The 72089-nt window shown below is 44.4% G+C and overlaps 3 protein-coding genes across 3 annotated transcripts in view; 2 read left to right on the top strand and 1 right to left on the bottom strand.

Annotated features, from left to right (window-relative positions):
* Positions 1-15739: 15739 nt before the first annotated feature.
* LOC115123264 (potassium voltage-gated channel subfamily B member 2-like) lies at positions 15740-27864 on the top strand. Its single transcript, XM_065007713.1, has 4 exons — positions 15740-15790; positions 19839-20049; positions 25775-25957; positions 26198-27864. Exons 1-4 carry the CDS (start codon positions 15740-15742, stop codon positions 27862-27864), a joined length of 2112 nt encoding a protein of 703 aa, XP_064863785.1.
* A 26665-nt stretch (positions 27865-54529) lies between these two features.
* Positions 54530-65872, top strand: terf1 (telomeric repeat binding factor (NIMA-interacting) 1). Its single transcript, XM_029652595.2, has 10 exons — positions 54530-54758; positions 54844-54939; positions 55093-55220; positions 56055-56141; positions 56353-56502; positions 57324-57424; positions 57760-57786; positions 60382-60473; positions 64515-64660; positions 65005-65872. Exons 1-10 carry the CDS (start codon positions 54575-54577, stop codon positions 65170-65172), a joined length of 1179 nt encoding a protein of 392 aa, XP_029508455.1. The 5' UTR covers positions 54530-54574; the 3' UTR covers positions 65173-65872.
* A 2971-nt stretch (positions 65873-68843) lies between these two features.
* Positions 68844-72089, bottom strand: part of LOC115127185 (somatomedin-B and thrombospondin type-1 domain-containing protein) — a 23185-nt gene continuing 19939 nt past the window's right edge. The window contains exon 6 of the mRNA XM_065007712.1: positions 68844-71522. Coding sequence (XP_064863784.1) covers positions 71405-71522 — 118 coding nt within the window. The 3' untranslated portion in view covers positions 68844-71404. The remainder of the gene's footprint in view (positions 71523-72089) is intronic.

The raw sequence follows: 72089 nt of genomic DNA, 5'->3' as shown, positions 1-72089 counted from the left end.
AGATGGGTTCCCTGTCTTACTCTCTGTCATGTTGAGATGGGTCTTACCTCTGTCATGTTGAGATGGGTTCCCCTGTCTTACTCTCTGTCATGTTGAGATGGGTTCCCCTGTCTTACTCTCTGTCATGTTGAGATGGGTTCCCCTGTCTTACTCTCTGTCATGTTGAGATGGGTTCCCCTGTCTTACTCTCTGTCATGTTGAGATGGGTTCCCCTGTCTTTCTCTTCATCATGTTGAGACGGGTTCCCCTGTCTTACTCTCTGTCATGTTGAGATGGGTTCCCCTGTCTTACTCTCTGTCATGTTGAGATGGGTTCCCCTGTCTTACTCTCTGTCATGTTGAGATGGGTTCCCCTGTCTTACTCTCTGTCATGTTGAGATGGGTTCCCTGTCTTACTCTCTGTCATGTTGAGATGGGTTCCCCTGTCTTACTCTCTGTCATGTTGAGATGGGTTCCCCTGTCTTACTCTCTGTCATGTTGAGATGGGTTCCCCTGTCTTACTCTCTGTTATGTTGAGATGGGTTCCCCTGTCTTACTCTCTGTCATGTTGAGATGGGTTCCCCTGTCTTACTCTCTGTCATGTTGAGACAGGTTCCCCTGTCTTACTCTCTGTCATGTTGAGATGGGTTCCCCTGTCATGTTGAGATGGGTTCCCCTGTCTTACTCTCTGTCATGTTGAGATGGGTTCCCCTGTCTTACTCTCTGTCATGTTGAGATGGGTTCCCCTGTCTTACTCTCTGTCATGTTGAGATGGGTTCCCCTGTCTTACTCTCTGTCATGTTGAGACGGGTTCCCCTGTCTTACTCTCTGTTATGTTGAGATGGGTTCCCCTGTCTTACTCTCTGTTATGTTGAGACGGGTTCCCCTGTCTTACTCTCTGTCATGTTGAGACGGGTTCCCCTGTCTTACTCTCTGTCATGTTGAGATGGGTTCCCCTGTCTTACTCTCTGTCATGTTGAGATGGGTTCCCCTGTCATGTTGAGACAGGTTCCCCTGTCTTACTCTCTGTTATGTTGAGATGGGTTCCCCTGTCTTACTCTCTGTCATGTTGAGATGGGTTCCCCTGTCTTACTCTCTGTCATGTTGAGACGGGTTCCCCTGTCTTACTCTCTGTTATGTTGAGATGGGTTCCCCTGTCTTACTCTCTGTTATGTTGAGACGGGTTCCCCTGTCTTACTCTCTGTCATGTTGAGACGGGTTCCCCTGTCTTACTCTCTGTCATGTTGAGATGGGTTCCCCTGTCATGTTGAGATGGGTTCCCCTGTCATGTTGAGACGGGTTCCCCTGTCTTACTCTCTGTCATGTTGAGATGGGTTCCCCTGTCTTACTCTCTGTCATGTTGAGATGGGTTCCCCTGTCTTACTCTCTGTTATGTTGAGATGGTTTCTCCTGTCTTACTCTCTGTTATGTTGAGATGGTTTCCCCTGTCTTACTCTCTGTCATGTTGAGATGGGTTCCCCTGTCTTACTCTCTGTCATGTTGAGATGGTTTCCCCTGTCTTACTCTCTGTCATGTTGATATGGGTTCCCCTGTCTTACTCTCTGTTATGTTGAGATGGGTTCCCCTGTCTTACTCTCTGTCATGTTGAGATGGGTTCCCCTGTCTTACTCTCTGTCATGTTAATTCTCAGGTTTTTGCCTGCCATATGAGTTCTGTTATACTCACAGACATCATTCAAACAGTTTTAGAAACTTCAGAGTGTTTTCCATCCAATACTACTAATATGAATATTATGCAATATATTATATTATATTAGCATATTATAGCTTTTATATTAGCATATTAGCTTTTATATTAGCATATTATAGCTTTTATAGCTGAGTAGCAGGATGTTTACTCTGGGCACCTTATTCATCCAATGCCATTTGGCATTCAGAGTGAAGTGTGTACAGTATGCACGCCATGCCATAGCATGACGACAACGTTTGTTTTGTGACTCTTCCACTAGTTCAGATCTTTCATAAATAAACCAGTGAGACTGAGTGATGTTGGAGATATTGCAAACATCCATCAACAAGGTTTCCAAGATGGCATAGCAGTTCAGACGTCTTTTGTCCTCGTCTTGTCGTGTCGTGTATATATATATATTTACAACTTTTTTTTCACATACATTTTATTTTTATTTTCCATCAACTCATCTTCAATACACTCTCCTGCAACCTGCCTCACCAATTGATATGTATAAATACGTATTATTTACCTCAAATCTGCAATCAAATCTGCAATCCTCCAAGAAGCTAGCCAGAAGCTAGTTAGCTTCTTTACTGGCAACTGTTCAGATTCAGCTAACCACGGTTTGTGGTCATTAGCTATCCTTTAACTCGAAAATCTATCGCCAGTTTTGTACGGCTGCATGCTGAACGGAACATACCGACCGATTTTTTTTCTCTCCATGTCCCTGGATTTCAACTGCTCTCTGACATTCACTCCCGGATCTCACAGCTAGCTGGCTGCTATCCGTGTGTCTATCTGCTTTCGTCGATTCCGGAGCAAACATCAATTACTCCGAGCTAGCGAGCTCCTCCGTCAACCACTCCTGAGCTCCGTCAATCACTCCTGGGCTGCAGTCACCTATCCGGACCCGTTTTACTGCCTACACGGAGTTCCTCCGGGCCCTCACAACTGGACTGCCGACGTTATCTACCCGAAGGAGATCCGGCTGGCTCCTCCGTCGCGACGTTACCTGAATGCCCATCTGCGGCCTGCTAACCGTTAGCTGTCTTACCGGATGCTCTCAGAATAGACAATCGGACAATTTATTTATTTTTATTATTAACATGTTTCTTCTGGGCCTCTATAACTATATCTATTGTTTTTATTTTTTGTTGTTGTGTGATTTGGACTAATCCCCTACAACACGGAACTCCACTAATCTACTGACGGAACGCAAGAGGTGGCTAACAACAGACCTCCATCCTATGCTAGCTTGCTACCGATGTCCTGGCTAGCTGTCTAAATCGCCGTGACCCCAAACCAACCTCTCCACTCCCTGGACCCTTTTGATCACCTCGACTAAGGATGCCTCTCCTTAATGTCAATATGTCTTGTCCATTGCTGTTCTGGTTAGTGTTTATTGGCTTATTTCACTGTAGAGCCTCTAGTCCTGCTCACTATACCTTATCCAACTTATTATTTCCACCACCCACACATGCAATGACATCTCCTGGTTTCAATGATGTTTCTAGAGACAATATCTCTCTCTTCATCACTCAATACCTAGGTTTACCTCCACTGTACTCACATCCTACCATACCTTTGTCTGTACATTATACCTTGATGCTATTTTATCGCCCCCAGAAACCTCCTTTACTCTCTGTTCCAGACGTTCTAGAGACCAATTCTTATTGCTTTTAGCCGTACTGTCTTATTCTTCTCCTCCTATGTTCCTCTGGCGATGTAGAGGTGAATCCAGGCCCTGCAGTGCCTAGCTCCACTCCTATTCCCCAGGCGCTCTCTTTTGATGACTTCTGTAACCGTAATAGCCTTGGTTTCATGCATGTTAACATTAGAAGCCTCTCCCTAAGTTTGTTCTTTTCACTGCTTTAGCACACTCTGCCAACCCGGATGTTCTAGCTGTGTCTGAATCCTGGCTTAGGAAGACCACCAAAAATTCAGAAATTTTAATTCCAAACTACAACATTTTCAGACAAGATAGAACTGCTAAAGGGGCGGTGTTGCATCTACTGCAAAGATAGCCTGCAGAGTTCTGTCCTACTATCCAGGTCTGTACCCAAACAATTTGAACTTCTACTTTTAAAAATCCACCTCTCTAAAAACAAGTCTCTCACCGTTGCTTGCTATAGACCACCCTCTGCTCCCAGCTGTGCTCTGGACACCATATGTGAACTGATTGCCCCCATCTATCTTCAGAGCTCGTGCTGCTAGGCGACCTAAACTGGAACATGCTTAACACCCCAGCCATCCTACAATCTAAACTTGATGCCCTCAATCTCACACAAATTATCAATGAACCTACCAGGTACCCCCCAAAGCCTTAAACACGGGCACCCTCATAGATATCATCCTAACCAACTTCCCTCTAAATACACCTCTGCTGTCTTCAACCAAGATCTCAGCGATCACTGCCTCATTGCCTGCATCCGTAATGGGTCAGCGGTCAAACGACCTCCACTCATCACTGTAAAACGCTCCCTGAAACACTTCAGCGAGCAGGCCTTTCTAATCGACCTGGCCGGGGTGTCCTGGAAGGATATTGATCTCATCCCGTCAGTAGAGGATGCCTGGATATTTTTTAAAAATGCCTTCCTAACAATGTTAAATAAACATGCCCCATTCAAGAAAATTAGAACCAGGAACAGATATAGCCCTTGGTTCTCCCCAGACCTGACTGCCCTTAACCAACACAAAAACATCCTATGGCGTTCTGCATTAGCATCGAACAGCCCCCGTGATATGCAGCTGTTCAGGGAAGCTAGAAACCGTTATACACAGGCAGTTAGAAAAGCCAAGGCTAGCTTTTTCAAGCAGAAATTTGCTTCCTGCAACACTAACTCTAAAAAGTTCTGGGACACTGTAAAGTCCATGGAGAATAAGAACACCTCCTCCCAGCTGCCCACTGCACTGAAGATAGGAAACACTGTCACCACTGATAAATCCACCATAATTGAGAATTTCAATAAGCATTTTTCTACGGCTGGCCATGCTTTCCACCTGGCAACTCCTACCCCGGTCAACAGCACTGCACCCCAACAGCAACTCGCCCAAGCCTTCCCCATTTCTCCTTCTCCCAAATCCATTCAGCTGAAGTTCTGAAAGAGCTGAAAAATCTGGACCCCTACAAATCAGCCGGGCTAGACAATCTGGACCCTTTCTTTCTAAAATTATCTGCCGAAATTGTTGCCACCCCTATTACTAGCCTGTTCAACCTCTCTTTCTTGTCATCTGAGATTCCCAAAGATTGAAAGCAGCTGCGGTCATCCCCCTCTTCAAAGGGGGACACTCTTGACCCAAACTGCTACAGACCTATATCTATCCTACCATGCCTTTCTAAGGTCTTCAAAGCCAAGTCAACAAACAGATTACCGACCATTTCGAATCTCACCATACCTTCTCTGCTATGCAATCTGGTTTCAGAGCTGGTCATGGGTGCACCTCAGCCACGCTCAAGGTCCTAAACGATATCTTAACCGCCATCGATAAGAAACATTACTGTGCAGCCGTATTCATTGATCTGGCCAAGGCTTTCGACTCTGTCAACCACCACATCCTTATCGGCAGACTCGACAGCCTTGGTTTCTCAAATGATTGCCTCGCCTGGTTCACCAACTACTTCTCTGATAGAGTTCAGTGTGTCAAATCGGAGGGTCTGCTGTCCGGACCTCTGGCAGTCTCTATGGGGTGCCACAGGGTTCAATTCTTGGACCGACTCTCTTCTCTGTATACATCAATGATGTTGCTCTTGCTGCTGGTGAGTCTCTGATCCACCTCTACGCAGACGACACCATTCTGTATACTTCCGGCCCTTCTTTGGACACTGTGTTAACAACCCTCCAGGCAAGCTTCAATGCCATACAACTCTCCTTCCGTGGCCTCCAATTGCTCTTAAATACAAGTAAAACTAAATGCATGCTCTTCAACCGATCGCTACCTGCACCTACCCGCCTGTCCAACATCACTACTCTGGACGGCTCTGACTTAGAATACGTGGACAACTACAAATACTTAGGTGTCTGGTTAGACTGTAAACTCTCCTTCCAGACCCATATCAAACATCTCCAATCCAAAGTTAAATCTAGAATTGGCTTCCTATTTCGCAACAAAGCATCCTTCACTCATGCTGCCAAACATACCCTTGTAAAATTGACCATCCTACCAATCCTCGACTTTGGCGATGTCATTTACAAAATAGCCTCCAATACCCTACTCAACAAATTGGATGCAGTCTATCACAGTGCTATCCGTTTTGTCACCAAAGCCCCATATACTACCCACCATTGCGACCTGTACGCTCTCGTTGGCTGGCCCTCGCTTCATACCGTCGCCAAACCCACTGGCTCCATGTCATCTACAAGACCCTGCTAGGTAAAGTCCCCCTTATCTCAGCTCGCTGGTCACCATAGCATCTCCCACCTGTAGCACACGCTCCAGCAGGTATATCTCTCTAGTCACCCCAAAACCAATTCTTTCTTTGAGACCGCCTCTCCTTCCAGTTCTCTGCTGCCAATGACTGGAACGAACTACAAAAATCTCTTAAATTGGAAACACTTATCTCCCTCACTAGCTTTAAACACCAACTGTCAGAGCATCTTACAGATTACTGCACCTGTACATAGCCCACCTATAATTTAGCCCAAACAACTACCTCTTTCCTAACTGTATTTAATTTATTTATTTATTTTGCTCCTTTGCACCCCATTATTTTTATTTCTACTTTGCACATTCTTCCATTGCAATACTACCATTCCAGTGTTTTACTTGCTATATTGTATTTACTTTGCCACCATGGCCTTTTTTGCCTTTACCTCCCTTCTCTCCTCATTTGCTCACATTGTATATAGACTTGTTTTTTTTTACTGTATTATTGACTGTATGTTTGTTTTACTCCATGTGTAACTCTGTGTCGTTGTATGTGTCGAACTGCTTTGCTTTATCTTGGCCAGGTCGCAATTGTAAATGAGAACTTGTTCTCAACTTGCTTACCTGGTTAAATAAAGGTGAAATAAAAAATAAATAAAAACAAGTGTTTTGTCGTTCTTCACATGCAGTCACTCCCAATGATCTAAATGTGTCTCTCTCTCTGGACCTGAGCTGTGTCCGAGGACACACACGCACAAGCGTGAGAACACTGAAAACGCCTCACTGTAATTTATCACATTATTACTTCACTCGCATGCTTCTATTCGCTGTTTTCTCCTCCACTAGCGGCGCGAGAATCTGGACACATCACTGAGTCGGAACCTTCCAGACTATAATGGCGCACCACGTGCAGCCACGGGGCTCTGCAGTTGCCTTTTCTTGTGCTGGCGTGTTCATTCAACTGGCTCCACGTTGAAGTAATGAATGTAGTCCATAAATATCTCATGCCACCCTACGTTCCACCCTCTATACTCTCCATAAAAATAACATTTACAAAACCCAAACAAATATTGTCCGAAAATAAGTTGAAGCTTGAAATAGCCTGGGTAAGGGTTGAGGGATGAGGGTTGAGGGTTGAGGGATGAGGGATGAGGGTTGAGGGATGAGGGTTGAGGGATTAGGGATGAGGGTTGAGGGCTGAGGGTTGAGGGATGAGGGTTGAGGGATGAGGGATGAGGGTTGAGGGATGAGGGTTGAGGGCTGAGGGTTGAGGGTTGAGGGATGAGGGTTGAGGGATGAGGGCGACAGGGGGATGAAGGGATGGAGGAACAGAAGCAGCACACAGGCCACAGTTGTCTATTTAAGAGGGTTATAGTCGCTATTTCACCAACACCAAGCTAGCGTAACTAGAGACCAAGCTAGCGTAACCTAGAGACCAAGCTAGCGTAACTAGAGACCAAGCTAGCGTAACCTAGAGACCAAGCTAGCGTAACTAGAGACCAAGCTAGCGTAACATAGAGACCAAGCTAGCGTAACCTAGAGACCAAGCTAGCGTAACCTAGAGACCAAGCTAGAGACCAAGCTAGCGTAACCTAGAGACCAACCTAGCGTAACCTAGAGACCAAGCTAGTGTAACCTAGAGACCAAACTAGTGTAACCTAGAGACCAAGCTAGCGTAACCTAGAGACCAAGCTAGTGTAATCTAGAGACCAAGCTAGTGTAACCTAGAGACCAAGCTAGTGTAACATAGAGACCAAGCTAGCGTAACCTAGAGACCAAGCTAGCGTAACCTAGAGACCAAGCTAGTGTAACCTAAAGACCAAGCTAGTGTAACCTAGAGACCAAGCTAATGTAACCTAGAGACCAAGCTAGTGTAACCTAGAGACCAAGCTAGTGTAACCTAGACACCAAGCTAGCGTAACCTAGAGACCAAGCTAGCGTAACCTAGAGACCAAGCTAGTGTAACCTAGAGACCAAGCTAGTGTAACCTAGAGACCAAGCTAGTGTAACCCAGAGACCAAGCTAGTGTAACCTAGAGACCAAGCTAGCGTAACCTAGAGACCAAGCTAGTGTAACCTAGAGACCAAGCTAGTGTAACCTAGAGACCAAGCTAGCGTAACCTAGATATCAAGCTAATGTAACCTAGAGACCAAGCTAGTGTAACCTAGAGACCAAGCTAGTGTAACCTAGAGACCAAACTAGTGTAACCTAGAGACCAAGCTAGCGTAACCTAGAGACCAAGCTAGTGTAACCTAGAGACCAAGCTAGTGTAACCTAGAGACCAAGCTAGTGTAACCTAGAGACCAAGCTAGTGTAACCTAGAGACCAAGCTAGTGTAACCTAGAGACCAAGCTAGTGTAACCTAGAGACCAAGCTAGTTTAACCTAGAGACCAAGCTAGTGTAACCTAGAGACCAAGCTAATGTAACCTAGAGACCAAGCTAGTGTAACCTAGAGACCAAGCTAGTGTAACCTAGAGACCAAGCTAGTGTAACCTAGAGACCAAGCTAGTGTAACCTAGAGACCAAGCTAGTGTAACCTAGAGACCAAGCTAGTGTAACCTAGAGACCAAGCTAGTGTAACCTAGAGACCAAGCTAGTGTAACCTAGAGACCAAGCTAGTGTAACCTAGAGACCAAGCTAGTTTAACCTAGAGACCAAGCTAGTGTAACCTAGAGACTAAGCTAGTGTAACCTAGAGACCAAGCTAGTGTAACCTAGAGACCAAGCTAGTGTAACCTAGAGACCAAGCTAGTGTAACCTAGAGACCAAGCTAGTGTAACCTAGAGACCAAGCTAGTGTAACCTAGAGACCAAGCTAGTGTAACCTAGAGACCAAGCTAGTGTAACCTAGAGACCAAGCTAGTGTAACCTAGAGACCAAGCTAGTGTAACCTAGAGACCAAGCTAGTGTAACCTAGAGACCAAGCTAGTGTAACCTAGAGACCAAGCTAGTGTAACCTAGAGACCAAGCTAGTGTAACCTAGAGACCAAGCTAATGTAACCTAGAGACCAAGCTAGTGTAACCTAGAGACCAAGCTAGTGTAACCTAGAGACCAAGCTAGTGTAACCTAGAGACCAAGCTAGTGTAACCTAGAGACCAAGCTAGTGTAACCTAGAGACCAAGATGTAACCTAGAGACCAAGCTCATGGGAGTGTAACCTAGAGACCAAGCTAGTGTAACCTAGAGACCAAGCTAATGTAACCTAGAGACCAAGCTAGTGTAACCTAGAGACCAAGCTAATGTAACCTAGAGACCAAGCTGATTAACCCTAAAGAGACCAAGATGTAACCTAGAGACCAACCTAAGACCAAGCTAGTGTAACCTAGAGACCAAGCTAGTGTAACCTAGAGACCAAGCTAGTGTAACCTACAGAGACCAAGCTAGTGTAACCTAGAGACCAAGCTAGTGTAACCTACAAGACCAAGCTACCTAGTAACCTAGAGACCAAGCTAGTAACCTAGAGACCAAGCTAGTGTAACCTAGAGACCAAGCTAGTGTAACCTAGAGACCAAGCTAGTGTAACCTAGAGACCAAGATTAACCTAGAGACCAAGCTAGTGTAACCTAGAGACCAAGCTAGCTAGAGACCAAGCAAAAACCTAGAGACCAAGCTAGTGTAACCTAGAGACCAAGCTAGTGTAACCTAGAGACCAAGCTAGCGTAACCTAGAGACCAAGCTAGCGTAACCTAGAGACCAAGCTAGTGTAACCTAGAGACCAAGCTAGTGTAACCTAGAGACCAAGCTAGTGTAACCTAGAGACCAAGCTAGTGTAACCTAGAGACCAAGCTAGTGTAACCGAGAGACCAAACTAGTGTAACCTAGAGACCAAGCTAGCGTAACCTAGAGACCAAGCTAATGTATGTCCAGGGATCTCTGTCTGCCTTTACAGTTCTTCGAGATTCAAAGGAGCATTTCATGGGACAGAAGAATAGGCTGCAAACAACCTGAACTGTTCACCATCCACTGAACTGTTCACCATCCACTGAACTGTTCACCATCCACTGAACTGTTCACCATCCACTGAACTGTTCACCATCCACTGCCCTATAACTTATGGTGCCAACATGGCTTCCATTGAAATGCTGATTCAAAAAACAAGATTACCTTGTATGGCTCTACAAAAAACAAAGATTACCTTGTATGGCTCTACAAAAAACAAGATTACCTTGTATGGCTCTACAAGAGGACCTCTTCAAGCAAAGTGTTACATCTCTCACTGCCTCAATATTCCTGATGTAAATGTTATCCAGCAAGAGGGAGGCAGGCAGAGAGAGAGAGGGAGGCAGGCAGAGAGAGAGAATGAGGCAGGCAGAGAGAGAGAGGGAGGCAGGCAGAGAGAGAGAGGGAGGCAGGCAGAGAGAGAGAATGAGGCAGGCAGAGAGAGAGGGAGGCAGGCAGAGAGAGAGAGGGAGGCAGGCAGAGAGAGAGAGGGAGGCAGGCAGAGAGAGAGAGGGAGGCAGGCAGAGAGAGAAAGAGGACGCAGGCAGAGAGAAAGAGGGAGGCAGAGAGAGAGAAAGAGGGAGAGAGAGAGAGAAAGAGGAGGCAGGCAGAGAGAGAGAGAAAGAGGAGGCAGGCAGAGAGAGAGAGAGAAAGAGGAGGCAGGCAGAGAGAGAGAGAAAGAGGACGCAGGCAGAGAGAAAGAGGGAGGCAGAGAGAGAGAAAGAGGGAGAGAGAGAGAGAAAGAGGAGGCAGGCAGAGAGAGAGAGAAAGAGGAGGCAGGCAGAGAGAGAGAGAAAGAAGAGGCAGGCAGAGAGAGAGAAAGAAGAGGCAGGCAGCGAGAGAGAGAAAGAGGAGGCAGGCAGAGAGAGAGAGAAAGAGGAGGCAGGCAGAGAGAGAGAGAAAGAAGAGGCAGGCAGAGAGAGAGAAAGAAGAGGCAGGCAGCGAGAGAGAGAAAGAGGAGGCAGGCAGAGAGAGAGAGAAAGAGGAGGCAGGCAGAGAGAGAGAGAAAGAGGAGGCAGGCAGAGAGAGAGAAAGAAGAGGCAGGCAGAGAGAGAGATAAAGAGGACGCAGGCAGAGAGAAAGAGGGAGGCAGAGAGAAAGAGGAGGCAGAGAGAGAGAGAGAGAGAGAGAGAGAGAAAGAGGACGCAGGCAGAGAGAAAGAGGGAGGCAGAGAGAAAGAGGAGGCAGGCAGAGAGAGAGAGAGAGAAAGAGGACGCAGGCAGAGAGAAAGAGGGAGGCAGAGAGAAAGAGGAGGCAGGCAGAGAGAGAGAGAGAGAAAGAGGACGCAGGCAAAGAGAAAGAGGGAGGCAGAGAGAGAAAGAGGAGGCAGGCAGAGAGAGAGAGAGGAGGAGGGACGCAGAGAGAGAGAGATTTTTTCCTTTGAATTGAGATATGTGTTAGACAGAGGAAGCGCTTCTCTTTTCTGTCATGCATTCAGACCTCTTGACAAATGTATTCTAAAATTAATTAAATTGCTTTTTTCCCCTCATCAATCTACACACAATACCCCATAATGACAAAGCAAAAACAGTTTTTTTTTAAATAATGAAATATTACATTTACATAAGTACTCAGACCATTTACTCAGTAGTTTATTGAAGCACCTTTTGCAGTGATTACAGCCTCTAGTCTTCTTGGGTATGACGCTACAAGCTTGGCACACCTGTATTTGGGGAGTTTCTCCCATTCTTCTCTGCAGATCCTCTCAAACTCTGTCAGGTTGGATGGGGAACGTTGCTGCACAGCTATTTTCAGGTCTCTCCAGAGATGTTTGATCGGTTTCAATTTCTGGGCTCTGGCTGGGCCACTCAAGGACATTCAGATACTTGTCCTGAAGTCACTCCTGCGTTGTCTTGACTGTGTGCTTAGGGTCAATGTCCTGTTGGAAGGTGAACCTTCGCCCCAGTCTGAGGTCTTGAGCGCTCTGGAGCAGATTTTCATCAAGGATCTCTCTGTACTTTGCTCCGTTCATCTTTCCCTCGATCCTGACTAGTCTCCCAGTCCCTGCCTCTGAAAAACATCCCCACAGCATGACGCTGCCACCACCATGCTTCACCATAGGGATGGTGCCAGCTTTCCTCCAGACGTGACGCTTGGCATTCAGGCCAAAGTTCATTATTGGTTTCATCCGACCAGAGAATCTTGTTTCTCATCTTCTGAGATTCCTTTTAGGAAACTCCAAGTGGGCTTTTGTGTGCCTTTTACTGAGGAGTGGCTTCCGTCTGGCCACTCTACCATAATGTCCTGATTGGTGGAGAGCTGCAGAGATGGTTGTCCCTCTGGAAGGTTCTCCCATCTCCACATAGGAACTCTGGAGCTCTATCAGAGTGACTATCGGGTTCTTGGTCACCTCCTGACCAAGGCCTTTCTCCCCCGATTGCTCAGTCTGCGGTCAGCTAGTCTTGGTGGTACTTCTTCCATTTGAGGTTGAAAGTGTTCTTGGGACTGAGAAACTGAGCTAGTACTGAGATAGTACTGAGCTAGTACTGAGCTAGTACTGAGTTAGTACTGAGCTAGTACTGAGTTAGTACTGAGTTAGTACTGAGTTAGTACTGAGCTAGTACTGAGTTAGTACTGAGCTAGTACTGAGCTAGTACTGAGTTAGTACTGAGCTAGTACTGAGTTAGTACTGAGTTAGTACTGAGTTAGTACTGAGCTAGTACTGAGTTAGTACTGAGTTAGTACTGAGCTAGTACTGAGTTAGTACTGAGTTAGTACTGAGCTAGTACTGAGCTAGTACTGATTTAGTACTGAGTTAGTACTGAGCTAGTACTGAGTTAGTACTGAGCTAGTACTGAGCTAGTACTGAGCTAGTACTGAGCTAGTACAAATGTCGTTGCAAAGGCGTCAGGATGCTTCAGTTCTGGCGCTTAGCCGAACCAAACGAACGTGCTCGCATACTCCCTTAAAGGCGGTACTTTTTTGTCCATTTTGCCTTCACTTCCTCATTTGTCCGAATTAATCTGAAATAACTCGAGAAATCGGTTTTGACTCTTTTTTTTTGCAATTTTACATCTAACTAAGATGTTTGGGGCAGTATTTCTCAATGATAAATGTGCATGAAAACGAGTCGTCTCTCGTTGAATGACAACAAAGGCTTTATTGAAGAACCTCTACTGTTGACCAATCACTGACAAAGGGGCGTAGACTTCCCTCTCCAACCTTTGGCTTGCCTCTAGAAAAAATGTTGTTGTTGCCCCAACACTATGTAAGAAACAAGATACAACGTTGGCTTAGAACCGCAGCAATTATACCTGAGTCAATGTGGAGACTATATACAGGGGGTACCGGTACAGAGTCAATGTGGAGGCTATATACAGGGTGTTACGGTACAGAGTCAATGTGGAGACTATATACAGGGGGTACCGGTACAGAGTCAATGTGGAGGCTATATACAGGGGGTACCGGTACAGAGTCAATGTGGAGGCTATATACAGGGGGTACAGGTACAGAGTCAGTGTGGAGGCTATATACAGGGTGTTACGGTACAGAGTCAATGTGGAGACTATATACAGGGGGTACCGGTACAGAGTCAATGTGGAGGCTATATACAGGGGGTACAGGTACAGAGTCAGTGTGGAGGCTATATACAGGGTGTTACGGTACAGAGTCAATGTGGAGGCTATATACAGGGTGTTATGGTACAGAGTCAATGTGGAGACTATATACAGGGTATTTCGGTACAGAGTCAATGTGGAGGTTATATACAAGGGGTACCGGTACAGAGTCAATGTGGAGGCTATATACAGGGGGTACCGGTACAGAGTCAATGTGGAGGCTATATACAGGGTATTACGGTACAGAGTCAATGTGGAGGCTATATACAGGGTGTTATGGTACAGAGTCAATGTGGAGGTTATATACAAGGGGTACCGGTACAGAGTCAATGTGGAGGCTATATACAGGGTGTTATGGTACAGAGTCAATGTGGAGGCTATATACAGGGGGTAGCGGTACAGAGTCAATGTGGAGGCTATATACAGGAGGTACTGGTACAGAGTCAATGTGGAGGCTATATACAGGGTGTTAGGGTACAGAGTCAGTGTGCGGGGACACAAGTTAGTCATGGTAATTGAGGTAATATGTACATGTAGGTATTACAGTGACTATGCATAGATAATAACAGAGGGTAGCAGCAGTGCAGAAGAGGGGTGGGGGGGGCAATGCAAATAGTCTGGGTAGCCATTTGATCAGATGCTCAGGAGTCTTATGGCTTGGGGTTAGAAGCTGTTAGAAGCTTCTTGGACCTAGACTTCGCGCTCCAGTACCACTTGCCGTGTGGTAGCAGAGAGAACAGTCTATGACTACAGTGGCTGGAGTCTTTGACAAATTGTAAGGCCTTCCTTCTGACACCGCCTGGTATAGAGGTCCTGGATGGCAGAAAGCTTGGCCCCAGTGAAGTACTGGGTCGTGTGCACTACCCTATGTAGTGCCTTGCAGTCAGAGGCCGAGCAGTTGCCGTACCAGGCAGCTCTCGATGTTGCAGCTGTGGAACCTTTTGAAGAGCTCAGGACCCATGCCAAATCTTTTTAGTCCCCTGAGGGGGAATAGGTTTTTTCGTGCCCTCTTCACGACTGTTTTGGTGAGCTTGGACCATGATAGTTTGTTGGTGATATGGACACCAAGGAACACACTCCAACACTCCGACATCATTTAAAAACAAAGCATTTGTGTTTAGTGAATCCAGATCAGAGGCAGAAGGGATGACCAGGGATGTTCTCTTGATAAGTGTGAGTCCTCCAGATCAGAGGCAGTAGGGATGACCAGGGATGTTCTCTTGATAAGTGTGAGTCCTCCAGATCAGAGGCAGAAGGGATGACCAGGGATGTTCCCTTGATAAGCGTGCGAATTGGACCATTTTTCTGTCCTGCTAAGCATTCAAAATGTATTGAGTACTATTGGGTATCAGGAAAAATATATGGAGTAAAAAGTACAATATTGTCTTTAAGTGATTTGATTTGAAATAAACTTTGATTTGATTTGAAGTAAAAGTTGTCAAAAAATGTAAATAGTAAAGTAATTTTTACTTAAGTACTTTACACCACTGACCCTAGTGTTCAGACCCTAGTGTTCAGACCCTAGTGTTCAGACCCTAGTGTTCAGATCCTAGTGTTCAGATCCTAGTGTTCAGATCCTAGTGTTCAGACCCTAGTGTTCAGACCCTAGTGTTCAGACCCTAGTGTTCAGGGAAAGCGGGATACCTTCAACTGAAATGTGTCTTCCGCATTTAACCTCTGAATCAGAGGCTGCCTTAATCAACACTTCACCCCTATGTGTTAGCAACCAGGTTGCCAGAGAACAGAGTCAGCTGACCTGATCAGCCAATCAGTGGCATAGCCTGGGAGCAGCAGAACCCTGCACCTCAACTCTTCACAAAAATTCCTAGGTCTCATAGTGATGATGTAATACTTTTAATGCATTTCAACTGTCATATTATGTGGAAATAGTTCAAGTACAAAAGGGAAGATTAATAAACATATATATGGGTTGTATTTACAATGGTGTTTGTTCTTCACTGGTTGCCCTTTTCTCGTCAACAGGTCACAAATCTTGCTGCTCTGATGGCACACTGTGGTATTTCACCCAGTAGATATGGGAGTTTATCAAAATTGGATTTGTTTTCGAATTCTTTGTGGATCTGTGTGATTCTGGGGAAATATGTCTCTCTAATATGGTCATACATTGGGTTGGAGGTTAGGAAGTGCAGCTCAGTTTCCACCTCATTTTGTGGGCAGTGTAAACATAGCCTGTCGTCTCTTGAGAGCCATGTCTGCCTACGGCACCTTTCTCAATAGCAAGGCTATGCTCACTGAGTCTGTACATAGTCAACGCTTTCCTTAAGTTTGGGTCAGTCACAGTGGTCAGGTATTCTGCCTTTGTGTACTCTCTGTTTAGGAACAAATAGCATTCTAGTTTGCTCTGTTTATTGGTCAATACTTTCCAATGTGTTAAGTAATTATCTTTTTGTTTTCTCATGATTTGGTTGGGTCTAATTGTGCTGCTGTCCTGGGGCTCTGTGGGGTGTGTTTGTGTTTGTGAACAGAGCCCCAGGACCAGCTTGCTTAAGGGGCTCTTCTCCACGTTAATTTCTCTGTAGGTGATGGCTTTGTTATGGAAGGTTTGGGAATCGCATTCCTTTTAGGTGGTTGTAGAATTTATCAGCTCTTTTCTGGATTTTGATAATTAGCAGGTATGGACCTAATTCTGCTCTGCATGCATTATTTGCGGTTTTACATTGTAAATGCAGGATAATTTTTGCAGGATTCTGTATGCAGTCTCAATTTGGTGTTTGTCCCATTTTGTGAATTCTTATTTGTTGAGCCCCAGACCAAACAACCATAAAGGGCAATGAGGTCTACTGTTTCAACTAACTAACTGTTTCAACTAACTAACTGTTTCAACTAACTAACTGTTTCAACTAACTAACTGTTTCAAGTATTTTTAGCCAGATCCTAATTGGTACAGTATGTCAAAATTTGATGTTCCTTTTGTTGGCTTAGAAGGCCCTTCTTGTCTCTCAGATCATTCACAGATTTGTGGAGGTAACCAGTGGCACTGATGTTTAGGCCAAGTTTTTTTGTGTACTCTATGGCAGTGGTTCCCAAACTTGTTACAGTCCCGTACCCCTACAAACATTCAATCTTCAGCTGTACCCCCTCTAGCAGGGTCAGCGAACTCTCAAATTTTGTTTTTTTCTCCATCATTGTAAGCCTGCCACACACACACACTATACGATACATTTATTAAACATGAGAATGAGTGTGAGTTTGTGTCACAACCCGGCTCGTGAGAAGTGACAAAGAGCTCTTATAGGACCAGGGCACAGATAATATTATAATAATAATCAATCATTTTACTCTTTATTTAACCATCTTACATATTACACCAACATTTTGAATAACCACAGGTTAATGAGAAGGGTGTGCTTGAAAGGATGCACATAACTCTTAAATCATTTTCCACACAGTCTGTGCCTGTATTTCGTTTTCATGCTAGTGAGGGCCGAGAATCAACTATCACATAGGTACGTGGTTGCGAAGGGCATCAGTGTCTTAACAATGCGATTTGCCAAGGCAGGATACTCTGAGCGCAATCCAGAAATCTGGCAGTGGCTTCTGATTAAATTAATTTTCACAGAACCACTTGTTGCAATTTCGATGAGGCTCTCTTGTTCAGCTATCGTTAAGTGGACTGGAGGCAGGACAACGACTCCAGTGGTTTGTGTCGTCCGATTCCGTTAAGTACCTGCATTGTCCGTAAGCTTGAGTTCATTTGCACACAAAACAATCATACAATGATGGAAAGACCTGTGTGTTGTTCTTATTAATGCAGACAGAGAAGAGCTACAACTTCTTAGTCTGTGTTGTCCTTGTTAATGCAGACAGAGAAGAGCTACAACTTCTTAGTCTGTGTTGTTCTTGTTAATGCAGACAGAGAAGAGCTACAACTTCTTAGTCTGTGTTGTTCTTGTTCATGCAGACAGAGAAGAGCTACAACTTCTTAGTCTGTGTTGTTCTTGTTAATGCAGACAGAGAAGAGCTCCAACTTCTTAGTCTGTGTTGTTCTTGTTAATGCAGACAGAGAAGAGCTCCAACTTCTTAGTCTGTGTTGTTCTTGTTAATGCAGACAGAGAAGAGCTACAACTTCTTAGTCTGTGTTGTTCTTGTTCATGCAGACAGAGAAGAGCTACAACTTCTTAGTCTGTGTTGTCCTTGTTAATGCAGACAGAGAAGAGCTACAACTTCTTAGTCTGTGTTGTTCTTGTTAATGCAGACAGAGAAGAGCTACAACTTCTTAGTCTGTGTTGTTCTTGTTCATGCAGACAGAGAAGAGCTCCAACTCCTTAATCATAGCCTAAATTTTGTCCCGCATATTGAATATAGTTACAGAGAGTCCCTGTAATCCTAGATTCAGATCATTCAGGTGAGAAACAACATCACCCAAATAGGCCAGTCGTATGAGAAACTTGTCATCATGCAAGCATGACAAGTGAAAATTATGGTCAGTAAAGAAAACTTTTTGTCTCTCAATATAAATCAATAAAACATGTCAATACTTTCCCCCCTTGATAACCAGCGCACTTCTGTTGTAAAAGCGTTATATCGCTGCCCATATCATTGCATAGTGCAGAAAATACACGAAAGGTCAGGGGTCTTGCTTCAACTAAGTTAACCATTTCCACGGTAATGTTCAAAACGTCTTTCAAGCTGTCAGGCATTCCCTTGGCAGCAAGAGCCTCTCGGTGGATGCTGCAGTGGACCCAAGTGGTGTCGGGAGCAACTGCTTGCAGGCGCGTTACCACTCCACTATGTCTCCCTGTCAAGGCTTTTGCGCCATCAGTACAGATACCAACATGAGCAGCAGCTACGTTTGGCTACATACGGGTAAAACGAACCTGTCTCACGACGGTCTAAACCCAGCTCACGTTCCCTATTAGTGGGTGAACAATCCAACGCTTGGTGAATTCTGCTTCACAATGTTAGGGGAATTCCCGTGAGAGAGTAACATTTAATGTGATTGGATGAGTAACAGTTAATGTGATTGGATGTTAATTATTGACTAGGCTACCTGTATTTGTGTTGTTAATTCGCTGAACACTAGATGGTTTAATTTTATTTTTGGCAGTGAAATGAGGCTACTCAGGTGAGAGAGAAAAAAAACTCACCCAAATGTACAGCCCCGTTGGAAAATATAAATGGACTGTTTTCATGTGAATTACATTTTTATTTGGCGTACCCCAGTTTGGAATATCTGTATGTATTGTTGTTTGTGTACTTTTGGGCAACAGTGTTTAGATGGAATTTGTATTTGTGGTCCTGGCGACTGGACCTTTTTTGTAACACCATTATTTTGGTCTTATTGAGATTTACTGTCAGGGCCCAGGTCTGTCAGGGCCCAGGTCTGTCAGGGCCCAGGTCTGTCAGGGCCCAGGTCTGACAGAATCTGTGCAGAAGATCTAGGTGCTGCTGTATGCCCTCCTTGGTTGGGGACAGAAGCACCAGATCATCAGTAGACATTTGACTTCAGATTCTAGTAGGGTGAGGCCGGGTGCTGCAGACTGTTCTAGTGCCCGCGCCAATACATTTATATATATGTTGAAGAGGGTGGGGCTTAAGCTGCATCCCTGTCTCACCCCACGACTCTGTGTGAAGAAACGTGTGTTTTTTGCCAATTTTAACTGCACACTTGTTGTTTGTGTACATGGATTTTATAATGTCGTATGTTTTACCCCCAACACCACTTTCCATCAATTTGTATAGCAGACCCTCAATGCCAAATTGAGTCAAAAGCTTTATTTTAAATCAACAAAGCATGAGAAGACTTTGCCTTTGTTTTGTTTTGTTTGTTTGTCAATTAGGGTGTGCAGGGTGAATACATGGTCTGTCGTACAGTAAATTGGTAAAAAGCCCATTTGACATTTGCTCAGTACATTGTTTCAACTGAGGAAATGTACAAGTCTGCTGTTAATGATAATGCAGAGGATTTTCCTAAGGTTGCTGTTGACGCATATTCCACGGTAGTTATTGGGGTCAAATTTGTCTCCACTTTTGTGGATTGGGGTGATCAAATATTGGGGAAGGTACCAGAGCTAAGGATGATGTTAAAGAGTTTAAGTATAGCCAATTGGAATTTGTGGTCTGTGTATTTTATCATTTCTTTGAGGATACCATCAACACCACAGGACTTTTGGGGTTTGAGGGTTTGCATTGAATGTCTCCCTCCCTCCCACCCTCTCTTTCTCTCTCACTCTCCCTCCCTCCCACCCACCCACCCAACCAACCTCCCTCCCTCTCTGCTCTCCCTTTCTCTCCCTCCCACCCTCCCCCTCTTCCTCTCTCTCTCTCTCTCTCTCTCCTTCCTCCAGATCCTGGCCATCCTGTCTATCCTGTTCATAATTCTCTCCACTATCGCCTTGTCCCTCAACACCCTACCAGAGCTCCAGGTGCTAGATGAGTTCGGCCAGGCCAACGACAACCCCCAGCTGGCCCATGTAGAAGCCATCTGCATCGCCTGGTTTACCATGGAGTACCTCCTACGCTTCCTCTCCTCACCCAACAAATGGAAGTTCTTCAAAGGTAGATATATACGCCTGGTCTCAGATCTATTTGTGATCTATTTGTGCTTGTCAACTCATTATCATGTTTGATAGTACAAACTGATCTGCGACCAGGTCATATAGGCCAGACCCGCCTTTCAAATAAACTGGTTCTGATCCACTGCAGGATGGAGGATGATGATTTGGTTTCATTGATCATATATTTGGTTTTAATTAACCCATTTCATTGATCATATATTTTATTTGCGTTTTTGTGAAAGGACAAATTTAGTTGCAATTCAGCTGGTTGATGTCAGGTCATTATTGTAAAAGAGAATGTGTTCTCAATTATATTTCCTGCTAAAATAAAGGCACAATAAATAAATGTTGCTGACACTTGTGCAACGTCTTGTTAAAAACATTTAAGAAAAACTCTCTCTGATTCTCTCTCTCCCTCCCTCTCTTTCTTTCTCTCCCTCTCTCTCTCCCTCCTTATTTATCTCTCCCCATCTCTCTCCGTCTTTATCTCTCTCTCCTCTTTCTCTCTCCACCTCCCTCCCTCCCTCCCTCCACCTTTCTCTATCTCTCTCCCTCCTTATTTATCTCTCCCCATCTCTCTCCGTCTTTATCTCTCTCTCCCTCTTTCTCTCTCCACCTCCCTCCCTCCATCTTTCTCTCTCTCTCTCTCTCTCTCTCTGCATGCTGGGAGTTTTTTGGAGTTTGAGTGTTTCATGTCCTAACTTATTTTCTTGGTCTTTTCTTTCAAATTGTATTTTCTATGGTGGAGGGTTAATGTTATTTTAGCCACTGTTTTTTTTTTACAAAGTTAGGGTGGAAGAGGATAGAGTTTTAGTTTCCTGGGGTTTGGAAGGTGTGCGCGATGGCTTCTCAGCCTAGTGCGGAGGAGACGTTGTGGATATGTATTCAGGTGTGTTCCTGAGAATGGAGTAGGTTCTGCTCGCGGTCGGTGAACAGGTAGGAGCTGAATCTGCTTCCAGAATGAACAAAGCTGTGGTTGTGTTCATGAAAAGAGAACATTTGGTGGGTAGGCTCATTGCTAGTGGAATATTTGTAAGGGGTGTGTTGGTGCCAATTTCTCCTCTTTCGACTCCTTCGACCAGGGTGGTAGTTGCATATTTCCCTCCGTTTATTATGGATGATCAAATCAGGAAAGAGCTCAGTCGTTTTGGTAAGTCTGCTATCAGTTTTCGTGTCGGCAGGTTTTGGGGCAGATGCTGTTAAGCATGTTTTATTCGTTCCAGAGGCAAGTGTTCATAACAATGAGCAACAGCTAAATGTGCATTTTAAAGTGAGGCATGGGGAGGGGCTCTACGCAGTTTTTGCACAGATAGTCTACAGTGTTTTGAGTGTGGGAATGTGGAGCATAAGAGCTTGATGGTGATGTAGATGAGTCTGGGTCTAATCAGGTTATAGATGGTGTGAATGAGGCTGGGCCTAGTAAGGTTATAGATGGTGGTGTAGATGAGGCTGGGTCTAGTCAGGTTATAGATGGTGGTGTAGATGAGGCTCGGTCTAGTCAGGTTATAGATGGTGGTGTAGATGAGGCTGGGTCTAGTCAGGTTATAGATGGTGGTGTAGATGAGGCTGGGTCTAATCAGGTTATAGATGGTGGTGTAGATGAGAATGGGTCTAGTCAGGTTATAGATAGTGTAGATGAGAATGGGTCTGGTTATAGATGGTGTAGATGAGGCTGATTCTAGTCAGGTTATAGATGGTGGTGTAGATGAGGCTGGGTCTAGTCAGGTTATAGATGGTGGTGTAGATGAGGCTGGGTCTAGTCAGGTCATAGATAGTGTAGATGAGAATGGGTCTAGTCCGGTTATAGATGGTGTAGATGAGGCTGATTCTAGTCAGGTTATAGATGGTGGTGTAGATGAGGCTGGGTCTAGTCAGGTTATAGATGGTGGTGTAGATGAGAATGGGTCTAGTCAGGTTATAGATAGTGTAGATGAGAATGGGTCTAGTCCGGTTATAGATGGTGTAGATGAGGCTGATTCTAGTCAGGTTATAGATGGTGGTGTAGATGAGGCTGATTCTAGTCAGGTTATAGATGGTGGTGTAGATGAGGCTGGGTCTAGTCAGGTTATAGATGGTGGTGTAGATGAGGCTGGGTCTAGTCAGGCTATAGATGGTGGTGTAGATGAGGCTGGGTCTAGTCAGGTTATAGATGGTGGTGTAGATGAGGCTGAGTCTAGTCAAGCTATAGATGGTGGTGTAGATGAGGCTGGGTCTAGTCATGTTATAGATGGTGGTGTAGATGAGGCTGGGTCTAGTCAGGTTATAGATGGTGGTGTCGATGAGGCTGGGTCTAGTCAGGCTATAGATGGTGGTGTAGATGAGGCTGGGTCTAGTCAGGTTATAGATGGTGGTGTAGATGAGGCTGGGTCTAGTCATGCTATAGATGGTGGTGTAGATGAGGCTGGGTCTAGTCAGGTTATAGATGGTGGTGTAGATGAGGCTGGGTCTAGTCATGCTATAGATGGTGGTGTAGATGAGACTGGGTCTAGTCAGGTTATAGATGGTGATGTAGACGAGGCTGGGTCTAGTCAGGTTATAGATGGTGGTGTAGATGAGACTGGGTCTAGTCAGGTTTTGCTAGTGGATGAGGAGAGTACAGTGGGGAAGGATAAGAGACCGGGGGGGAGGAGGAGGGTGTCTAGCGGATGAGGAAAAAGGGGGAGAAGAAAGGAGTAGGGGGGCTGGGATGGTTAAAGGGGGAGAAGAAAGGAGTAGGGGGGTTGGGGTGGTTAAAGGGGGAGAAGAAAGGAGTAGGGGGGGGCTGGGGAGGGTAAAGGCACCATGGAACCTTTGCCTGGGGGGGGGGGGCTGACCAGAGAGGAAGGGCAGGTGGTCAGGATGGGAGATGGAGATAAGGAGGAGGTAAATGAGTCTGAGGAAGAGGATGACGAGGAGGCTTTTATTTTTTATTTTATTTTATTTTTTTCAGACTCCTCCTCAATGGGTCCGGAGCGGACAGCCAGTCAGACAGAGGGGTCAAAGTCCACGGCAAGGTTCCTGGATGAGAACATTTTTAATCTCTAGGCTTTTTTTTGTGATCTGAGAGAAAGTTTGTAAGATCAATACAACATGCTATAAAAAACGAGGGTCTTGGTGTCCTCTCACCCAGGAAACGGTTTAGATTGAGGAAGTGGGCCACAACAGGAAACGGTTTAGGTTGAGGAAGTGGGTCACAATAGTGCGTAAAGGTCGACCTTCAGACACGGTTTAGATGAATAGTTTCTTTCTGACACTGGGGCTTTTTGAGCTTTTCTATTGGTCTCTTTCTCTGCTGGCTTTTCTCCCACTTCTTATGGAGACTCTTCGGGTAGGATCGCTCAATATAAATGGCGCCAGAGATGCGGGAAAAAGGAGGTGTGTAAAGGTTGTTTGTTGTTAAAGCAGAAATTAACAACATGGGTTTGGTCTTTATAAATGTGTATGCGCAACAAAGGGTGGGAGGGGTTCTATTTGGGACTGGAACTCTCACAGGTAACGCCTGAGGAGACGCTGGTGGTCGGAGGGGACTGGAACTCTCACAGGTAGCGCCTGAGGAGACGTTGGTGGTCGGAGGGGACTGGAACTCTCACAGGTAGCGCCTGAGGAGACGCTGGTGGTCGGAGGGGACTGGAACTCTCACAGGTAGCGCCTGAGGAGACGCTGGTGGTCAGAGGGGACTGGAACTCTCACAGGTAACGCCTGAGGAGACGCTGGTGGTCGGAGGGGACAGGAACTCTCACAGGTAGCGCCTGAGGAGACGCTGGTGGTCAGAGGGGACTGGAACTCACAGGTAGTGCCTGAGGAGACGCTGGTGGTCAGAGGGGACTGGAACTCTCACAGGTAACGCCTGAGGAGACGCTGGTGGTCAGAGGGGACTGGAACTCTCACAGGTAGTGCCTGAGGAGACGCTGGTGGTCTTAGGGGACTGGAACTGTACAATGGATTTTTACCAAAGACAGAAATGGGGAAGAGCCTCATTCAGTGTCAGTGGGAGTGTTAAGGGACATCATTAATCAGTTCGACATAGTGGATGTTTGGAGAACTAAACATCCAAACACAAGACAGTATACATGGGTGAAGGTTTTTGGGGCTAGGGTGAGTGCAGCCCGACTTGATCGGTTTTACATGTCTAGGAATCGGAGCAATAGGCTGCTGGGCGCTAACATTCTCCCGGTGGGGTTTTCAGATCATCACATAACCATTCCTCGGCTGTCTATTTCACCACCATCTTATTGGAAGTTCAATGTAAATCTCTTACAAGATGACACTTTTTGCTCAGGTTTCCAGACCTTTTGGGAAAGGTGGGGGCAGCGGAGAGAGGAGTATGAGTCTCTGAGTCAATGGTGGGATGTGGGGAAAGTCCAAATTCAGCTTTTCTGTCAACAGTACACAGCTCTCTCATCCTCAGAGGCTAGGAACTAGTTTTGGGGGAACTAGAGCGTTGTATTAGTGAGATAGAGGTAGAGATAGAGGTAGAGATGGTGGGGCAAGTCAATGTAGGCCTCCAGGCTAATTTAGCTGAATTTACGCAGGGACCTGGGCAGTTTTGTCCTGGTTAAAGCAAAGGGAGCACTTGTAAGAGCCAGGTTCTCCATGCTCAATGAGATGGATGCTCCCAGCTCCTTCTTCTTTGGTTTGGAAAGACCGAGCCGTGAAGCCAAAGGGTTGTCTTCGGCTGTCTGAACGGGGGGTGACCTCTGTGGTGGGGGAGATGCAGGAATGAACTGTGGAGTTGTATAGGGCAGAAATGTGTGAACCTATTGGTGCTCAGGACTTGTTAGAATTTAACCCTCCTGGGGGAGTTTGAGGACGTGGGAGGTAAAGCCCTCTACAACCTCTGTGTTAAGGTTAGGAACATTAGGAGCCTGGGGGAGTTTGAGGACGTGGGAGGTAAAGCCCTCTACAACCTCTGTGTTAAGGTTAGGAACATTAGGAGCCTAACAGGAGTTTAAGGCACATCAGTGGCAGGGGGTATGTGGGGCGGAGAGTATGGTGGGTTTTAGCTCTACAAACCCCCAGTACCAAATAGGTCAGGGGACCTCCAGTGGAGGGTTCTTCATGGAGCCCTGGCCACTAACAGCTGGTTGGCACGGGTTGAACCGGGAGTCGGGCAAGGGTGTCCTTTCTGTGTTATGAGTGAAACTGTGATTCATGTGTTTTCTGTGTGCACCAGGTTAATAACCATTGATGTCTCTGTTGGAATGTCTGTGTGAGAGGTTGGGGGTGGGTTTTACTGTTGGGATGTTTATAATTGGGGTACAGGTATTAGAATAAGGAAAAGGCCAAATGTGTGTTGTTGAATTTTCTGTTGGCGATCTGGCTAACAAGGAGGAACAGGGTCAAAGGTGGGGGGATAACAGAACTTATACTATATTTAATGGGATGGTCTCTGCACGCCTCAGGGCTGAGTTTGAGTTCTATAAATGATGAAAAGTGTGGAAATGTTTCAGGAGATATGGTGTGTTGGGGGAGCTGTCTGTACAGCTGGGGAAGATTTGGTTATTGTGATGTGTGGTGGTGTTTTTGTATTGTGGTGTAGAGGGCAAGGTGAGTATTGTACATGTAGGCAGTACTGCAGTACAATAGATTTTTGGGTGTTTTGTTTTTAAGGGGTGGTGAGGTTTTAATGAAATGAGAACGTTTCAATTAAATAAAGACAAAAAAGTCAAAAGTCGCTGTCCCTCTCTTTCTGTTTTACCCCTCTCCCTTGCTTCCTCTCTCCCTCTTTCTCTCCCTCCATCTCAAAGGTCCCCTGAACGTCATTGACCTGCTGGCCATCCTCCCTTATTATGTCACCATCTTCCTGACGGAATCCAACAAGAGTGTTCTACAGTTCCAGAACGTTCGGCGCGTGGTGCAGATATTCCGGATCATGAGAATATTGAGGATTCTGAAGCTGGCCAGGCATTCCACAGGGCTGCAGTCTCTAGGTCTGTATGCATGTTGTTTAGCCCGGTGTATCATAATCCTGGTCCTGGGGACCCAAAGTGGCCCACATTTGAGTTTTTCCCCTAGCACTACGCAGCTCAGTTGATTCATGGAATCAGGTGTGTAGTGCAAGGGGGGGGTGGGAAATTAAGTTTAGGTCCACAGAACCAGGAAGAAGAAACACTGGCGTTTGCCTCATTGAGGACATTGAAGTTTTTCTAATGTAATGTAATGTAATCTAGGCTTCACCCTGAGGCGGAGTTACAACGAGCTGGGCCTGCTCATCCTCTTCCTGGCCATGGGCATTATGATCTTCTCCAGCCTCGTCTTCTTCGCCGAGAAGGACGAAGACGCCACCAAGTTCACCAGCATCCCTGCCTCCTTCTGGTGGGCCACTATCACTATGACTACGGTGGGTTACGGTGACATCTACCCTCAGACTCTGTTGGGTAAGATAGTCGGGGGTCTCTGCTGTATCGCCGGGGTGTTGGTCATCGCTCTGCCTATCCCCATTATAGTCAACAACTTCTCTGAGTTCTACAAGGAGCAGAAGAGGCAGGAGAAGGCCATAAAGAGGCGGGAGGCCCTGGAGAGGGCCAAGAGGAACGGTAGTATCATCTCCATGAACTTGAAGGATGCGTTCGCCCGGAGTATGGAGCTGATGGATGTAGTCGTGGAGAAAGGAGGAGAGGACAACCAGCTGTCTCCCAGCTGGGCCGGCACGCACAAATACACTGCCTCCGACATTAGCCTGAGGTCGTTGGATAAGAAGTACCCCGAGTCCGTCCTCCTGGGGTCCACCCACTGCATCACCATCACCACCAGCGGTAGCCCCGAGCGGAGGCCCCTCAGTAGCTTTCAGTATAAAGGCCGTATCCCAGAATTCAGAGGCAGTACCTCTCAGCTTCTTAACGCTCAGAACCTAGAGATCATGTTCAACCAGCTGACCAGGTCTCAGTCCTTTACCAACCTCAACACTTCCTGCTCTGTGAGCACTATGAGCACCTCCGCCACCACGGCAACCTCTGTATCTTCACGGCAACAGCACCCAGGGTCCCCGCCCTCCCCGGCCCGGCCCCCACAGGAAGTGGAGCTGGAGAGGCAGGAAGTCCCACCCTGTTCCTCGACAGAGCCCCTACTGAAGGAAAGCGAAGCAGTACGCAGCCTGTGGAGCATGGACAGCTTCGCCAGCTGCAGGGCTGAGTTCGGGGAGGGCTCTGGATACGGAAGAAAGTTCCCTCCGTCTCTCGACCTCCTCCCAGAATCGAGGGTCAACGATGTCCAAAGCCTCCAGGACGCCGCCTCCCTCAAAAACAGCATGTATGAGTATGTCCCCTACAACCAAGATGGCTGCACACAGTTCCCAAGAGACGACATGGAGAACATCCGTAGCACCCTGAGAGACGGCATCAACCCTGTCGTCAAGGGGACCAAAGAGCTAAAGGAGAACTTCATCAAGGGCCCATCCACCGAGCACCCCCCGACACCACCCAGCACCACCTCACCCCATGACATCAGCTTCAGCTTCCTGGAGAATGAATCCCCAGAGAGGGAGACCTCGCTGCTCTTCCCCAGCACAAAGGCCGTCATCCTGGGCACAGAAGACGAGACCAGCCCCCTGTCCCGCGACAGGCTGGTGGTGGACACCCCGCCAGGGGATGAGGAAGGTCAAGGTTCGTCCAACGAGGAGAAGAATCAGATGGAAGCGGCGGGAACGGCAGGGGGTGCACCGGCTGGGAACTGCACCCAGGATGTGGTGGTGGTGGTGGGAGGAGGGGCAGGTGGGGAGGGCAAGGTCGACAGCAACCAAAGTGGACATGACAAAGCAGAGAACCACATGTTTACACCAGAGATTAACCTGATGCCCGGGGACGGCAGTATGTCCCCGACCTGCGAAACCAGCATGTAACCCACTGGGACTACGTTTAATTAACCTGACCCTTGACCTGCTGAAAAAGACCGAAGATGAATGAGGAGATATTGGAAAAAGAGAACACAGATAGTGAAATAGTGGAAGAGATATTTGCATGGCATGACATGTGGGGCTCAAAACGAGAAACTCAAACGGACAGAGATCATTTATCCAAGTATGAGGACATTTTTCTGATCCTGATGTATATTTCAACCGTGTTCCTTTTTATTCTAGCAACAAAATGCACGGAGGGATTTATCTTTAAAAAAGCATGCATTTAAAAAGAAATACATATACATATTAAGTACTTGGCTGAAAGCGTTCCACTGTACGTAATATGACAACAAAGGCAATGCACAGAAGAAGAGACAGAAGAAATCCATGTTTGCCAAAAAAGGTACAAATATTTCCAATGTGAAGAGAATGGAAGTAAATACATTGACAGACCTCAGACAGAGTGTGTATCCCAAATGGCACCCTTATACCTTAAACTGTATAGTGCCACAACTCTTTCCCTATATAGAGAAGTGCACTACGTAGGGCATAGGATGCCATTTGGGACGTCCCCAGAGTGTTGCAACGTAGCGACCTATGACAAAACATATCACAACGTTTCGTGGAAATGCAAATGTGTATAAAAACCACGACAACTATGTCATGTTTTTGGCGTTAAATGATGAGATTTATGTGTGTGAACTTTAATGTCATTACCATTATTGTTTTAAGTTTTCATTTGGTTTGTCATTATTAAAAAAGACCTTAGGCTAAATGACCAGAATATTATTATTTTTATAATTATTTATGTTAGAAAGAAGGATTAAAAAAACGTTTCTTCCTCTCGAGTTCACAACTATAAATTGCCTAAATCTGTAGTTAGTGAGGACAACTGGCAAATGCTTCAGCTACTCGCCTAAACATAATAAATAAGCATTTATATCAGCAAGCAATATAGCTTTATAGAAAGAATAAAATCATTAGGCTGGTTGAAATACAACACTATACCCTTTTCCACTTCTTTGATTCCATCAAAAATAAATCACACTAATAATAATAATGTCCTTCTGAATGTAGCTTTTGCGGATTTAAATTCTCTAAAAACAGTCAAAGTAGGCCTACAGTTAAGTTAGTTAAGATAATCCTAGATGCATTCTATTTGGGCAGTGGGGAGGATCCGACTTAATAACAAGTTGATTTATCAACCTGATAGATATGTTCGTCATTGATTCTTGCATATGCTACCGTAGCTCTTCCTTTAGACAATGTCAACAATGGTACATCCCAAGTAGCACCTTGTTTCCCTATGTAGGGCACTATAGTCCCATAGGGTTCTGGTCAAAACTAGTGGGCTTTGTAGTGGGCTTTATAGTGGGCTTTGTAAGGAATAGGGTACTACCATGTTGGAAGCAACCAATGACAAAATATCACAGAGAAAAACTCAAGTACAGTATATTTGTACTGTCAGAGCTTTTATCTATCAATCTATCAGTGCATCCAAGCTGCTAAATAGTGTCACCAGTAAATGTGTGCTTTTATTTTCCCTCGTGGGTGGTGGGTCTGTAGTACCATCAGAACCAGTGGGTCTGTAGTGTCATCAGAACCAGTGGGTCTGTAGTACCATCAGAACCAGTGGGTCTGTAGTACCATCAGAACCAGTGGGTCTGTAGTATCATCAGAACCAGTGGGTCTGTAGTGTCATCAGAACCAGTGGGTCTGTAGTGTCATCAGAACCAGTGGGTCTGTAGTACCATCAGAACCAGTGGGTCTGTAGTACCATCAGAACCAGTGGGTCTGTAGTATCATCAGAACCGGTGGGTCTGTAGTACCATCAGAACCAGTGGGTCTGTAGTACCATCAGAACCGGTGGGTCTGTAGTGTCATCAGAACCAGTGGGTCTGTAGTACCATCAGAACCAGTGGGTCTGTAGTGCCATCAGAACCGGTGGGTCTGTAGTACCATCAGAACCAGTGGGTCTGTAGTATCATCAGAACCAGTGGGTCTGTAGTGCCATCAGAACCGGTGGGTCTGTAGTGTCATCAGAACCAGTGGGTCTGTAGTATCATCAGAACCAGTGGGTCTGTAGTGCCATCAGAACCGGTGGGTCTGTAGTACCATCAGAACCAGTGGGTCTGTAGTACCATCAGAACGGGTCTGTAGTGTCATCAGAACGGGTCTGTAGTACCATCAGAACGGGTCTGTAGTGTCATCAGAACCAGTGGGTCTGTAGTACCATCAGAACGGGTCTGTAGTGTCATCAGAACGGGTCTGTAGTACCATCAGAACGGGTCTGTAGTGTCATCAGAACCGGTGGGTCTGTAGTGTCATCAGAACCAGTGGGTCTGTAGTACCATCAGAACGGGTCTGTAGTATCATCAGAACCAGTGGGTCTGTAGTACCATCAGAACCGGTGGGTCTGTAGTGTCATCAGAACCAGTGGGTCTGTAGTATCATCAGAACCAGTGGGTCTGTAGTACCATCAGAACCAGTGGGTCTGTAGTACCATCAGAACGGGTCTGTAGTATCATCAGAACCAGTGGGTCTGTAGTACCATCAGAACCGGTGGGTCTGTAGTGTCATCAGAACCAGTGGGTCTGTAGTATCATCAGAACCAGTGGGTCTGTAGTACCATCAGAACCAGTGGGTCTGTAGTACCATCAGAACCGGTGGGTCTGTAGTACCATCAGAACCAGTGGGTCTGTAGTATTTCTAGTTTATTATTATTGTCATCCCGATCATCTGATAATGCAAAACATCTATTTGTTGTATTGCTCTTCTCTTGGACTGTACAGGATTACGTTTTAACCCTGAACGATTTCATTCAAACTTTAAAACACAAACTTGTACTTTCCCTGCTTTCTTTTTTTCACTGAATGAAAATATCTGTTTTTATGTTGCTGTTTATTCCAATTTTCTGCTGGAATATATATATATCTATTGCTTTAGCATGGCACTTGGCTGAGTTTATAATATTAAAACTAGCACTGAGTTTGAGAAAGCCACATAGATCCGAATGGTAGACCTACAGATAGGAGGATGAGAAGGAGGAAGAGGAGGAGGAGGAGCTTTACAGTTTAGGGTGCGTTTATAAATTATAGTCTGAGTGGACCAGAGCGCCAAATAACTGATGTATTTACCAACGCTCAACACCTGGTGAATATGGCCGTTACCGGTAAACTTCGGCTAAAAAAAGCATAATTAAATTATTGCCAGCAGCACAGTTACAGTCACCAACGCTCTGGATAACAGAAAAACCGCCTCACCAGCTCTGCCAGGGGGAGTAAAATGGTCAGTGAGCTGTTCTCTCATTTGTGTCTTGAAGTACCTAGCAAGCTAGCCAACTTTAGTTACAGTCACCAACGCTCTGGATAACAGAAAAACCGCCTAACCAGCTCTGCCAGGGGGAGTAAAATGGTCAGTGAGCTGTTCTCTCATTTGTGTCTTGAAGTACCTAGCAAGCTAGCCAACTTTAGTTACAGTCACCAACGCTCTGGATAACAGAAAAACCGCCTAACCAGCTCTGCCAGGGGGAGTAAAATGGTCAGTGAGCTGTTCTCTCATTTGTGTCTTGAAGTACCTAGCAAGCTAGCCAACTTTAGTTACAGTCACCAACGCTCTGGATAACATGAAAACTGCCTAACCAGCTCTGCCAGGGGGAGTAAAATGGTCAGTGAGCTGTTCTCTCATTTGTGTCTTGAAGTACCTAGCAAGCTAGCCAACTTTAGTTACAGTCACCAACGCTCTGGATAACATGAAAACTGCCTAACCAGCTCTGCCAGGGGGAGTAAAATGGTCAGTGAGCTGTTCTCTCATTTGTGTCTTGAAGTAGCTAGCAAGCTAGCCAACTTTAGCCAGTTACCTTGGGTGCTTGATTGCCATTGTGAGGTCACCACGAGTTTGACGTACCCGTTGTGAGGTCACCACGAGTTTGACGTACCCGTTGTGAGGTCACCACGAGTTTGACGTACCCGTTGTGAGGTCACCACGAGTTTGACGTACCCGTTGTGAGGTCACCACGAGTTTGACGTACCCGTTGTGAGGTCACCACGAGTTTGACATACCTGTTGTGAGGTCACCACGAGTTTGACGTACCCGTTGTGAGGTCACCATGAGTTTGACGTACCCGTTGTGAGGGCACCACGAGTTTGACGTACCCGTTGTGAGGTCACCACGAGTTTGACGTACCCATACTGCAATAAGGCACCTCGGGGGTTTGTGGTATGTGGCCAATATACCATGGCTAATAAGGGCTTTATCCAGGCACTCCACTTTGCGTCGTGCATAAGAACAACCCTTAGCCATGGTATATTGGTCATATACCACACCCCTTCGGGCCTTATTGCTTAAAACTTCTTATGGCTGCAATCCTGTTAACGGGATCGATATGACAACAGCTAGTGAAAGTGCAAGGCGCCAAATTCAAAACAACAGACATATCATAATTAAAATTCCTCAAACATACATGTATCTTATATCGTTTTAAAGGTAATCTTGTTGTTAATCCCACCACAGTGTCCGATTTCAAATAGGCTTTACAGCGAAAGCACCACAAATGATTATGTTAGGTCACCACCAACTCACAGAAAAACACAGCCATTTTTCCAGCCAAAGAGAAGAGTCACAAAAGGCACAAATAGAGATCAAATTAATCACTAACCTTTGATGATCTTCATCAGATGACACTCATAGGACTTCATGTGACACAATACATATATGTTTTGTTTGATAAAGTTCATATTTATATAATATATAAAAAAATCTCAGTATACATTGGCGCGTTACGTTCACTAGTTCCAAAAACATCTGGTGATTTTGCAGAGAGCCACATCATTTTACAGAAATACTCATTATAAATGCTAATGAAAATACAATTGTTAGACATGGAAATATAGATATACCTCTCCTTAATGCAACCGCTGTGTCAGATTTCAAAACAACTTTATGGAAAAAGCAAACCATGCAATTAATCTGAGAACGGCGCTCAAAAAAAAAAGAATTATCCGCCATGTTGGAATCAACAGAAATCAGAAATAACATTATAAATATTCCCTTACCTTTGATGATCTTCATCAGAATGCACTCCCAGGAATCCTAGTTCCACAATAAATGTTTGATTTGTTCGATAATGTCCATTATTTATGTCCAAGTAGCTACTTTTGTTATGGCGTTTAGTACACAAATCCAAACGCTCGTGCAGGTCCAGCATAACGTAGGACAAAAACTTGAAAAACGTATATTACAGGTCGTAGAAACATTTCAAACTAAGTATAGAATCAATATTTAGGATGTTTTTATCATAAATCTTCAATAACTAATACTAATAATAATATGCGTATACTAGCAACTGGGACTGAGGAGCAGGCCGTTTACTCTGGGCACCTTTCATCCAAGCTACTCAATACTGCCCCTGCAGCCATAAGAAGTTCATTATGACACGGTACTGTTGAATACTTGATTCTGATTGGCTTGAAGGGCATTCTAGACCGTGCATGATTTCCCTATAACGCACGCTATATTTACACTGTAGAATTCAACGGCTATAGTTCATTCTTACTTGTTCTCTGTTTAAGCTGCTTTTGAAAGCAAAAGTCGAATTTCAAAACATTATTGGCGTTGTTGAATTCAATTTTCATAATGGCGAGCTAAGGCTGATTTGTTTGGTTAGCTAAGCTAGCTATGTCTGTCTGCTTGGTTACCACGGCAACTACTGTGGCTCTCTAGTAAACTTGCTAGCTACTTCAATGGATGTTAAACAAGGTGCTACTTCAGCTATATTTAATTGGTATAAAAGGGATAAGGGATATGAAAGGGATGATGAACTTGGGGCTCCATGCGTTCTCTGGAAAGGTCAATTTCACTCCAGAACATACCTTTTCACGTCTTTCATTATTTTACATAGAGAGCATAGCCCCTCGTTGATTATTCCTTATACATATTGGTGTGGCTGGCGATGTGTTGTCAGTCATCTTAACCATTCCCCCACGGCAATAGAACTCTAATTCGATTCTGCTTTGGAGAGAGACGAATCCAAATGAACCATGAGGGCGTTTTACAATTCACAAAACAAACAAAAAACTCCAAACAATTATGGAAGATTTAAGATTTTATTTATTTATTTATTTCCAATGGCCATTAACAAATACAAAGTATTTTATCTTTTTATTTTTATTAATGTTAAGAATTATTCTATTTTTTTCTAAACCAAAATCAAGAAGCAAGACCATGATTTCCTGTCGTCACTGTTGTTTGTCGATGTTTTATTCATGAGGTGGCCAGTCATATGCCTTTGTTTTAATCATGAGGTGGCCAGTCATATGCCTTTGTTTTATTCATGAGGTGGCCAGTCATATGCCTTTGTTTTAATCATGAGGTGGCCAGTCATATGCCTTTGTTTTATTCATGAGGTGGCCAGTCATATGCCTTTGTTTTATTCATGAGGTGGCCAGTCATATGCCTTTGTTCATACTCTAGTGCTGTACAGAAAATTATCATTTTTATAGGAAGAATTCAGGTCTTTAAAAGTAATAGATACAACTAATATTATTGAGTTCTCAGGCTTTCTATCTATCAACACTCTGATGTTTCGATTGAATGTAGACTTTGTTTTCCATTTACAGGTATTATAATATCAGCTAGTTATGGCTATTACTTTATAAAATATGTTTTGTGAAATCCACATTGATGTGTTGACTACCAGGGAGCAGCTGGGAGCAGCTGTTTCTGGATATCTTCCCCCTCATCAACTTATCATTGGATTGGCTTAACAGCAGAGAGGTAGGGAGAGAGGGAGAGAGAATCATTGGACCTCAGACAGGAAGACAACCCTCTGGGTGAATCAATCGCTCTGATTGGCTCCTACTGAAGCCAAGCCAATGATGTCAGTATTGTAGATAAACTGAAGGAGCAATGGGTAAGATCCCCATGGAATTCTCAAGGGAAGAATGGTCCATTGGGTACTGGTCAGGACAGGGAGGGAGACAGTTTTTTGGGATTCAGGGAGGGACAATAATCTTTGAGCAAAATGAGACTTTGTTTCTAGGTGACAGCTGTATGAAGGGAGAGAGAGCAGTTCTTAGGTGTGAGTGTGACCAGTCATTGTAGACCGTGGTCAACAGTGATCCAACCTTCCCGAGCACACATATGAAACACATATGAACAATGGCTATATAGCTTTATGCAGACACAAGGGAATGCAACCTGGTCTCAGTTGCATTTCGTATTATTCTGTACGTAAAATCCAAGACACTCCATTTAGTATGTTATGTTTGATATGGCTACATAAAAAAGTCAAGTAAAAAATGAAAAGGGGGGATTGGATGGGTCGGTGTATAACAACAACATCTAGCAAATCAAAGATTACGATTTAGAATCTCATCATGGACATCTTTAGCATTTTATCTAATTAGCAACTTTCCAACTAAGTTAGCTAACCCTTCCCATAACCTTAACCCTTTTAGCTAACTCTTCCCTTAACCTAACTCCTAAACTTAACCCTAACCCCTAGCCTAGCTGACGTTAGCGAGCTAGCTAATGTTAGCCACCTAGCTAGAATATGTAATATATCATACATTTTGCAAATCCTTATCATATTGTACGTTTTGCAAATTCGTAACAAATAATACAAATTGTAATTTGTAACATATCGCACGAAATGGGGGATGAATATCCACAAATTAATACATACCACACGAAAAGTAACATACTACAAGGAGTCTCCAATTTACGTACAGAATAATACGAAATGTACAGAGACCAGGTTGGGAATATCCTAATGAAAGACACAAGCTTAAATACAACACAACACATGTAATCATATCACAAGACGTCAGTGGACAGTCCACCCCACAAAACTCAATGAACTCAATGTTCTGTGGTGTGTGTGTTATGTCTCCAATCTCTAGACTTCCAAAAATCATTTGACTACTTTTTTAAAATTATTATTATATTATATTTTTTACATTTTCTGCCCATGGTTGATCTGCTAAATGTGAGGACATGATGCAATGTTTCTGTGTTCTCTCAAAGTGATCCTACATGCTACAATACCTACCTGAAGGCTACAATACCTACCTGACGGCTACAATACCTACCTGACGGCTACAATACCTACCTGAAGGCTACAATACCTACCTGACGGCTACAATACCTACCTGACGGCTACAATACCTACCTGACGGCTACAATACCTACCTGACGGGTACAATACCTACCTGACGGCTACAATACCTACCTGACGGCTACAATACCTACCTGACGGCTACAATACCTACCTGACGGCTACAATACCTACCTGACGGGTACAATACCTACCTGAAGGCTACAGTACCTACCTGAAGGCTACAATACCTACCTGACGGGTACAATACCTACCTGAAGGCTACAATACCTACCTGACGGGTACAATACCTACCTGACGGCTACAGTACCTACCTGAAGGCTACAATACCTACCTGACGGCTACAATACCTACCTGACGGCTACAGTACCTACCTGACGGCTACAATACCTACCTGACGGCTACAATACCTACCTGAAGGCTACAATACCTACCTGACGGCTACAATACCTACCTGACGGCTACAGTACCTACCTGAAGGCTACAATACCTACCTGACGGCTACAATACCTACCTGACGGCTACAATACCTACCTGAAGGCTACAATACCTACCTGACGGCTACAATACCTACCTGACGGCTACAGTACCTACCTGACGGGTACAATACCTACCTGAAGGCTACAATACCTACCTGACGGCTACAATACCTACCTGACGGCTACAGTACCTACCTGACGGCTACAATACCTACCTGAAGGCTACAATACCTACCTGACGGCTACAATACCTACCTGACGGCTACAGTACCTACCTGACGGGTACAATACCTACCTGACGGCTACAATACCTACCTGACGGCTACAATACCTACCTGACGGCTACAGTACCTACCTGACGGGTACAATACCTACCTGACGGCTACAATACCTACCTGACGGCTACAATACCTACCTGACGGCTACAATACCTACCTGACGGCTACAATACCTACCTGCCACGTTGGGATTTAAAAAGGTTTGACAAATGTAAAAGAAGGGGATTTGATATTCCACTGGTAGTTTTATTTGAAGTCGTTGTTTTCATCATTCTTTCATCTGTTTTAAAGGAGGGTACGATAACTAAACATTTTTGAAACTCCTCTACTGTCATTCTACATGTTTTTCCCTTGTCTTTGTGTCCTCGATGTGACTGTATAGTAATGATTCATTTCACAGGTAGAGTAGGGAATCACTGGGGGATCTGAGTGAGCCACAATGTTTCCTCAGGATGCTGTATTGATGGAGGAAAATCTGAAATGGCACCTTATTCCCTATATAGTACACTACTTTAGACCAGAGGCCTATGGCACCCTATTCCCTGTATAGTGCACTACTTTAGACCAGAGCCTATTCCCTATATAGTGCATTACTTTAGACCAGAGCCCTATGGAACCCTATTCCCTATATAGTGCACTACTTTAGACCAGAGCCCTATGGCACCCTATTCCCTATATAGTGCACTACTTTAGACCAGAGCCCTGTGTATGGAATAGGGAGCCATGTAGGACACAAGCCTGTGTGTGTGTGTGTGTGTGTGTGTGTGTGTGTGTGTGTGTGTGTGTGTGTGTGTGTGTGTGTGTGTGTGTGTGTGTGTGTGTGTGTGTGTGAGTGTGTGTGCGCGTGCGCGTGCGTGTGTGTGTGACTGGGTTGATGCTGAAATTAACTCTTTGAGCGTTCAGCAGAAGGACTGTGCCATGTGGTACTACAGTCTCACCATCGCTTGATCATTTGTGATTCTGCTAATATGGCAGAAAGAAATATCGTCTTTTCTTTGAGAGAATGCATATTTGTGTCATCCAAGGGTAATATTATTGAATTTGCTACACTGTTTGTTACCCATGTCTATATATCTAATCCCCATGTCTATATGTCTAATCCCCATGTCTATATGTCTAATCCCCATGTCTAATCCCCATGTCTATATGTCTAATCCCCATGTCTATATGTCTAATCCCCATGTCTATGTCTAATCCCCATGTCTATATATCTAATCCCCATGTCTATATGTCTAATCCCCATGTCTAATCCCCATGTCTATATGTCTAATCCCCATGTTTATATGTCTAATCCCCATGTCTATATGTCTAATAACCCATGTCTATATGTCTAATCCCCATGTCTATATGTCTAATCCCCATGTCTATATATCTAATCCCCATGTCTATATGTCTAATCCCCATGTCTAATCCCCATGTCTATATGTCTAATCCCCATGTCTATTCCCCATGTCTATATATCTAATCGCCATGTCTATATGTCTAATCCCCATGTCTATATGTCTAATCCCCATGTCTATATGTCTAATCCCCATGTCTAATCCCCATGTCTATATGTCTAATCCCCATGTCTAATCCCCATGTCTAATCCCCATGTCTATATGTCTAATCCCCATGTCTATATGTCTAATCCCCATGTCTAATCCCCATGTCTATATGTCTAATCCCCATGTCTATATGTCTAATCCCCATGTCTAATCCCCATGTCTATATGTCTAATCCCCATGTCTAATCCCCATGTCTAAATGTCTATTCCCCATGTCTATTCCCCATGTCTATATGTCTAATCCCCATGTCTATATGTCTAATCCCCATGTCTATATGTCTAATCCCCATGTATATATGTCTAATCCCCATGTCTAATCCCCATGTCTATATGTCTAATCCCCATGTCTATATGTCTAATCCCCATGTCTATATGTCTAATCCCCATGTCTATATATCTAATCCCCATGTCTATATGTCTAATCCCCATGTCTATATGTCTAATCCCCATGTCTAATCCCCATGTCTATATATCTAATCCCCATGTCTATATGTCTAATCCCCATGTCTATATGTCTAATCCCCATGTCTATATGTCTAATCCCCATGTCTATTCCCCATGTCTATATGTCTAATCCCCATGTTTATATGTCTAATCCCCATGTCTATATGTCTAATCCCCATGTTTATATGTCTAATCCCCATGTCTAATCCCCATGTCTATATGTCTAATCCCCATGTTTATATGTCTAATCCCCATGTCTATATGTCTAATCCCCATGTTTATATGTCTAATCCCCATGTCTATATGTCTAATCCCCATGTCTATATGTCTAATCCCCATGTCTAATCCCCATGTCTTTATGTCTAATCCCCATGTCTGTATGTCTAATCCCCATGTTTATATGTCTAATCCCCATGTCTATATGTCTAATCCCCATGTTTATATGTCTAATCCCCATGTCTATATGTCTAATCCCCATGTCTATATGTCTAATCCCCATGTTTATATGTCTAATCCCCATGTCTAATCCCCATGTCTATATGTCTAATCCCCATGTTTATATGTCTAATCCCCATGTCTATATGTCTAATCCCCATGTCTATATGTCTAATCCCCATGTTTATATGTCTAATCCCCATGTTTATATGTCTAATCCCCATGTCTATATGTCTAATCCCCATGTCTATATGTCTAATCCCCATGTCTAATCCCCATGTCTAATCCCCATGTCTATATGTCTAATCCCCATGTCTAATCCCCATGTCTATATGTCTAATCCCCATGTCTAATCCCCATGTCTAATCCCCATGTCTATATATCTAATCCCCATGTCTATATGTCTAATCCCCATGTCTATGTCTAATCCCCATGTCTAATCCCCATGTCTATATGTCTAATCCCCATGTCTATATGTCTAATCCCCATGTCTAATCCCCATGTCTATATGTCTAATCCCCATGTCTAATCCCCATGTCTATATGTCTAATCCCCATGTTTATATGTCTAATCCCCATGTCTATATGTCTAATCCCCATGTCTATATGTCTAATCCCCATGTTTATATATCTAATCCCCATGTCTATATATCTAATCCCCATGTCTATATGTCTAATCCCCATGTCTATATGTCTAATCCCCATGTCTATATGTCTAATCCCCATGTCTAATCGCCATGTCTATATATCTAATCCCCATGTCTATATGTCTAATCCCCATGTCTAATCCCCATGTCTATATATCTAATTCCCATGTCTAATCCCCATGTCTATATATCTAATCCCCATGTCTATATGTCTAATCCCCATGTCTATATGTCTAATCCCCATGTATATATGTCTAATCCCCATGTCTATATGTCTAATCCCCATGTCTATATATCTAATCCCCATGTCTATATGTCTAATCCCCATGTCTATATGTCTAATCCCCATGTCTATATGTCTAATCCCCATGTCTATATATCTAATCCCCATGTCTATATGTCTAATCCCCATGTCTATATGTCTAATCCCCATGTCTATATGTCTAATCCCCATGTCTATATAGCTAATCCCCATGTCTATATGTCTAATTCCCATGTTTATATGTCTAATCCCCATGTCTATATGTCTAATCCCCATGTCTATATGTCTAATCCCCATGTCTAATCCCCATGTCTATATGTCTAATCCCCATGTTTATATGTCTAATCACCATGTCTATATGTCTAATCCCCATGTCTAATCCCCATGTCTATATGTCTAATCCCCATGTCTAATCCCTATGTCTATATGTCTAATCCCCATGTCTAATCCCCATGTCTATATGTCTAATCCCCATGTCTATATGTCTAATCCCCATGTCTATATGTCTAATCCCCATGTCTAATCCCCATGTCTATATGTCTAATCCCCATGTCTATATGTCTGATCCCCATGTCTATATATCTAATCCCCATGTCTATATGTCTAATCCCCATGTCTATATGTCTAATCCCCATGTCTATATGTCTAATCCCCATGTCTATATGTCTAATCCCCATGTCTATATGTCTAATCCCCATGTCTATATGTCTAATCCCCATGTCTATATATCATCCTGCCTCTTATTTTGGGAATTTTGTTTTGTTTTTGATTACATTGTTTTTTTGTTTAGTTAAAGGACATTATCAGTGGACACCTTTTTCAGCTGCAGACTGTTTTGACATATCTTTGAAGCCATGTTATTAGTCCCAACAATGATGTGACCACAGAACACTGTTATAGGTACATGTATGTCAACATTTCTGTAGCGATTAAAACAGCATTGTACCCCGTTAAATCTACTAGCATATGCAGGATGTCAAATAAATTAGTATATAAATCAGCCTTGTGTCCCGACTTCTCCTTCTACACCCTATTCACTACATAGTCCACTACTTTAGACCAGAGCCCTATGGAACCCTATTCACTACATAGTCCACTACTTTAGACCAGAGCCCTATAGAACCCTATTCACTACATAGTCCACTACTTTAGACCAGAGCCCTATAGAACCCTATTCACTACATAGTCCACTACTTTAGACCAGAGCCCTATGGAACCCTATTCACTACATAGTCCACTACTTTAGACCAGAGCCCTATGGAACCCTATTCACTACATAGTCCACTACTTTAGACCAGAGCCCTATAGAACCCTATTCACTACATAGTCCACTACTTTAGACCAGAGCCCTATGGAACCCTATTCACTACATAGTCCACTACTTTAGACCAGAGCCCTATGGAACCCTATTCACTACATAGTCCACTACTTTAGACCAGAGCCCTATGGAACCCTATTCACTACATAGTCCACTACTTTAGACCAGAGCCCTATAGAACCCTATTCACTACATAGTCCACTACTTTAGACCAGAGCCAAATAGCCCACTATATAGGAAATAATCAAATTGAAACCAAATCAAACTTTATTAGTCACATACGAGGAATAGAACAATTGTATAATTTACTGTGAAATGCTGATTGACAAGCCCTTAACCCAACAGTCCAGTTCAAGAAGAGTTAAGAAAATATTTACCAAATAAACTTAAGTTTTTAAAAAATTATAAAAAGTAACACAATAAAATAACAATAACGAGGCTTTATACAGGTGGCACCGGTACAGAGTCAATGTGGAGGCTATATACAGGGGGTACTGGTACAGAGTCAATGTGGAGACTATATACAGGGTATTACGGTACAGAGTCAATGTGGAGGCTATATACAGGGGGTACCGGTACAGAGTCAATGTGGAGGCTATATACAGGTGGCACCGGTACAGAGTCAATGTGGAGGCTATATACAGGGGGTACTGGTACAGAGTCAATGTGGAGGCTATATACAGGGTATTACGGTACAGAGTCAATGTGGAGGCTATATACAGGGTATTACGGTACAGAGTCAATGTGGAGGCTATATACAGGGTATTACGGTACAGAGTCAATGTGGAGGCTATATACAGGGTGTACCAGTACAGAGTCAATGTGGAGGCTATATACAGGGGGTACCGGTACAGAGTCAATGTGGAGGCTATATACATACCGGTACAGAGTCAATGTGGAGGCTATATACAGGGGGTCCGGTACAGAGTCAATGTGGAGGCTATATACAGGGGGTACCGGTACAGAGTCAATGTGGAGGCTATATACAGGGGTACAGAGTCAATGTGGAGGCTATATACAGGGTATTACGGTACAGAGTCAATGTGGAGGCTATATACAGGGTATTACGGTACAGAGTCAATGTGGAGGCTATATTTTACGGTACAGAGTCAATGTGGAGGCTATATACAGGGTATTATACAGAGTCAATGTGGAGGCTATATACAGGGTGTTACGGTACAGAGTCAATGTGGAGGCTATATACAGGGTGTTACGGTACAGAGTCAATGTGGAGGCTATATACAGGGTATTACGGTACAGAGTCAATGTGGAGGCTATATACAGGGTATTACGGTACAGAGTCAATGTGGAGGCTATATACAGGGTGTTACATACAGAGTCAATGTGGAGGCTATATACAGGGTGTTACGGTACAGAGTCAATGTGGAGGCTATATACAGGGTATTACGGTACAGAGTCAATGTGGAGGCTATATACAGGGGAACCCAGAGTCAATGTGGAGGCTATATACAAGGGGTACCGGTACAGAGTCAATGTGGAGGCTTTAGACCAGAGTCAATGTGGAGGCTATATAACCTAGAGTCACTGTGGAGGCTATATACAGGAGGTACCGGTACAGAGTCAATATGGATGCTATATACAGGGGTACCGGTACAGAGTCAATGTGGAGGCTATAGACAGGGGTACCCTACAGAGTCAATGTGGAGGCTATAGTCCACAGAGTCAATGTGGAGCTAGAGCGAACCCAGAGTCAATGTGGAGGCTATATACAGGGGTGCCGGTACAGAGTCAATGTGGAGGCCAGGGGTACCAGTACAGAGTCAATGTGGAGGCTATATACAGGGGAGCCAGAGTCAATGTGGAGGCTATATACAGGGCGAACCAGTACAGAGTCAATGTGGAGGCTATTACAGGGGGTACCCAGAGTCAATGTGGAGGCTATATACAGGGGTACCGGTAGAGAGTCAATGTGGAGGCTATATAGGGGTACCGGTAGAGAGTCAATGTGAAGGCTATATACAGGGGGTACCAGAGTCAATGTGGAGGCTATATACAGGGGATACGGTACAGAGTCAATGTGGAGGCTATATACAGGGGTACCGGTACAGAGTCAATGTGGAGGCTATATACAGGGGCTACCGGCACAGAGTCAATGTGGAGGCTATATACAGGGGGGTACCAGTACAGAGTCAATGTGGAGGCTATATACAGGGTCCACTACAGAGTCAATGTGGAGGCTATATACAGGTGGCACCGGTACAGAGTCAATGTGGAGGCTATATACAGGGTGTTACGGTACAGAGTCAATGTGGAGGCTATATACAGGGTGTTACGGTACAGAGTCAATGTGGAGGCTATATACAGGGTATTACGGTACAGAGTCAATGTGGAGGCTATATACAGGGTATTACGGTACAGAGTCAATGTGGAGGCTATATACAGGGTATTACGGACAGAGTCAATGTGGAGGCTATATACAGGTGTACCAGTACAGAGTCAATGTGGAGGCTATATACAGGGGTCGGTACAGAGTCAATGTGGAGGCTATATACAGGGGGACGGTACAGAGTCAATGTGGAGGCTATATACAGGGGTACCCTACAGAGTCAATGTGGAGGCTATATACAGGGGTCCACAGAGTCAATGTGGAGGCTATATACAGGGGTACCGGTACAGAGTCAATGTGGAGGCTATATCAGGGTACACGGTACAGAGTCAATGTGGAGGCTATATACAGGGTATTACGGTACAGAGTCAATGTGGAGGCTATATACAGGGTATTACGGTACAGAGTCAATGTGGAGGCTATATACAGGGTATTACGGTACAGAGTCAATGTGGAGGCTATATACAGGGTGTTACGGTACAGAGTCAATGTGGAGGCTATATACAGGGTGTTACGGTACAGAGTCAATGTGGAGGCTATATACAGGGTATTACGGTACAGAGTCAATGTGGAGGCTATATACAATTACGGTACAGAGTCAATGTGGAGGCTATATACAGGGTGTTACGGTACAGAGTCAATGTGGAGGCTATATACAGGGTGTTACGGTACAGAGTCAATGTGGAGGCTATAACAGGGTAACAGAGTCAATGTGGAGGCTATATACAGGGGTACCGGTACAGAGTCAATGTGGAGGCTATATACAAGGGGTACGGTACAGAGTCAATGTGGAGGCTATATACAGGGGGTACCGGTACAGAGTCAATGTGGAGGCTATATACAAGGGGTACCGGTACAGAGTCAATGTGGAGGCTATATACAGGAGGGTACCGGTACAGAGTCAATATGGATGCTATATACAGGGGTACCGGTACAGAGTCAATGTGGAGGCTATATACAGGGGGTACCAGTACAGAGTCAATGTGGAGGCTATATACAGGGGGTACCGGTACAGAGTCAATGTGGAGGCTATATACAGGGCGAACCAGTACAGAGTCAATGTGGAGGCTATATACAGGGGGTACCGGTACAGAGTCAATGTGGAGGCTATATACAGGGGGTACCGGTAGAGAGTCAATGTGGAGGCTATATACAGGGGGTCAGAGAGTCAATGTGAAGGCTATATACAGGGGTACCAGTACAGAGTCAATGTGGAGGCTATATACAGGGGATACCGGTACAGAGTCAATGTGGAGGCTATATACAGGGGTACCGGTACAGAGTCAATGTGGAGGCTATATACAGGGGCTACCGGTACAGAGTCAATGTGGAGGCTATATACAGGGGTACCAGTACAGAGTCAATGTGGAGGCTATATACAGGGGTACCGGTACAGAGTCAATGTGGAGGCTATATACAGGGGTACCGGTACAGAGTCAATGTGGAGGCTATATACAGGGGTACCAGTACAGAGTCAATGTGGAGGCTATATACAGGGGTACCGGTACAGAGTCAATGTGGAGGCTATATACAGGGGGTACCGGTACAGAGTCAATGTGGAGGCTATATACAGGAGGTACCGGTACAGAGTCAATGTGGAGGCTATATACAGGAGGTACCGGTACAGAGTCAATGTGGAGGCTATATACAGGAGGTACCGGTACAGAGTCAATGTGGAGGCTATATACAGGAGGGTACCAGTACAGAGTCAATGTGGAGGCTATATACAGGAGGTACCGGTACAGAGTCAATGTGGAGGCTATATACAGGAGGGTACCAGTACAGAGTCAATGTGGAGGCTATATACAGGAGGGTACCAGTACAGAGTCAATGTGGAGGCTATATACAGGGGGTACCGGTACAGAGTCAATGTGGAGGCTATATACAGGAGGGTACCGGTACAGAGTCAATATGGATGCTATATACAGGGGGTACCGGTACAGAGTCAATGTGGAGGCTATATACAGGGGGTACCAGTACAGAGTCAATGTGGAGGCTATATACAGGGGGTACCGGTACAGAGTCAATGTGGAGGCTATATACAGGGGGTACCGGTACAGAGTCAATGTGGAGGCTATATACAGGGTATTACGGTACAGAGTCAATGTGGAGGCTATATACAGGGGGTACCGGTACAGAGTCAATGTGGAGGCTATATACAGGGGTACCAGTACAGAGTCAATGTGGAGGCTATATACAGGAGGGTACCAGTAGAGAGTCAATGTGGAGGCTATATACAGGGGTTACTGCATCACAGTGCTAGCTGGCCACTAGGGATCCTGGTTTGAGTCCAGGCTCTGTCGCATCCGGCCACGACCGGGAGACCCATGGGGGTTATTTTATTGTGTTACTTTTTATAATTTTTTTCAACTTTAGTTTATTTGGTAAATATTTTCTTAACTCTTCTTGAACTGGACTGTTGGTTTAAGGGCTTGTAAAATCAGCATTTCACAGTTCTACAATTGTTCTATTCCTCGTATGTGACTAATAAAGTTTGATTTGAATTATTTTTGATACGCTCAATATTGCTCATCTTGATCAAGGGTGAATAATTTGGGACCCCACTGCATATTTCAGGGAAGCAACCGAGCGGAATAAGACAGCAACCGAGCTAAATCAGATAGCAACCGAGCTAAATAAGATAGCAACAGCATTCATTGCATCATTGTGCTTTCGACCCAAAATGTGAGTTAATTAATCACCTCAATCAATCACTTAATTACTCAGAACAAGTTTTCCATTTCCAACGGTGGGTTCAAGAATGTGTGTCTGTGTGTCTAATGAGGATGAACAATTTATCACAAAGAGGAAATGGATTACATTTCAAATACACACTTTGAATTGATAGTGCCTGTTCAAGTCATGGTCAATAACTCCGTCTAATTCTCAAGGGGTGAAGTAGAATGTCTGCTTTCAGGACCAGTCTCCTACAACAGGTGAATAATCTTACCAACTAGTTTATATTTCTGCACATAAATTGGAGGTGATGATCGACCTACCTTAAAAACAGACCCTTGTGGTCCCAATAAGCTCTCATTTCTCCCAAGTGTGCACTTGTTCACTACCAGGAAATGACTGGCATGTAAGGAAACTCCATCTAGCCCATAATAACCACCAATCAGATGCGTTCACATTTAGTCAACAAGAACACAAGTGCACACTTCAAAGGAAGGATAACGTATTGAGATTAAACCCCTGCATTGTACTAATCTAGTAGGGATCCCTCATTGGTCAGATGTGGTGGAGGGATCCCTCATTAGCCAGGTGTGATAGAAAACCGGTAAACCTACAGTAACCCTCCTCATTAGCCAGGTGTGGTAGAAAACAGGTAAACCTACAGTAACCCTCCCTCATTAGCCAGGTGTGGTAGAAAACAGGTAAACCTACAGTAACCCTCCCTCATTAGCCAGGTGTGGTAGAAAACAGGTAAACCTACAGTAACCCTCCCTCATTAGCCAGGTGTGGTAGAAAACAGGTAAACCTACAGTAACCCTCCTCATTAGCCAGGTGTGGTAGAAAACAGGTAAACCTACAGTAACCCTCCTCATTAGCCAGGTGTGGTAGAAAACAGGTAAACCTACAGTAACCCTCCCTCATTAGCCAGGTGTGGTAGAAAACAGGTAAACCTACAGTAACACTCCTCATTAGCCAGGTGTGGTAGAAAACAGGTAAACCTACAGTAACCCTCCTCATTAGCCAGGTGTGGTAGAAAACAGGTAAACCTACAGTAACCCTCCTCATTAGCCAGGTGTGATGGAAAACAGGTAAACCTACAGTAACCCTCCCTCATTAGCCAGGTGTGGTAGAAAACAGGTAAACCTACAGTAACCCTCCCTCATTAGCCAGGTGTGATGGAAAACAAGTAAACCTACAGTAACCCTCCCTCATTAGCCAGGTGTGATGGAAAACAAGTAAACCTACAGTAACCCTCCCTCATTAGCCAGGTGTGGTGGAAAACAGGTAAACTCACAGAAGATTCTCTATAGAATTTCCCGCCACTTCTCCTTCTTCTTCTTCTTCTTCTTCTTCTTCTTCTTCTTCTATGGTATTATGGCGGTCCTCAAACAATGTTAGAGGTGAATGTCGCCACCTACTGGATGGGTGACAACTGATAAACTTTAATGCAGAAATAATATTGGAAGGTGGAAAGGTATACAAAAACTAAAACTTTTCTCCTTCAATCGGACTCAACTGTAATGACAGGTCCCTACACAGGTTCAGGAGTATGAGAAGGGGGAACCTCTCCATTCAGTATTCCCTGTAACGTTTTGCTGAACATCCGACAATTTTTGCCGCCTTCACAAGAATTTCTCATTTTTTAAATTTTGTATTATTTTTTCCAGTGCAGTTCATCAGTTGCGCAAATAACACAACAAGCTGTGGAGCATCTCTCTCATCTCATCTCCACTGCAGGCTGTGGAGCATCTCTCTCATCTCATCTCCACTGCAGGCTGTGGAGCATCTCTCTCATCTCATCTCCACTGCAGGCGGTGGAGCATCTCTCTCATCTCCACTGCAGGCTGTGGAGCATCTCTCTCATCTCCACTGCAGGCTGTGGAGCATCTCTCTCATCTCCACTGCAGGCTGTGGAGCATCTCTCTCATCTCCACTGCAGGCTGTGGAGCATCTCTCTCATCTCCACTGCAGGCTGTGGAGCATCTCTCTCATCTCCACTGCAGGCTGTGGAGCATCTCTCTCATCTCTACTGCAGGCTGTGGAGCATCTCTCTCATCTCCACTGCAGGCTGTGGAGCATCTCTCTCATCTCCACTGCAGGCTGTGGAGCATCTCTCTCATCTCTACTGCAGGCTGTGGAGCATCTCTCTCATCTCCACTGCAGGCTGTGGAGCATCTCTCTCATCTCCACTGCAGGCTGTGGAGCATCTCTCTCATCTCCACTGCAGGCTGTGTGGCATCTCTCTCATCTCCACTGCAGGCTGTGGAACATCTCTCTCATCTCCACTACAGGCTGTGGAACATCTCTCTCATCTCCACTGCAGGCTGTGGAGCATCTCTCTCATCTCATCTCCCCTGCAGGCTGTGGAGCATCTCTCTCATCTCTACTGCAGGCTGTGGAGCATCTCTCTCATCTCCACTGCAGGCTGTGGAACATCTCTCTCATCTCCACTGCAGGCTGTGGAGCATCTCTCTCATCTCCACTGCAGGCTGTGGAGCATCTCTCTCATCTCATCTCCACTGCAGGCTGTGGAGCATCTCTCTCATCTCCACTGCAGGCTGTGTGGCATCTCTCTCATCTCCACTGCAGGCTGTGGAGCATCTCTCTCATCTCCACTGCAGGCTGTGTGGCATCTCTCTCATCTCCACTGCAGGCTGTGGAGCATCTCTCTCATCTCATCTCCACTGCAGGCTGTGGAGCATCTCTCTCATCTCCACTGCAGGCTGTGTGGCATCTCTCTCATCTCCACTGCAGGCTGTGGAGCATCTCTCTCATCTCATCTCCACTGCAGGCTGTGGAGCATCTCTCTCATCTCCACTGCAGGCTGTGGAGCATCTCTCTCATCTCCACTGCAGGCTGTGGAGCATCTCTCTCATCTCCACTGCAGGCTGTGTGGCATCTCTCTCATCTCCACTGCAGGCTGTGGAACATCTCTCTCATCTCATCTCCACTGCAGGCTTTGGAGCATCTCTCTCATCTCATCTCCACTGCAGGTTGTGGAGCATCTCTCTCATCTCCACTGCAGGCTGTGGAGCATCTCTCTCATCTCCACTGCAGGCTGTGTGGCATCTCTCTCATCTCCACTGCAGGCTGTGGAACATCTCTCTCATCTCATCTCCACTGCAGGCTGTGGAGCATCTCTCTCATCTCATCTCCACTGCAGGCTGTGGAGCATCTCTCTCATCTCATCTCCACTGCAGGCTGTGGAGCATCTCTCTCATCTCCACTGCAGGCTGTGGAGCATCTCTCTCATCTCCACTGCAGGCTGTGGAACATCTCTCTCATCTCATCTCCACTGCAGGCTGTGGAGCATCTCTCTCATCTCCACTGCAGGCTGTGGAGCATCTCTCTCATCTCCACTGCAGGCTGTGGAGCATCTCTCTCATCTCTACTGCAGGCTGTGGAGCATCTCTCTCATCTCCACTGCAGGCTGTGGAGCATCTCTCTCATCTCCACTGCAGGCTGTGGAGCATCTCTCTCATCTCTACTGCAGGCTGTGGAGCATCTCTCTCATCTCCACTGCAGGCTGTGGAGCATCTCTCTCATCTCCACTGCAGGCTGTGTGGCATCTCTCTCATCTCCACTGCAGGCTGTGGAGCATCTCTCCCATCTCCACTGCAGGCTGTGGAGCATCTCTCCCATCTTATCTCCACTGCAGGAGACCTCCTGGACAGCCCTGATCCTGGCTACTGCAACCTCTTTTACTTTTTAAACATTTTGTTTTACAAAATCAAATCACATTTTGTTTGTCACGTACGCCGAGTACAGCTGGGGTAGACTTTACTGTGAAATGCTTGTGAGCCCCAACGATGCAGAGTTAAAACATTACAATACAAATCAAACTGTCTCTGCCTGGCCGGTTCCCCTCTCTCCACTGGGATTCTCTGCCTCTAACCCTATGACAGGGGCTGAGTCACTGGCTTACTGGTGCTCTTCCATGCCGTCTCTAGGAGGGGTGCGTCACTTGAGTGGGTTGAGTCTTTGACGTGATCTTCCTGTCCTGGTTGGCGCCCCCCTCGGGTTCGTGCCAAGGGTGAGATCTTTGTGGGCTCGGCCTTGTCTCAGGATGGTAAGTTGGTGGTTGAAGATATCCCTCTAGTGGTGTGGGGCTGTGCTCTGGCAAAGTGGGTGGGGTCATATCCTGCCTGGTTGGCCCTGTCCGGGGGTATCGTCGAACGGGGCCACAGTGTCTCCCGACAACTCCTGTCTCAGCCTCTAGTATTTATGCTGCAGTAGTTTATGTGTCAGGGGGCTAGGGTCAGTCTGTTATATCTGGAGTTATTCTCCTGTCTTTTCTGGTGTCCTGTGTGAATTTAAGTATGCTCCCTCTAATCCCCCCCCCCTGTTGCTCCAGTTTCAACTGTTCTGCCTGCGGCTATGGAACCCTGACATGTTCACTGGACGTGCTGCCTGTCCCAGACCTGCTGTTTTCAACTCTCTAGAGACAGCAGGAGCAGTAGAGATACTCTGAATGATCGGCTATGAAAAGCCAACTGACATTTACTCCTGAGGTGCTGACCTGTTGCACCCTCTACAACTACTGTGATTATTATTATTTGACCCTGCTGGTCATCTATGAACATTTTAACATCTTGGCCATGTGCTGTTATAATCTCCACCTGGTACAGCCAGAAGAGGACTGGCCACCCCTCATAGCCTGGTTCTACTCTAGGTTTCTTCCTAGGTTCCTGCCTTTCTAAGGAGTGTTTCCTAGCCACCATGCTTCTGCATTACTTGCTGTTTGGGGTTTTAGGCTGGGTTTCTGTATAGCACTTTGTGACATCGGCTGATGTAAAAAGGGCTTTAAAAATATATTTGATTGATTGATTGATTGATTGATTGATTGATTGATTGATTGATTGATTGATTGATTGATTGATTGATTGATTGATTGATTGATTGATTGATTGATTGATGAGTTACAGAAATTTGTTTTGCATCTCTGGTTTTTGTATGCCTCTTTTGTTATTTTTAATAGGATAACTTTATTCCATATTTTATAGGAAATGTTTTTTTACTAAAGTGTACAAAGCATTAGGAACACCTTAATATTGAGTTGCACCCCGTTATTCCCTGAGAATAGGAACAAAGGACTCCACAGGCATGCTGGTCCATGTTGTCTCCAATGCTTCCCACAGTCTAGTTGGCTGCATGCTGGTCCATGTTGTCTCCAATGCTTCCCACAGTCTAGTTGGCTGCATGCTGGCCCATGTTGTCTCCAATGCTTCCCACAGTCTAGTTGGCTGCATGCTGGTCCATGTTGTCTCTAATGCTTCCCACAGTCTAGTTGGCTGCATGCTGGCCCATGTTGTCTCCAATGCTTCCCACAGTCTAGTTGGCTGCATGCTGGTCCATGTTGTCTCTAATGCTTCCCACAGTCTAGTTGGCTGCATGCTGGTCCATGTTGTCTCTAATGCTTCCCACAGTCTAGTTGGCTGCATGCTGGTCCATGTTGTCTCTAATGCTTCCCACAGTCTAGTTGGCTGCATGCTGGCCCATGTTGTCTCTAATGCTTCCCACAGTCTAGTTGGCTGCATGCTGGCCCATGTTGTCTCCAATGCTTCCCACAGTCTAGTTGGCTGCATGCTGGTCCATGTTGTCTCCAATGCTTCCCACAGTCTAGTTGGCTGCATGCTGGTCCATGTTGTCTCCAATGCTTCCCACAGTTTAGTTGGCTGCATGCTGGTCCATGTTGTCTCTAATGCTTCCCACAGTCTAGTTGGCTGCATGCTGGTCCATGTTGTCTCCAATGCTTCCCACAGTCTAGTTGGCTGCATGCTGGTCCATGTTGTCTCCAATGCTTCCCACAGTCTAGTTGGCTGCATGCTGGTCCATGTTGTCTCCAATGCTTCCCACAGTCTAGTTGGCTGCATGCTGGTCCATGTTGTCTCCAATGCTTCCCACAGTCTAGTTGGCTGCATGCTGGTCCATGTTGTCTCCAATGCTTCCCACAGTTTAGTTGGCTGCATGCTGGTCCATGTTGTCTCTAATGCTTCCCACAGTCTAGTTGGCTGCATGCTGGTCCATGTTGTCTCCAACGCTTCCCACAGTCTAGTTGGCTGCATGCTGGTCCATGTTGTCTCCAATGCTTCCCACAGTTTAGTTGGCTGCATGCTGGTCCATGTTGTCTCCAATGCTTCCCACAGTCTAGTTGGCTGCATGCTGGCCCATGTTGTCTCCAATGCTTCCCACAGTCTAGTTGGCTGCATGCTGGTCCATGTTGTCTCCAATGCTTCCCACAGTCTAGTTGGCTGCATGCTGGCCCATGTTGTCTCCAATGCTTCCCACAGTCTAGTTGGCTGCATGCTGGCCCATGTTGTCTCCAATGCTTCCCACAGTCTAGTTGGCTGCATGCTGGCCCATGTTGTCTCCAATGCTTCCCACAGTCTAGTTGGCTGCATGTCCTATTGGCGGTGGACCATTGTCGATACACACAGGAAACTGTTGAGCGTGAAGAAAAACAGCAACGTTGCAGTTCTTGACTCAAACCGGTGCACCTGGCACCTACTACCTTTCCCCCGTTCCAAGGCACAAAGATATTTTGTCTTGACCTTTCACCCTCTGAATGGTCACACGTACACAATCCATGTCTCAAGGCTTAAAAATCCTTCTTTAACCTGTCTCCTCCCCTTCATCTACACTGATTGAAGTGTATTTAACAAGTGACATCAATAAGGGATCAGTATCTTACACATTCTGGGTTGCAGACCGAGTAGTTTAATTGAATTGGGTTATGAACATTGAGAGCATAATTCTCGTAACACCAGTCTCCTCCCCTTCATCTACGTGTCTCCTCCCCTTCATCTACGTGTCTCCTCCCCTTCATCTACATGTCTCCTCCCCTTCATCTACATGTCTCCTCCCCTTCATCTACACTGATTGAAGTGTATTTAACAAGTGACATCAATAAGGGATCATATCTTTCCCTGGATTCACCTGGTCTGTCTGTGTCATGGAAAGAGCAGGCGTGTTACACTCAGTGATTATACAAAAACAATTGTTGTTGTTGTTGGTTATAGTTGTTGTTGTTGTTGTTGTTGTTGGTTATAGTTCTAGTTGTTGTTGTTGTTGTTGTTTATAGTTCTAGTTGTTGTTGTTGTTGTTGTTGTTGGTTATAGTTCTAGTTGTTGTTGTTGTTTATAGTTCTAGTTTTTGTTGTTGTTGTTGTTGTTGTTTATAGTTCTAGTTGTTGTTGTTGTTGTTGTTGTTTATAGTTCTAGTTGTTGTTGTTGTTGTTGTTGTTGTTGTTGGTTCTAGTTGTTGTTGTTGTTGTTGTTGGTTATAGTTCTAGTTGTTGTTGTTGTTGTTGGTTATAGTTCTAGTTGTTGTTGTTGTTTATAGTTCTAGTTGTTGTTGTTGTTGTTGTTGGTTCTAGTTGTTGTTGTTGTTGTTGTTGTTTATAGTTCTAGTTGTTGTTGTTGTTGTTGGTTCTAGTTGTTGTTGTTGTTGTTGTTGTTGGTTATAGTTCTAGTTGTTTGGGATCAAAAACAAAACCCGTTCACAGTTCATAAAAGGTTGAGATTAGAAGGAATTCAAAAGTTAAGAATCTTACATTTTCCAATTTATATCATTTAATATAATGTCTTTTTTTGTTTTATTCGGGCTAAGATATTATTTTATAATCTCCATTTTGGCCTATCTATTATTTTGTGCTTTATCTAAATATTTGCACTTGAATATAAATAAATATGTTATTCAAGGCTATTTCCTGTGTTTCATGCTTCAATTTGGGCTCCTGAGTGGCGCAGAGGTCTCTACGCAGAGGTCACTACAGACACCCTGGTTCAATTCCAGGCTGTACCAGTGTCGTCTGGGTTTGGCCGGCGTAAGTCATCATTGTAAATAAGAATTTGTTCTTGACTTACTTGCCTAGTTTAATAAAATATTTAGCATGTCATTGTTTTCCAGACATTTCACAATGAGTTGTCTACTGGGGCGAGGGGTAACCCTCTACACGTTTATTAATCAGTTATCACAACCCAACGTTCGCTTAAGAATTCTAGAATTCTAGACATATGCGAAATAAATTCAAATAGAAAACATACTCCGAGGCGCTAGGGGGAGCTGTGTTCAACAGACCGTCCCATCACCTGATGGACGCGCACATTCAGAAAAAAAAAATGTGTTTATTTCCTGTTATAGTAAACAGTTTGAAAAACATTAGCGATGGAGGCTGATCCAAATAACAGAACATTGACAATTACAAGCACGACAGATGAAAATGTATGCTTTTCCGATGTGACAACTGTTGTTAAAAGATGGATGATTGACTTCAGTTTTGTTAGTTTGTGTCAATTCTTCAAAGAGGGCAAATTTGAAGAATTCAACCAAACGATTTCGACGCTGGAAAGTAAGTTTTGCTGGTTGAGGTTAATTTAATTTATATGGACTAATGTAGTTACTAGCTATAACGGGTGTGTATCATTCTGTTTTAGCGATCATTGATGGTACCCCTCATTTAAACACCGAACAGAGACAGAAAAGGCAGATATGTGGCTTCCTCGCACGGATAATGCACGGGAAACATTTAGGTAAGTTAACCCAGCTATATTTTAGTTTCGTTTTGTTGCCTTTCGTTTGTTTGCATTGCAGGTATCAATCAGTACTGATCTTTACGTTTAGATGTCTCGATAGCTTTATTGACTAGTATAATAATAATAATAATATGTCGTTGTTTGTTATAGACGTGTCCTTCGACAGAGACGAGCGGTTGTCGCCTCTGATGTCGGCTGTCGGTGTCTGGGCGTCTCAGGAAGAGACTGTGGCGGATGTCACTCTGTTCCAGCACATCACCAATCTACTCTATGTTCAGGTGATGATTTAATGTGTTGGTTTCTGTGCTCTACATTCCTACTGTGTATACTGTCTGTCTACGTGTAACAATTCATTATTATTATAGTCACACACTAACCGGACCCGGAGCCGCATCAAAAGTCTCGGAGCAGAAGGGGATTTTTTTTTTTTTTTAGGGGGCAGTTTTGTCTTTTGTCAATTCCAATGAAAAATGTTACATGCTAGCTAGCATGAGGATGAAAAGGGCAGGGTTCCAGGAAACCTGTAGTATTTAAATATTCTCTGGGGCAGTGTGGATAAATGTAACATTTGGAGTACAGTGGCATATCCCATCCCAGCATTGAGGTACGTTTTCCGTCCCATATCTTGTACCAGTCCACGGTGTCTTAATCTAACTATATAATTGACTTCCGACCTCAATGCAGCTTAGTGTAAACCAGTGTAATGGTATCATCTGGCAACATGGACAAAATAAAACCTCATCCTTGATCGGCACTCTTATTCTGAGAGGAGTATAGCACATACAAGCTGTGAAACCGGGATTTCTAGGTATTGGCTTGAATTCTGTTTAGAGCACTGGTGAGTTGTGCTTAACTCACTGGTCTTCTCTTCCAGAGTGTTGCTGTGTGTTTTGACTCACTGGTCTTCTCTTCCAGAGTGTTGCTGTGTGTTTTGACTCACTGGTCTTCTCTTCCAGAGTGTTGCTGAGTGTTGCTGTGTGTTTTGACTCACTGGTCTTCTCTTCCAGAGTGTTGCTGTGCGTTTTGACTCACTGGTCTTCTCTTCCACAGTGTTGTTTTGTCTTCTCTTCCAGAGTGTTGCTGTGTTTTGACTCACTGGTCTTCTCTTCCAGAGTGTTGCTGTGTGTCTGGAGAAAGGGAACTGCGTCTTGGCTTCATCAGCTCTCAAATGGCTCGAGGAGGAGTGTGAAATCCCACAGGTAAGCAATGCCTCTACAGCACATATATGACTGGGGACTTTTAAAGTACCTGTCCAGTGTTTACGGATCTCCATGAAATAATGAATGACTATATATATATGAGTGGTCCCGGGTCTGTGTGTGCTCTTGCCATCTCCATTGATGTCATTGTCAAGCCATTTGGAATGACAATGAGTGACAGGTAGCCGGGCTATATTTCCTTCGTTTCCAGAACTTGGGAATCAAGCTGTCATTGATCGTGAGTAAGAGGGACACGTACCACCCGTTCCTGCTCAACTTCAGCTGGAACCGTCTGCTGGAGAACATACAGACCTTCCTGGATCGCTTCCTGGAGAAACACCCGTCGGACTTCCTGCTCCAGGTTAGGGACCTGAACCAGTGACTAGAGTTGGGCACTATCCAGATTGTCACACCGTTCTTTTCTCTTCTCTTTTTTTTGGGGGATTTCAGTTTAGAAACACAAGGGGGCGCCAAAACAAAAGCCCGTTGGTCTTCGATTATTAGAATGCTAACATCGTGAGCACAAGTAGTAGTGATTTTTCAATGGAGGCTGCTAGCTAAATATGCTAACGACGCAAACAAAAAATGAACGAATTGCAAAGATATACGCTTACCGGTCAAACGTTTTAGAACACCGACTCATTCAAGGAATTTTCTTTATTTATTTTTTGTTGAACTATTTTCTACATTGTAGAATAATATCGAAGACATTCAAAACTATGAAAGAGTGTGCAAAGCTGTCATCAATGTAAAGGGTGGCTATTTGAAGTCATAAAATATATTTAGGTGGCTATTTGAAGAACCTACATGAAATGTGTATTTCATAGTTTTAAAATATATAGAAAATAGTAAAAATAAAGAAAAACCCTTGAATGAGTGAGGTGTTCTAAAACGTTAACACTACCCATTTCTCAATTGTCGCAAATGCTTAAAAATCCTTATTTAATTTAATTTCTTCTCCCCTCAATCTTCACTAATTAATTAAGTGGATGTAACGGGTAAGGGATTGGGGTTGGGGGTGTGCACTGGTGCATCAACTACAGAAGCAGGGAATAGCCTCCTGTCCTATGGGTCCTTCTGGCTCGTACAAGGCTTACATACTTACTTAGGGATAATCGGGTGCCTTTTGGGAAGTAACTCCTGTAATAGTGTTTTTATTCTGCTTGACCCCCTGTTTTTCAGGCAGCCACTAAGGTGGTCAAGGCAGGCCAGGAGACAGGGGAGGATTCTGAGACTCGGGAGGCGTCATATACGACCAGCCAATCTTCTGAACACTCCAAAGTGTAAGGACTGGTTCAATAGGTCTTTTATCTACTATAATCTCACTATTTATAGATCTATTGAAACATTGTTTTTAATAACCCTGCATACATAATCAAAATGATTTGATTAGACTTCTTATTATTTGATTTGACTGAATTGAATGTAGTAGTATTTTGTGTGCTGTCTTCATTGAAACAGTGCATTCTGTGTCATTCGGTCTTGTCGACTACGAGCGTGAATTTAAATGAAGATGCTCAACCGAAGCATTATGGGGGAAACAACCTCAAACGGTCATATGTTCAGTTCAGAAATTATCTTTGAGGTGAAAGTAACGTATGCTGCTTTTTCCTACCAGGAATCAGGAGACCAGTGTTCTTATGAGGTGAGTGTTTGTAGTAAGTTACTTTGAATGAGGGGGGTCCCAGGGTGGCGCAGTGGTTAAGGGCCAGTTGTGCCACCAGAGACTCTGGGTTCGTGCCCAGGTCGTAACCGGCCGCGACCGGGAGGTCCGTGGGGCGACGCACAATTGGCCTAGCGTCGTCCGGGTTAGGGAGGGCATGGCTGGTAGGGATATCCTTGTCTCATCGCGCACCAACGACTCCTGTGGCGGGCCGGGCGCAGTGCGCGCTAACCAAGGTCGCCAGGTGCACGGTGTACCCTCCGACACATTGGTGCGGCTGGCTTCCGGGTTGGATGCGCGCTGTGTTAAGAAGCAGTGCGGTTTGGTTGGGTATCGGACTACGCATTACTTTTTTTTTGTAGCGATGAGACAAGTTAGTAGCTACTAAACAATTGGATATGAAAACGGGGTAAAATTAAACACTTAAAAAATATATATAATAATAATAAAGAATGAATGACGGACCGTTGGGACCGTTGTTTACCTTGTAAAATAAAGACTTGTTTCAGCTAATGGAGAGGAGGAAGGTTACCTTCTGAAACATGGAAACTGCACTCCTGTGAATGCTCTGTATATTCTGAATGTATTCAGACCCCAAACAATTACGTTACAGCCTTATTCTAAAATTGATTAAGTTAATTGTTTTTTTTTTTAACATTTTGCAAATGTATTAAAAGTTTTTAAACACGTATTAAGACCCGTTGGAACCACCAAAACTTTTCCTAGAGCTGGCCGCCCGGCCGAACTGATCAACCGGGGAAGAAGAGCCTTGGTCAGGGAGGCGACCAAGATCCCCATGGTCATTCTGACAGAGTTCTAGAGTTCTTCTGTGTGAGAGAACCTTTCAGAAGGACAACCGTCTCTGCAGCACTTCACCAAATCAGGCCTTTATGGTAGTGGCAAGACGAACACCTCGGTAAAAGTCACATCACAGCATGCTTGGAGGCATCTAAAGATTCTCTGGTCTGATGAAACCAAGATTGAACTCTTTGGCCTGAATGCCAAGCATCATGTCTGGAGGAAACCTGGCACCATCCCTACGGTGATGCATGGTGGTGGCAGCATCATGTCTGGAGGAAACCTGGCGCCATCCCTACGGTGATGCATGGTGGTGGCAGCATCATGTCTGGAGGAAACCTGGCGCCATCCCTACGGTGATGCATGGTGGTGGCAGCATCATGTCTGGAGGAAAACTGGCGCCATCCCTACGGTGATGCATGGTGGTGGCAGCATCATGTCTGGAGGAAACCTGGCGCCATCCCTACGGTGATGCATGGTGGTGGCAGCATCATGTCTGGAGGAAACCTGGCACCATCCCTACGGTGATGCAGCAGGGACTGGGAGACTAGTTAGGATCGAGGAAAAGATGAAATGAGCAAAGTACAGAGCGATCCTTGATGAAAACCTACTCCAGAGCGCTCAGGGCCTCAGACTGGGGTGAAGGTTCACCTTCCAACAGGACAACAACCCTAAGCACACAGCCAAGGTAATGCAGGAGTGGCTTCGGGACAAGTCTCTGAATGTCCTTGAGTGGCCCAGCCAGAGCCCGGACATGAACCCCGATCGAACTTCTCTGGAGAGACCTGAAAATAGCTGTGCAGCAATGCTCCCCATGCAACGTGGTAGAGGTTGAGAGGAACTGCAGAGAAGAATGGGAGAAACTCCCCAAATACAGGTGTGCCAAGCTTGTAACTGAGTAAAGGGTCTGAATGCCTTTAAAAAATATATTTAATACATTAAACCTGTTTTTGCTTTGTCATGATGAGGTTTTCTATTGTGATGTCATTATGGGGTATTGTGATGTCATTATGGGGTTTATTGTGATGTCATTGTGGGGTATTGTGATGTCATTATGGGGTATTGTGATGTCATTATGGGCTATTGTGATGTCATTATGGGCTATTGTGTGTAGATTGATGAGGGGGGGAAAAACAAATTTAATACATTTTAGAATAAGGCTGTTATGTAACCAAATATGGAAAAGGTTAAGGGGTAGAAATGCAAGTTTAGGGCATTGGTCAAAAGTTGTGCTCACTCATCCTCAAGTCAAACTACTTTAGTTTTGATTTTGACTGGAGGATTATGGAGGATTATGACCTTGCTATAGTAGGTCAATGTCTTCTTCCCGGGGGGCGTCGTTTATAAACTGTTTCTGAGAAGACTACACACACAATGATTTATGAAGTTGACGCACACCATACATACTCGTGCTTCCTGTTTATAAATCAGACCTGTCAGAAAACGACGCGCGTGAACGAGCATCATAACTCTGAAAGGAGTTAAAAAAACACCCATCAGCCACCTTGTTTTTAATGGTGACAACATAACGCTCCTCTATTTGCTCTATACTTTGGAGGTATTGGCATTAGACCAAGATACTATCTAAAGGAAATCATTTCGAACTCAAATGTCTTTTTGGAGTTGGCTGTGGGGCCTTGGTCAAAAGGAGCTGGCTGCATAAGGAAATAGGGTGCCATTTAGGGAGCATCATTTAGGGAGCATCATTTAGGGAGCATCATTTAGGAAGCATCATTTAGGAAGCATCATTGTCTAATGATATATTGCATTTCTCCTCAGACCCAAGAAGAAGCTGCTGTCAACAAGGAATATTCATCCCTGGAAACCAGAGTCTGGCAAGAAGCCTACACTCACTGTTATGAGAAAAGGGGGTATGGTCTTCCACTCTCTGTCTCTCTGCCAGGACGTACCGTGTATTTAAGATCTTGGGTGGTTTTTAATGCTCTTTGTTCTGTCACAGTAATTCTCCTATTGCTCTTGAGAAAGAACATGGTTGTAATGCCAAGTAGAAGAACTAGCTACAATGTTGTCCATGTAAAATGTACAATATTTATCATGCTGTTTGTCCCTGTAAAGTTCTCTCTCTCTCTCTCGCTGTTTGTCCCTGTAAAGTTCTCTCTCTCTCGCTGTTTGTCCCTGTAAAGTTCTCTCTCTCTCGCTGTTTGTCCCTGTAACGTTCTCTCTCTCTCTCTCTCTCTCTCTCTCGCTGTTTGTCCCTGTAAAGTTCTCTCTCTCTCTCGCTGTTTTTCCATGTAAAGTTTCTCTCTCTGTCCCTGTAAAGTTCTCTCTCTCTCTCTCTCTCTCTCTCTCTCTCTTGTTGTTTGTCCCTGTAAAGTTCTCTCTCTCTTGCTGTTTGTCCCTGTAAAGTTCTCTCTCTCTTGCTGTTTGTCCCTGTAAAGTTCTCTCTCTCTCGCTGTTTGTCCATGTAAAGTTCTCTCTCTCTCTCTCTCTCTCTCGCTGTTTGTCCCTGTAAAGTTCTCTCTCTCTCTGTGTGTTTGTCCCTGTAAAGTTCTCTCTCTCTCTCTCTCTCTCGCTGTTTTTCCATGTAAAGTTTCTCTCTCTCTTTGTCCCTGTAAAGTTCTCTCTCTCTCTCTCTCGCTGTTTGTCCCTGTAAAGTTCTCTCTCTCTCTCTGTTTGTCCCTGTAACGTTCTCTCTCTCTCTCTCTCTCGCTGTTTGTCCCTGTAAAGTTCTCTCTCTCTTTCTCTCTCTCTCTCTGTTTGTCCCTGTAAAGTTCTCTCTCTCTCTCTCTCTCTCTCTCTCTCTCTCTCTGTTTGTCCCTGTAAAGTTCTCTCTCTCTCTCTCTCTCTCTCTGTTTGTCCCTGTAAAGTTCTCTCTCTCTCTCTCTCTGTTTGTCCCTGTAAAGTTCTCTCTCTCTCTCTCTCTCTCGCTGTTTGTCCCTGTAAAGTTCACTCTCTCTCGCTGTTTGTCCCTGTAAAGTTCTCTCTCTCTCTCTCTCTCTCTCTCGCTGTTTTTCCATGTAAAGTTTCTCTCTCTCTTTGTCCCTGTCGCTGTTTGTCCCTGTAACGTTCTCTCTTCTCTCTCTCTCTCTCTCTCTCTCTCTCTCGCTGTTTGTCCCTGTAAAGTTCTCTCTCTCTCGCTGTTTGTCCATGTAAAGTTCTCTCTCTCTCTCTCTGTTTGTCCCTGTAACGCTCTCTCTCTCTCTCTCTCGCTGTTTGTCCCTGTAAAGTTCTCTCTCTCTCTCTCTCTCTCGCTGTTTTCCTGTTTGTCCCTGTAAAGTCTCTTCTCTCTCTCTCTCTCTCTCTCTCTCTCTGTTTGTCCATGTAAAGTTTCTCTCTCTCTCTCTCTCTCTCTCTCTCTCTCTCTCTCTGTTTGTCCCTGTAAAGTTCTCTCTCTCTCTCTCTCTCTCTCTCTTTGTCCCTGTAAAGTTCTCTCTCTCTCTCTTTGTCTCTCTCTCTCTCTCTCTCTCTCTCTGTTTGTCCCTGTAAAGTTCTCTCTCTCTCTCTCTCTCTCTCGCTGTTTGTCCCTGTAAAGTTCTCTCTCTCTCTCTCGCTGTTTGTCCCTGTAAAGTTCTCTCTCTCTCTCTCGCTGTTTGTCCCTGTAAAGTTCTCTCTCTCTCTCTCTCTGTTTGTCCCTGTAAAGTTCTCTCTCTCTCTCGCTGTTTGTCCCTAAAGTTCTCTCTCTCTCTCGCTGTTTGTCCCTGTAACGTTCTCTCTCTCTCTCTCTCTCTCTCTCTCTCTCTCTCTGTTTGTCCATGCAAAGTTCTCTCTCTCTCTCTCTCTCTCTCGCTGTTTGTCCCTGTAAAGTTCTCTCTCTCTCTCTGTGTGTTTGTCCCTGTAAAGTTCCCTCTCCTCTCTCTCTCGCTGTTTGTCCCTGTAAAGTTCTCTCTCTCTCTCTCTGTGTGTTTGTCCCTGTAAAGTTCTCTCTCTCTCTCTCTCTCTTTGTCCCTGTAAAGTTATCTCTCTCTCTCTCTCTCTCTCTCTCTCTCTCTGTTTGTCCCTGTAACGTTCTCTCTCTCTCTCTGTTTGTCCCTGTAACGTTCTCTCTCTCTCTCTCTCTCTCTCGCTGTTTGTCCATGTAAAGTTCTCTCTCTCTCTCTCGCTGTTTGTCCCTGTAAAGTTCTCTCTCTCTCTCTCGCTGTTTGTCCCTGTAAAGTTCTCTCTCTCTCTCTCGCTGTTTGTCCCTGTAAAGTTCTCTCTCTCTCTCTGTGTGTTTGTCCCTGTAAAGTTCTCTCTCTCTCTCTCTCTCGCTGTTTGTCCCTGTAAAGTTCTCTCTCTCTCTCTCTGTAAAGTTCTCTCTCTCTCTCTCTCTCTTTGTCCCTCTCTCTCTCTCTCTCTCTGTTTGTCCCTGTAACGTTCTCTCTCTCTCTCTCTCTCTCTCTCTCGCTGTTTGTCCATGTAAAGTTCTCTCTCTCTCTCGCTGTTTGTCCCTGTAAAGTTCTCTCTCTCTCTCTCGCTGTTTGTCCCTGTAAAGTTCTCTCTCTCTCTCTCGCTGTTTGTCCCTGTAAAGTTCTCTCTCTCTCTCTCTCTGTGTGTTTGTCCCTGTAAAGTTCTCTCTCTCTCTCTCTCTCTCACTGTTTTTCCATGTAAAGTTTCTCTCTCTCTTTGTCCCTGTAAAGTTCTCTCTCTCTCTCTCTCTCTCTCTCTCTCTCGCTGTTTTTCCATGTAAAGTTTCTCTCTCTCTTTGTCCCTGTAACGTTCTCTCTCTCTCTCTCTCGCTGTTTGTCCCTGTAAAGTTCTCTTCTCTCTCTCTCTCTCTCTCTCTCTCTGTTTGTCCCTGTAAAGTTCTCTCTCTCTCTCTCTGTTTGTCCCTGTAAAGTTCTCTCTCTCTCTCTCTCTGTTTGTCCCTGTAAAGTTCTCTCTCTCTCTCTCTCTCTCTGTTTGTCCCTGTAAAGTTCTCTCTCTCTCTGTTTGTCCCTGTAAAGTTCTCTCTCTCTCTCTCTCTGTTTGTCCCTGTAAAGTTCTCTCTCTCTCTCTCTCTCTCTCTGTTTGTCCCTGTAAAGTCTCTCTCTCTCTCTCTCTCTCTCTGTTTGTCCCTGTAAAGTTCTCTCTCTCTCTCTCTCTCTCTCTGTTTGTCCCTGTAAAGTTCTCTCTCTCTCTCTCTCTCTCGCTGTTTGTCCCTAAAGTTCTCTCTCTCTCGCTGTTTGTCCCTGTAAAGTTCTCTCTCTCTCTCTCTCTCTCTCTCTCTCTCTCTCTCTGTTTGTCCATGTAAAGTTCTCTCTCTCTCTCTCTGTTTGTCCATGTAAAGTTCTCTCTCTCTCTCTCTCTCTCGCTGTTTGTCCCTGTAAAGTTCTCTCTCTCTCTCTGTGTGTGTTTGTCCCTGTAAAGTTCTCTCTCTCTCTCTCTCTCTCTTTGTCCCTGTAAAGTTCTCTCTCTCTCTCTCTCTCTTTGTCCCTGTAAAGTTCTCTCTCTCTCTCTCTCTCTTTGTCCCTGTAAAGTTCTCTCTCTCTCTCTCTCTTTGTCCCTGTAAAGTTCTCTCTCTCTCTCTCTCTTTGTCCCTGTAAAGTTCTCTCTCTCTCTCTCTCTGTTTGTCCCTGTAACGTTCTCTCTCTCTCTCTCTCTGTTTGTCCCTGTAACGTTCTCTCTCTCTCTGTTTGTCCCTGTAACGTTCTCTCTCTCTCGCTGTTTGTCCCTGTAACGTTCTCTCTCTCTCTCTGTTTGTCCCTGTAAAGTTCTCTCTCTCTGTGTAAAGTAGAGTTTAAATGCTCGTGTTCTATAATAGTTACATATTGTATATTTACTATCTATCCAGATGTAATATGTATTATATTACTTCATTCTTGCTATGTAATAACTGGGGGACAAAAATGGCATGTATGTGAGGTGTATAAAAGACGAAAACACGTTTATTTTTGTCCTCTGAAGGGAGGATGGACCCAAAAATAAACCATAAAAAGAGAAGTTGACTCTCTCTCTTTGTCTCTCTCACTCTCATATGCTGTTTGTCCATGCAGTGTCGACGAGGTTGACCTCCCGAAGAGCCTCGTCTGAGACGACCCTGAACACCACGACCCTGAACACCACGACCCTGAACACCACGACCCTGAACACCACGACTCTTAGCAACACAACTCTGAACAGAACTAGGAAGAATCATGGCGTAGGTCAACTAGAGCACTGTTTCCCTGATGGGGGCCATTTCTCCAATTAAATGTTCCACAAATATATGTATACAAGTTTTTTATATATATTATATATAATATATATATAAAATTATATTATTTATATTATATATATATATAATGTATGTATATATATATATTATATATATTATAATGTGTGTGTATATATATATATATATTTAGTTCTGATGACAACGTTTGAATTAAGCTCATGAGGCGTTTAGAAGTTATATTAAATATGTATCAAAGGCTATTGTTCATTTTTTTTAGTCCAAAATGGATGTACCAACCCTCAGATTGCCCCTTTTTCTCCCCCGTGTAGAGGTGGCCGTGGGATCTGGACTTGGCACTGAAGGCGGGAGTGAAGCGTCACGGGGAGGGGAAATGGTCGCGTATCCTCCAGGAACACGACTTCCAGGGTCGCACGGGGGTTCAACTCAAAGACCGTTGGAGGGTCCTCAAGAAGGCACATAAAGTCAACTCCTCCTAAAGGCCCTTGTCTCACATGGTATCTTATTCACTAAGAAGTGCACTACTTTTGACCAGAGCCCTATGAGACCTCCTGAATAGGGGGGGGGGGGGGGTGCAGATTGGGACGTGACCTTCGGGACTAAGTTTAAGTCTGTTTGTGGATTCTGGGGTTTATATACGGCACTCTACTGTTAGTGATCTTGCCTAGTTTTAATAAATAGTGTTATAGTTCAAGCTCCTTGGTTTTCTCTTCTTTAAGCTCTGTTTTAAACTAGTGTATTAGTACCGCTCACTGTACAGTTTTATATAAGGGATTGTAAATAGGTTATGCTTTTTGTGGCATGATATTACTACCAGTAACCAGCAGAGGGAGCTATATATCTTTCTGTGGACAATAGCAGCTTAAACTTGTATTTAAAGTTTTTTACAAAACCATTTATCCTTCTAGTTATCAATGGCTAAAGAAACAACGATTAGAACCACCTGAACAAATTGTTCGATAGAATGTGTCAAACATGAATAAAAATGTCTTTCATTGTGTTCATTTTATGTATTTCACAGTGTATTTATTTCTGCGATAGGGACAATTCAAAAGCACACTTGTGTTATTGTAAAGTAGTCGTCCCTCACTTTGGATCGTCATCTTGTCTGTACACAGGAAGGAGATACTCAAATGTGTTCTTAAAATATTCTGTTAAATAAAGATCACTTTGATTTGATGTGTGATTTTTTATTTATTTTTTAAAGTACGAATATAGCTTGTTGAAGCTTGTCTGAAAAGTCACCCTATTCCCTACAGAGTGCACAACTTTTGATCAGAGCTCAAAGGGCCCCGAGTCTCACCTGGCCAGCCTTCCTAAAAAAAAAAAAAACCTGTCTGGTTCACTAGAGCCACTGTGAGAAGGTTTCTGAGGCTTTCTAGGCTGCTTGCAACTAAGCCAACTATGGGGTAACAGGCAGGGTTGGCTTACGTTGTTGACACCGAGTAAACTATATTTCATCACCTAATGTTTATTGAAAACATAAATACTGAGCACTTGTATCTCAAATATATCGTTACGTTTTGTTAGTTAGCTAGCTAATTAGCGTCATGTTAGCGTTGACATGAAATGAGTCAAGACAGGGTATCCAGATTAGATTTTACATGATGTGAAGTTCTGGGACTTGCTGTAGCTCGTAAATGTATTTTGTGGTAATAGAAGTTTAAAAACCTTTCACTTTGCTATTTCAAAAAAGCCGTTACGTATAGTAAAAGTTAAATAATCGGTCTGATTACTTTAATATAGTACTATATCAACCTTTTAACTTTGGGTTGTGGGGCAGTTAGATCACACATTTCATCAGACATAACTACAATCTGACTACTACCCTTCAATACACTCTGACTACTACACTTCAATACACTCTGACTACTACCCTTCAATACACTCTGACTACTACACTTCAATACACTCTGACTACTACACTTCAATACACTCTGACTACTACACTTCAATACACTCTGACTACTACACTTCAATACACTCTGACTACTACACTTCAATACACTCTGACTACTACACTTCAATACACTCTGACTACTACCCTTCAATACACTGACTACTACCCTTCAATACACTCTGACTACTACCCTTCAATACACTGACTACTACCCTTCAATACACTCTGACTACTACCCTTCAATACACTCTGACTACTACACTTCAATACACTCTGACTACTACACTTCAATACACTCTGACTACTACACTTCAATACACTCTGACTACTACCCTTCAATACACTGACTACTACACTTCAATACACTCTGACTACTACACTTCAATACACTCTGACTACTACCCTTCAATACACTGACTACTACACTTCAATACACTCTGACTACTACACTTCAATACACTCTGACTACTACCCTTCAATACACTCTGACTACTACACTTCAATACACTCTGACTACTACCCTTCAATACACACTGACTACTACCCTTCAATACACACTGACTACTACCCTTCAATACACTCTGACTTCTACACTTCAATACACTGACTACTACCCTTCCATACACTCTGACTACTACACTACAATACACTGACTACTACCCTTCCATACATTCTGACTACTACACTACAATACACTCTGACTACTACACTACAATACACTCTGACTACTACACTTCAATACACTCTGACTACTACACTTCAATACACTCTGACTACTACACTTCAATACACTCTGACTACTACCCTTCCATACACTCTGACTACTACACTTCAATACACTCTGACTACTACACTTCAATACACTCTGACTACTACACTTCAATACACTCTGACTACTACCCTTCAATACACTCTGACTACTACACTACAATACACTCTGACTACTACACTTCAATACACTCTGACTACTACACTTCAATACACTCTGACTACTACACTTCAATACACTCTGACTACTACCCTTCTATACACTGAATACTACCCTTCAATACACTCTGACTACTACACTTCAATACACTCTGACTACTACACTTCAATACACTCTGACTACTACACTTCAATACACTCTGACTACTACACTTCAATACACTCTGACTACTACACTTCAATACACTCTGAATACTACACTTCAATACACTCTGCAAACATTTTTGCAGGGTGTATTGCAAAAAGCAAAACATTTTTTCCATTAAAATAACATCAAATTGATCAGAAATACAGTGTAGACTTTGTTAATGTTGTAAATGACTATTGTAGCTGGAAACGGCAGATTTTTAATGGAATATCTACATAGGCGAACAGAGGCCCATTATCAGCAACCATCACTCCTGCGTTCCAATGGCACATTGTGTTAGCTAATCCAAGTTTATAATTTTTTAAAGCTAATTGATCATTAGAAAACCCTTTTGCAATTATGAAAACTGAAAACTGTTCTGATTAAAGAAGCAATTAAACTGGCCTTCTTTAGACTAGTTGAGTATCTGGAGCATCAGCATTTGTGGGTTCGATTACAGGCTCAAAATGGCCAGAAACAAATAACTTTCAAATGAAACTCGTCAGTCTATTCTTGTTCTGAGAAATGAAGGCTATTCCATGTGAGAAATTGCCAAGAGACTGAAGATCTCGTACAACGCTGTGTACTACTCCCTTCACAGAACAGAGCAAACTGGGATGAGAGGATCTGCAGAGAACAATGGGAGAAATTTCCCAAATACAGGTGTGCCAAGCTTATAGCGTCATACCCAAGAAGACTGGAGGCTGTAATCGAGTAAAGGGACTGAATACTTATGTAAATGTGATATTTCAGTTTTAAACATTTTATACATTTGCCAAAATGTCTAAACCTGTTTTTGCTTTGTCATTATAGAGTATTGTGTGTAGATTTTGTTGTGACGTTGCTGTCATTAATGCGATGACGGCTATTCATCGAATACTTACATACCACGTTCAATTATTACTCAATTAAATTAATCGTGTAACAATTAATTAAGTTGTAATCTGGGGCACCACGGGAAAAGTTTATTTAACGAGTTACCGTTTCCCAAATTAACAAAAAAATATCAGAATATCTCGATAAACTATCCGTCATCCATCAATCATTTGCTCCTATTTCAGTCCCATTCTGAACGTCGTAATATCCTATAAATGTGCACGAACCTTAGTCTCCGTGATGAATCAGTGATACACAAATTGGCTTAATTATTTATTTACTAACTAATGAAATAATCACACGGAAATACAAAAAACACACACAGGATAGATTATACAGTGAGTATTAACATGATACAATGAAAAGTCCCTAGTGGACTACCCCGATATTACGGCTTGTTACACAATTAAAAGGGGGGGAGACAAAGGAATTCAACTATCATACATCCAGTTGAAGTCGGAAGTTCACATACACCTTAACCAAATATATTTAAACTCAGTTTTTCACAATTCCTGACATTTAATCAGAGTAAAAATTCCCTGTCTTAGGTCAGTTAGGATCACCACTTAATTTTAAGAATGTGAAATTTCAGAATAATAGTAGAGAGAATGATTTATTTCAGCTTTTATTTCTTTCATCACAATCCCAGTGGGTCAGAAGTTTACATACACTCAATTAGTATTTGGTAGCATTGCCTTTAAATTGTTTAACTTGGGTCAAACGTTTCGGGTAGCCTTCCACAAGCTTCCCAAAATAAGTTGGGTGAATTTTGGCCCATTCCTCCTGACAGAGCTGGTGTAACTGAGTCAGGTTTGTCGGCCTCCTTGCTCTCACACACTTTTGCCACTCCAATACCTTGACTTTGTTGTCCTTAAGCCATTTTGCCGCAACTTGGGGTCATTGTCCATTTGGAAGAATGTTGAGGAAATTGATGTCACAATAGGGCCTTCAGAATGTTGAGGAAATGGATGTCACAATAGGGCCTTCAGAATGTTGAGGAAATGGATGTCACAATAGGGCCTTCAGAATGTTGAGGAAATGGATGTCACAATAGGGCCTTCAGAATGTTGAGGAAATGCATGTCACAATAGGGCCTTCAGAATGTTGAGGAAATGGATGTCACAATAGGGCCTTCAGAATGTTGAGGAAATGCATGTCACAATAGGGCCTTTAGAATGTTGAGGAAATTAAATGATTTGGATGACAAAAAGAAGGACAAAACTCTTAATAGTTAAAAAATATATAAAATATATCAAAAAGTTGTATACAAGCAAATTAATCCAGACCGGTCTACACGTTTTAAAGTTTGAATCACTTCTCTATCTTAAGAGGAGTAGCGTTCCAAACTATAATGAGTAGGAAAAACACTACATGACCAAAAGTATGTGGACACCGGCTCGTCCAACATCTCATTCCAAAATCATGGGCATTAATATGGAGTTGGTCCCCACTTTGCTGCTGTAACAGCCTTTACTCTTCTGGGAAGGCTTTCCACTAGTAGTTGGAACATTGCTGCAGGGACTTGCTTCCATTCAGATACAAGAGCATTAGTTAGGTCGGGCACTGATGTTGAGCGATTAGTCCTGGCTCGCAGTCGACGTTCCAATTCATCCCAAAGGTGTTCGATGGGGTTGAGGTCAGGGCTCTGTGCAGGCCAGTCAAGTTCTTCCACACCGATCTCGACAAACCATTTCTGTATGAACCTCGCTTTGTGCATGGGGGCATTGTCATGCGGAAACAGGAAAGGGTCTTCCTCAAACTGTTGCCACAAAGTTGGAAGCTCAGAATAGTCTAGAATGTAATTGTATGCTGTAGCGTTAAGATTTCCCTTCACTGGAACTAAGGGGCACAACCATGAAAAACAGCCCCAGACCATTATTCCTCCTCCACCAAACTTTACAGTTGTCACTATTCATTGGGGCAGGTAGCGTTCTCCTGGCATCCGCCAAACCCAGATTCTACACTCGGACTGCCAGATGGTGAAGCGTGATTCATCACTCCAGAGAACGCGTTTCCAACTGCTCCAGAGTCCAATGGCGGCGAGCTTCACACCACTCCAGGTGACGCTTAGCATTGTTCATGGTGATCTTAGGCTTGTGTGAGGCTGCTTGGCCATGGAAACCCATTTCATGACTTTCGAGACGAACAGTTCTTGTGCTGACGTTGCTTCCAGAGGCAGTTGGGAACTCAGTAGTGAGGGTTGCAACCGAGGACAGACAATTTTTATACGCTTCAGCACTCGGCGGTCCCGTTCTGTTAGCTTGTGTGGCCTACCACTTTGCGGTTGAGCCGTTGTTGCTCCTAGAAGTTTCCACTTCACAATAACAGCACTTACAGTTGACCGGGTCAGCTCTAGCTGGGCAGACAATTGAAAACGGACTTGTTGGGAAGGTGGCATCGTATGACGGTGCCACGTTGAAAGTCACTGAGCTCTTCGGTACGGGCCATTCTACTGCCAATGTTTGTCTATGGAGATTGTACGACTGTGTGCTCGATTTTATACACCTGTCAGCAAAAGGGTGTGGCTGAAATAGCCGAATCCACTCATTTGAAAGGTTGTCCATAGCCTTTTGGCCATGTAGTATATGTTGAAGATTTAAAGTGGGGACTCTTGCTTCGCAAACCACACTAACTACCTGAAATGATACAATTCCTCACATGGCAGCTTCTTGTCATAATTGCTAGCTATTTGACCGTTCACAATCATAACACACTGCCTTCTTCCCCATCTATGGGCACACATCATGTTCGTGCTGTTGTCAGCCAACCTGTCTATATAATGAACAGGGTGCCAGTTGCCAGACTGGGGCTTGCTGTGTGTTTATATGAAGAGGAAGCTGTGGACGTGAGGACAGGAGCAGTGTGCTGTTCTCTGGACCTTCTTCCATGTTCCTCGACAGCGAGAGTTCCCCACAGCCAGCCAATGGAGCAGCTCCTCACTGCAAAACACACAGGACATAGGTTAGTATGGCCCACAGCCAGCCAATGGAGCAGCTCCTCACAGGTCATAGGTTAGTATGGCCCACAGCCAGCCAATGGAGTAGCTCCTCACAGGTCATAGGTTAGTATGGCCCACAGCCAGCCAATGGAGTAGCTCCTCACAGGACATAGGTTAGTATGGCTCACAGCCAGCCAATGGAGCAGCTCCTCACAGGACATAGGTTAGTATGGCCCACAGCCAGCCAATGGAACAGCTCCTCACAGGTCACAGGTTAGTATGGCCCACAGCCAGCCAATAGAGCAGCTCCTCACAGGGCATAGGTTAGTATGGCTCACAGCCTGCCAATGGAACAGCTCCTCACAGGTCACAGGTTAGTATGGCTCACAGCCTGCCAATGGAACAGCTCCTCACAGGACATAGGTTAGTATGGCTCACAGCCTGCCAATGGAACAGCTCCTCACAGGTTAGTATGGCTCACACACTTGTCCAATAAGAAACACTTTTCTCGATACTCGGGTCAGTACTTCCCACAAAGATAATATATAATGGATTGGTGGAGGCAGAC

The sequence above is a fragment of the Oncorhynchus nerka genome, linkage group LG22, assembly GCF_034236695.1.
Source record: "Oncorhynchus nerka isolate Pitt River linkage group LG22, Oner_Uvic_2.0, whole genome shotgun sequence".
In the NCBI taxonomy this organism is placed as follows: domain Eukaryota; kingdom Metazoa; phylum Chordata; class Actinopteri; order Salmoniformes; family Salmonidae; genus Oncorhynchus; species Oncorhynchus nerka.
Note: the sequence above shows the minus strand (reverse complement) of the source record. Positions and strands in the feature narration are given on the sequence as shown.

Excerpts from the sequence above, each read along its gene's own strand:
- LOC115123264 (XM_065007713.1), top strand. The coding sequence starts at position 15,740 with ATGTCTGCCTACGGCACCTTTCTCAATAGCAAGGCTATGCTCACTGAG. Across the intron at positions 15,791-19,838 it reads AGGCTATGCTCACTGAGTCT|ATCCTGGCCATCCTGTCTAT; the intron begins GTACATAGTCAA and ends TCCTTCCTCCAG. Across the intron at positions 20,050-25,774 it reads CAAATGGAAGTTCTTCAAAG|GTCCCCTGAACGTCATTGAC; the intron begins GTAGATATATAC and ends TCCATCTCAAAG.
- terf1 (XM_029652595.2), top strand. The coding sequence starts at position 54,575 with ATGGAGGCTGATCCAAATAACAGAACATTGACAATTACAAGCACGACA. Across the intron at positions 56,503-57,323 it reads CGTCGGACTTCCTGCTCCAG|GCAGCCACTAAGGTGGTCAA; the intron begins GTTAGGGACCTG and ends CCTGTTTTTCAG. Across the intron at positions 60,474-64,514 it reads CACTGTTATGAGAAAAGGGG|TGTCGACGAGGTTGACCTCC; the intron begins GTATGGTCTTCC and ends TTGTCCATGCAG.